We start from the raw sequence: 60,948 nt of genomic DNA, 5'->3' as shown, positions 1-60,948 counted from the left end.
GCAAAAGCTGCAGCATCTTGTAAATAATGATTTATACAATGACCTGGCTCTTCGGAGGCTGCAAATCTATTCAAATTACCGTATGATAAGTACCATTGAGGGATATAACAGTGACATATCACAGCTTGTTGTAACAGTCTTTTGATAACTGGGTTTGATGTGTGAGCTAAAATGCAGGAGGGAAAAATTGAGTGTGTCAAACATGTCTCTTTGAAGAAGTTAAAAAAATAATGAAAATGTGAAAAGTTTACTTCATGTGACCATCTACAGAGTGATAGATAAAATTACGACATGGTGCAGAGTATCTGCTCTAATTGATGTTGGTATCGTCTAATGAGATGTTGGAAGGAGCTGGTGGTATCAACCCTGACTCAGTGATGGTCCTCTACGGCCATCTCAATCTCTGCCAACCTCGCCCGGATCTCCTCCAGGTTTGGAGTGTATGGCTCGCTCGCTGTACTCATCGGTCCCTGCAGCTGTGTGCTGGAGAGGTCCAGGGTGAGGTTGTGTGGCCGCATCTTCTTGCCGGGGGCAACGGGAGTGGAGTTGGGTGTGATTGTCCTATTGGGATCCTCTTGGCTGGGGTCCACAGGGTGAGAACCAGACGTGGGGGGCACATAAAAGGGCGTGGCCATGGGAGAGTTTGGCAGACTGGTGTTGGCGTTTTTCCCTCCACTCAAACTATTGTTGGAATTGCAATTTAGGCTGCGCTCTGCTTCATCCTGAGCAAGGCTTTCTAAGATGAGGGTGGTCGCCTCGCAGGACTCGCGGTCCGGGTTGTATGACCCCTGGCCGGTGCTGGTGGAGTCCGTCTCATCGCAGCGGTCACCATCAGACCGATGCGAGCCACTCTCACTGGACCGCTCCTCGCTCCCTAGTGACCCTGCCTCGCTCTGTCCAGCGGACGAGCCGTCCGATTTGCCCATCATTCCCGCACGAAGTGTTCTCTTGGACCTCGAGAGACCATTAAAGCGTTTCCCTCCGTAGGGTGCATAAGTCTTCTTCGGGTTAAACTTGGAACCTCCGGGAGTGTTCTTGTTGCGGTGATGTTCACGCATCACTTGACGTATTGTCTTCACAAAGGAATTCCTCAGGTCTGCAGAGCTGTTGTGAGAAAGACATGTAGATAACAATTCATCAATAAATCATTTCAAAATGTGTTGTCACTGATTTCTATTTTTTAAAAGGTAATTTACAGGTAAAAGAGTGCGTCAAGAAAAATTACTCAAAAGAACATATGAAGAGTTTGTTTGCAAAAACCGATAAGTCCATATTTGCCAAATGGAGATATTTGCGATTAAAAGTCAAGAAAAATAAAGAGAATAATAAGAAAATTGTTGCTTCTTTTGACTATAACTTCAAAAATGTACCTTTATATGTAGTGAGCAATATATCATTTAAAAGGTATTATTTTGTACCTTATGACAGAGACCATACTTCAAGATCTTAAAAAATGGACTTATAGGTTTTTGCGAACAAACTCTTCATATACTGTGATTAAGAGTGCATAATTAAAGTTTAGAAAGGGGCATATTTTGTGAGGAGAATGTAGCTCAACAAGTGATGATATGAGAGATGAAAAAAAAAAAAGACATAGAAAATAAAAGAGACAGAAGAGAATAGGTGAACACATACAGATGCAAATGGTAGAAATATAGAAAGTGTGAGAGAGAGAGAAAGAGATATATATAGAATGAGATGGACAGAAGGACAGAGAAAAATATAGAATGGCAGACAAACAAAACAAGAGAGATACAGAAAATGAGAAAGGAACAGACAAAGAGAGAGAGAGAGAGATAAATAGAATGAGAGTTGGTCAAACAGAGGAAAAGAGATAGATAGACAGAATGTGTGAGAGAGAGACAGAGATAAGGATAGACAGATAGAGAGATAAACAGACAGATAGACAAACAGACAGACAGACAGACACTGATAAGATACAGTCAGGCTTGTGATATATTTTCTCCTCACCTGCATGAGAACTGGAAGACTTTTTCTGCTTTGCACTCAGCCTTGGTGTGCACCAACTCCCACAAACTCAAGTAGTCCGTTTCTGTGCATTTTGAAGAAAAATTTGAACAAATCTTGAAAGGTATGCCTACTATGAAGCACAGCATATGTAACATTACACACTTGGCTTTACACATGATTTTTACTCTGCTGCTGTCTCAGTTCTAGTGGCATTTCATCACACTATTAACCCTTAAGGGGCCGGGCTTTTTTGGCTATGCTCAGACCGGGGGGGAGGGGATGGATTCTGCCCCCCCCCCCCCCCCCGAGATCTCGGCCATCGGTGGTGCGATCGCGATGAAATTTGGCATGCGTGAGACCCGCGTCATAATCTACAATATTGTGTCATAAGATTTTTTGAAACAAGCAATTTCTAATTTTAATTCATTGATTATGCAAATTAAGCTCAAGATCATATTTTAACCTAATTAAAAGCATTGAGAGTCTAATTTTTGATCTGTAAATCTGTTTTGGCATATTCAACAATTGTACATCACAAAAACTTCCAAAACTCATTTCAATTCTTATGTATTTTATTGTTTTCAGAATTTCTTATGTATTTCCATGTTTTTCAACTTTTGTTTTTTCTTTGTTATTTTATTGGAAATTGTCACTGACCACTTTTCTACCATAATTAGCACAAAACTAATCAATGAAAGTGATTAATTGTAAAAATAATCGGGTTTTTATGACTTTCATGACAGAGCACTGTTTTCCATAGGAAATGTGCACAAAATCACAAAATTGTGCCCGTTTTGGGGCGACATTCCGTTACAAAAATGGGCGTGGCTTCGCAAAAGTATGCGCGGACGTCGCAAATTTGGTCTCAAAAGTTGCGCAGGACTTGAACAAACAAAGTCAAGAAGCCTCGCGACGAGGCCTTCTCGCGTTACAGAATTATAGCGCGAAACGTCGAGGGGGGGGGGGCGGATTCCGCCCGCCCCCCCGCCCCCAAGGCATGTAATGGGGATCTTAATTAAAGTATCTTTGCATACTCTATTCACAAGAAGAGTCCAAGGTTAAACTGTTAAACAATAACTTGTCAATCTCAACGGACCAACGTCTCTTCTCTGTGCACTAAACAACAATTTCAAAGTGCACAGGGGAAGAGAGTCAAGTTCAGATTTGACTACCAAAGCAACTCAGTATGATAATATCTGCATTGCTTGCCATCCCCATGGCAACATCTACTCCTAAAAGTCAAGTCGTTTTGCTGATTGCAGCATCCATAGAAACATTCTATTCTTCTGAGCTGATTAGCTGAGGTTTGACATCAAAACTATAGAAGCACTATGAGAGTGCAGACCTCAGCCAAGCAGCTCATTTCCACCACTGATCTTGTTCTTCACAGAGATCAGTGATTTCCACCTATACGTATGCGTGCTGAAAGTCGCCCGATTTCCCAATATAGAAGCCTTTTGCTACGTCATCAACTTCCAGCTGCACTGCGCGCCTCACATTAGCAGAAACTAGAGCACACACTTCAGTACGAAAACCTCAAAAATGCGCAGCTTGAACTCCCAAGTTCACTGACCCTACCTGCTAAAATATAAAAAATCCTTAATAAAGTCCACAAAATTTCTGGATCGTGACCAAAATTTAGTCATCTGTTACTTGTGTCATTCCCAACCTTTCCTGTAGGTTTCATCCAAATTTGTTCACAAGTCTTCGAGTTATTTTGCACAGGGACAAACGAACGAACAAACAAACAAACAAATATATGCAAAAGAAAACATAACCTCCTCTCGGCGGAAGTAATTACGACGTATTAGAAGTGAGAACAATTTTGAGAGTCTCTGAAGGAAGGGGGGGGGGGGGGGGTGAAGAATCGAGTCTACACTGACCTGAGATGTTAGCCTCCTTGACTTGCATGGATGAAACAGGAACCATCCACTTGAAGCGGATGAGATCCTCAGGGTGGCCCTTGAGTGTTCCTGTCCCAGACAGCTTCGCCATGCTCTTCTTACGGGTTCGCTCCTTGTAGATTATCACCACTGCTGGCCGGAACACTGGGGAGAAGGATCAATGTCAATAAAGATTTGATTTGATTTGATTTCAAATTATTCCCTGAAGTGTATTGATAAACATGGCTGCAAAGAATATGAACATATCACATGTATGCTGTCGTCATAGGACTGCATTAAAACATTGTTGATGCTCATCAATATTCCTGGGCATAAGGTTTGGATGTGAGGTTTGATGGGATTTTGTGCATTTAGACATGATTTAATAAGGAGGGAAATACACAATACAACTGTAGGCTAAGTAATTTCCTTTGATAATATTATGGTCTTCTTTATCTAGGGTAGCCTCTTCAGTGTTGCCACTACTCTAACATAGGGCCCTGCCACTATTATAACCCTAGCACTGCCAGGTACCCATTTATACACCTGGGTTGAGAGGGACATGGTGGGTAAAAACATCTTGTCCAAGGACGTAAGCACTTGATGGGATTCAACCTTGGGATCTGTAATTGAAAGTCAGGAGTCTTATCCACTATGCCACAGTGCTCCCACACTCTTCAAAATATCATTGTACTAACATCCAAATTGGATATTATTGGAAATGTGAAAATTCCTGTCAAAATGCTACACCTTATATCATACAGACTGCAACTTCTTTGAAGCAAACAATAACATCTGAGGAATAAACAAAAATATTCAACAATGGCTTGTGACATTGGAATGAGAACCTAGACCCAATTCACTTATACAGCTTGAATATAAATCATCAAAACAAAACTTTCTCCAATTGTTAATCTCACCAAATACGTTGACCGTGGGTTCACGACCTTTCTTGTACTTTGGGAGGTCATCATGACAGTTCAGCCAGCTCATTGTTTCGTATCTGACCAGGTCATCCATGGCCAGCTCTTGGACCTTGGGGGGAGACGGATAGAGAAAACATCTTTATGAAGATGACACAAGGACTCCAGGGTGAAATTCATTACCTTGGTACGCTCATCAAAGGCAGGAACATCATTTGGCAAACTTTCAAAGTTTATTAATCCTTACTGCGCTTTCTTTGCCAACAGGAACAGATGTCTGGGAACTAACTAATTGTCAATGAAATGAGATGATCTAAATCCCCTAAGCCCTACTGTGTCACCACCGCCTTCCTGTTGGACTGTGGTACATTGCTACACCTGAGTGGGCTTGCTAAAACGATTTACAAATTGAGGTCAAGTTTGGACGGAATACTGAATACTCTTTAAGAAACTTGGCAAGTTAAGCTAAGGTGCCGTAGTACATAATTATATAAAGTTAATCAGTGTATGAAGTGATGATCATTGTGTGTGATAGGAAAGCATCATAGGATAACATCATTGGGTCACGCTGGATGACAGAGCTGTCTTAACCCTTTTTCCCCCATATTCTAAAAAATCTGCACACTGTGTATACAGAACCAAACAGTATCCACAGGGAATGGGTTAAGAAACACCTCTGACCCTTATGCCCCTTTGGTGAGGAAGGTGCCTGGGTAAAACAGTTCTGCACTGTATATGTTACAAATGTCACTGAATCTTGACAGAAACTGCTGAAAACCCAACAGACAAAATACCAATCTGAGGAGTATGGTGGATGAGATATAATTCAGTTCCTGTTCTTTTAAAAAGCAAACATTCCATGAATTTTACAAATAAACTTTTTTTTTGTAGCAAAAGTGAAATCTGCTGTATATCAAAATAAAAACTAAAACATCTCTGCTAATTCTCAGATTCTGATTTGTGATGAGTTGACAACAAATGGCATTTTTGTTTGTTTTTTAATACATCAAACACAATTTTTTTTCCCCATGAATATCTAGTCTATAAACAGAAGAAAAAGAAATTATGGTTGACTATTGAGTGTTGTGGTGGCAGAGGGGAGGTATACAACTGTACACATAAGACTTTTGTTCCCAAAAATGAACTAATGAATAGACAGCTGATACCATAGCAGCATTCACACAAAGCCAAAATCAACTTCAGTTTTTGCAACTTCAATTTTTCAACTTCAATTGTTCAATCATTTCAATTTGATTTTCACATTATGATGCAAATATTGACAACTTCTGTGAGCAAATTCAGCTACTGGGGCAACCAATAACTGCATCCAATTCATTATCTAATCTTCCTATCTGAAGTAATTCACATTTTCTCTTCTTTAATCTATAACTCTATAGACTATATTTATAAATGCAGAGAGAGAAAGAGAGAGATACAAAAACAGGACACAAATAGGTTTGCGAATTTTACACATTGGATTTGCAAAGTAGATACTGGTAATTACCATTTATGATGACTATGTCCGGGTAACAGGTTTATAGTTGTAGCGAAAGGACTAAAAATCTCAAAGACATTCACATTAGAATTTGCTTGGTAGATACTGTCTATCACTAACAGGAAAGTAACTCACCTTCAAGAAAGGCTGTTTGCCCTAAAGCTGACAAATTTTTGGGTCCTAAGATTGTCCAACAAAATTTGCAAACTAGACTGATGATGACTCGCATGCAGCCAAATGTGGCAGTGAATACACAATATCTTTTCTCCCATTAAATAATTTTGCACAGCCAGTGTGAAGAGCATTCTGCAGTTTGCAAATGGCGGCAGTGATATACTGTGAGCAAGTTCCCTTAGCATAGAAGCAGCATGACTGAAGCACAAAATACATACATCTCATCAAATGGAGGGGCAATACTGTAAACGTGGAAATTTTTGTGCATTTTGCGCAATTAGAAACTAGCACAAAATAAAAAACACGAAGATTTTTGTTTGCCATAATGTTCCCGGGGTTGGTGTCTTGATACCACAGAATCAAAAACATGCGAAACTCATCTTACTCGGCCGAGCGTGAAAAATTAATCATGCAAAAAATATCCACTTTTACAGTATACATGCATAGCTCACTTGTGCTTCAAAAACAGGCTGCTAGTGAGCACACACCAACTGCAAAATGAATATGCCTGGATACAAGACTACTCGTATGTTCCTGAACACTTTTCCAATTGTTACGGCAGGGGCTTTTGGAAATAAGAGAACTTATTTGTGATGAACTAATATGCAGCAAAACACAAATACCAGTGATATACCTTAAGCTCTGAAGCAGAAAATCAGAAAGAAAGAAATGAAATTGGAACAACAATATGACAGACTTAAAATGAAAAAAAGGTGCAAATCAATGATTAAAAGACAATGTTTAGAGCAGCTGATGATAGACATTTTTTTTTCTTTTTTGTTAAAGAAAAGGTGAATCATTTGGACAAATAAAATAGCTTTAGCCAGGGGATGGTCATCTTCTACTAGTAGGCACATGGGAATATCAGTGTCTCTGACAAAGACTAAAATTTCCTTTAAAAAAAACAACAACTTACTCTCTCTCTCTTTCTCTTTCTATCACTTTCTCTCTCCCTCTCTTTCTCCCTTTCTTCCACCTTTTTCCATATGTAGACCACATGATTGTATTGAAACAGAACAGTTCAGTAGCCTAGTATTAAATATGATATTTACTTTGAGGAGATATTTGCAAACAAAACTCATCATTATCATTTTTTTTTGGGGGGGGGGGGGTACTTGGGCAGAAATTAATCTTGACGATGAGTCCTAATAATGGCTCATAGCACAGCTGTGGATTTCCTGTTTGCAATTCTATTTCTTAACTTGAAACAAAATAGACACTGATGTCAGCCAGGAAATAGAAGATACTTGAGGCACTATGAAGAAAAACAAACAGAAAACGAAAAATTTTCTCAAGGTCAAAAGACAAAGAAGCTTGCCTTGAAATTTAATCCTGTGCCCGAGTGACCTGAATCTTATATTCTCTTGAGTTTTGACATTGAAAGGAGTGAAGGTGTAAACCAGGTTCGAAGCCTTGGAGAAGTGGGCATGCTCCAAAGAAGTAGAAGAAGAAGGAGAAGAAGAAGGAGGAGGAGGAGGAAGAAGAGGAGGACGGAAAAAACTGACTTTGGTATAATTATATTTCTTTGAACCAGAAAGTTGAGGTCTACAAGTCCAAAACATACCACCTCCATTATTAAGGTAAACAGAAAAAAAGTCTTCACAAGCCGAGAAGAAGGCAGCCACTGACAACACATAAACATACTTTACAAACAGCCTCGACCAAGACCACGGCTACATACACAACATGCAGGTACAATTCATCCCAGTTTGTCTTAACTTTCTCATGTCATCACGATGCAACAGAAGCTGATAGAACGAGGAGCACAATTCATTCTTAGAACAAGGCTTCCCAAAGAAAAATGCTTCCTACAACCATCAAAACAACCATAAACTGCTGAAGGAATTCTCTGAAAGAAAAATATCCTGACGAATGCAACATAGCTTCCAAAAGAACAACGAATTGCACTCTTAACAATTCAAATAATGACTAAATAATAATTCAACTAAAAATCAATAATTGGAAAGGAGAAAATGACTTCCCAAGGGTAGGATTCTTCTTCCACTCTTGTGAGTATAAAATAGGAGACCTTGATGAAAGTGGACTTATATGGCTACTACTATTTTAAATTAGACATCAGAAATACATATATTTCTAGATGGTACATCTTAATTATGTAAATTTAATTTGTATACAAACAAATCTTGAATTCTAAAGCTTTTGAAAGATATTCTTTTTTTTTTTTTTAACCAAGTAGGAATTGATCACCTTGGAAGCTGTAATCGCGTTGTATTAGATTTGATTAATATAAAAGTAAATATATATATATATATATCAAAAAATATTAATCAATATAAAAGTATAAAAGCAAAAGTAAAACCCTTTCAATTAGAATTATTAGCAACATCAGAGTTTTAATTCCTTGACAAATCTGGATCTGAAATTCTGAAAATTTTACATCTAAATCTGAAACACCCAGAAAATTTTCAAGTGCTAAATGTCATGGAAGAATTCCTTCAACAGTTCTCAAAAGCCACTGAAAAGAAAGTAAGCAGAAATATTTCTAACAGCCCGCTAATTCCGGAATCGAGAGATTAATCTCTCTCGTTCATCTCAAAATGTTTTACCGGGAGGTCCCCTCTCTTGAGAGGTCTGGAGGAGGAACTGGCATTGTCCTTGGCAAGGAACAAGGAGGAGGAGAGGGTGGAGCGGACCATGGAGGTCAACACGGAATTGGAAGAGAGCTTTTTTCCGGGAAGGCAATCGATTCCGTACGGGATGTGAGGAAGAAGAGACAATGGGGAGATGGTTGAATTATATGGATGCTGATGAAGACCGACAAAACGTCAACGACGTAGCTACAATCTGACTACGATTAAGTCAGCCTCTTTCTTCTCTCTCTTTCTCTATCATTAGTTAGGTTCACACGCTGTTGCCAAACTTTAAGTTTGGCTTGATAACTTAACTCTCGATTATTAGCTTGTAGTTCAGCATCGTGTGGACGCACTCAAAAGTTAGCAATCTTAAAGTTTAGTCGATGATTAGAACAACAAGACATCTTAGGGTTTACACTCTCTCCACAAGCCACGGGGGGTCCCCACTCGTAGTTTCGTTCCGTGCGGACACAATAATCAACAAGCTTGTGAGTTAGCGTGAACCTCGGGTCTTGTTCGCTGCGCTACTTTGTATGGACATAAGGTCATCTAGCAAAGACTCTGCACTTCCGTTGTAATCATCGAGTGGGGCTCGCTCATAAGTTGTAACTTAAAGTTAAGGTGCGCATGTGAACCCGGGTCATGAATTCACGAGTAGAGGTAATCATTGACAGTTAAGTTTTCAATCTAAACTTCAAGTTTGGTAACTGCGTGTGAACGTAACTTATCTGATCCTCTATCTACCTCTACCACTCATATTGGATTATGTAATTGATCTTTTTGACACTCATCATGAATGCTTCTAGGGCAGGATACCTTTAACATATAAATAACATATGAAAAAAAACAACTTGCTATCAGAAAGTGCGGTATACACGTATATCTTACAACAGTTTTATGCATGTTTCTTCGACAGATGTAATAGACACGCACTAAGCTACCGGTATCAGCTAACATCACTTCCTGAATGGAGAACAAAAAAGCTGATGAATGCAAATGAAACATATCATCTCTTTTCTCTACTTTTTTTTTTCTCCAGAAATGAAGGATGAGCAATGTGAAGGGCTGAAAATTTCATGGTTCACTAAAATGTTACTTCTTTAAAATTTTCATTTATTTCATAGCTGGCTGAACAATTTTCACATACATATGCTAAAACTAAGCTCATTCTATGCTCTACTTTGTTTGATATGGAGCAGATACATTTTGCATGTATGGCAAGGCTGTAATTGTCAGTAGACACACTATAAAGGATATAGGAAATAAGTAAACAACAGAATTATAACACACAACATAAATGTGTATATCTGGGACTGATGGTTAAAAACACAGCACAACATACAAAAGTGTAATGATGAAGAGGAGAGAGCTTCTATGAGCTGAATACACATGCAATTGACTCGATACGGTGACTTGATAACCTGAAAACTTCGCTGCATGAAAAAACTTTTCTTTTTTGGAGGTAGGAAGTGATCAAAGAGTAAAAACTCAGCTGAAGAAGGAGGAAAAATCTGCGAGGCATATTTACCTTACTCCCAACCATCTGACGCAGCAAGCAGACAGAAAGACAGATAGACAAACAGATGGATGGATGGATGGATGGACGGATGAGTAGACAAAAGATGAGGATGACCACATGGAGGGAGGGGTTGAGATAAGGGGGCGGGGCAATTGTTTTGGGAGAGGGATGGTTATAAGTTGGGGATGTTGGGGCATTGTAAGACAAATGCAAAACAAGTATAAATAAGCATGTTCAAACAAAAAGATGATAGATATATAAAAGAAGCACAAATGCAAGCAGAAAATGCAGGAAGAAAGGGAAAGAAGTAATGGAAACAAACATTTAAAATCTGACTGCTCTTTATAAAAACAGCTTTCAAGTGCAAAGATTTTTTTTTTTTTTTTGTCAGCAAGAAATATCTTTCACTGAAGTTGAACAACTGTCTTTCCTCATACATGAAATCTTTGTCTCTATCTTCTCAGAGATCATTCTAATAAAATGCATCAAAACGATAAAAGTAAGAGAAAATGATTCCACATAAACTTCATTCTGTAAGTGTGCTGCAAAGCTGTTTTCACTTCATCAATCATACACAGATGCAAAAGAGGGCGCACATAATTTTCGATCCTTAATGGAAGATTCATAGTACACTGTTTTAAGAATAACTTCACAAAGCTGCTGTACTCATATGTTCAGTTCTTAAGTATAGTGAAAATGTCCTAGCCTCTCCAAAATACAAGAATAAACAAAAAAACAAACAAACAGAAATTTGTTGATTCTGAGAAGGAAACAAAACATAACTGAAGAATCAAAGAATATGAACTGTCACCAAAACCTCTCAACAATCTATGGAAAGAATTCTCTGAAGTTTGATACATTCTTTATGCTGTGACTTCATCATGCAAAACTGAGGTCAGAGGTCACACACAGAACAGACTTAATCTGATTTAGCCATAGCAGTGATTTGAATCCTACAAAAATTGTTTGATGATTTTTGGTGACAGAACATATCGACACAGTCAACACAGATAAGAAACTCCTGGTGTAATTTTCATTCATATATTCACTCATCTTTTTCTATATAAGACTGGAACGTCATAAAAGAAATTGACAAACTTTTATTTCTTTGTAACTAAAATTTTCTTATAGAGCTATACCATGCATACGATAGATGAAAATAACAATGCAATTCTTAAAGGGTTTCTCTGAATAGCACATATCACAACTAGAAAGCCAAAAAAAAAAAAAAGAAGAGATATCTGAAGAAAAACATATAATCATAGGAGGCAAAAATAGCAACTAAGCTAGAGTCAAGAAAATTATTTCTACAATAAAAAAAAGCAAAAGAAAGAAAAATCAAGATACAGGGCTAGGGCAATAATATTTGTGCAGACGAGACAGACAGAGGTAGAGATAGATAGATATATAGATAGATAGACAGACAGACAGAGATAGAGATATAGACAGATACAGTAGATAGACAGATAGATAGACAGATAAATAGATAGATAGAGATAGACAAATAGATAGATAGATAGATAGATAAATAGATAGATAGATAGACAGAGATAGAGATATAGACAGATAGATAGATAGAGATAGACAAATAGATAGACAGATAGATAAATAGATAGATATAGATAGATAGATATAGATATAGATAGATAGATAGATAGACAGAGATAGAGATATAGACAGATAGATAGACAGAGATAGAGATATAGACAGATAGACAGATAGATAGATAGATAGACAGATAAATAGATAGAGATAGACAAATAGATAGATAGATAAGTAGATAGATAGAGATAGATATAGATAGATAGATAGATAGATAGATATATAGATAAATAGTGACAGACAGACAGACAGAGAGACAGAGAAAAACAAATATACAGAGGGAGAGATAGATATATAGACATAGAAAACTGAGAGAGATAGAGAAAAGAGATAAGAGACATAGATTAGAATCAGACAATACAAATATATGAGAGAGACAGGAGAGGAAAGAAGAGATGTTGGAAGAAGAGTGAGAGCGAAGCAAACATACAAAGAAAAGAAAAAGTGGCACAACTTTAAACAAATCAAGAGCCAAAAGACAAAGTGTTCCTTTTTTTTTCCAAACAATTTAGCATTTCTATCTCTCACCTCCTTCTTGACATGGAACTGTTCTGCGACCAGCGTGTCGAAGACGGCGCCAAACTCCTCATGGATCCTCATCATGTCGTTGATGTGCTCCGCCACCCTGTTCATCCCTTTGAGAGACTCTGACAGGTGGTAGTGCTCATAGCTCTCTCTGTCCAGGTGATGTCTCATCTCGGACAGCAGGAGGGGGTACTTCAGCACCCTCTGCATTGGTGGAAGGGAGCACCAGAGTGGGTGTGGTGGGGGGTAAAGGGTGAAAGGTCGTATGTTAAGGTATAAGGGCTATGAATCTAATAGAAAAATTTCACTTCAACAATACTTTCATTCTGAATGAAACTGTTAAAATGAGAGAAATAAAACAATGGAATTTTCTGCTACACTGAACAAGAAATATGATAAGAAGACACATAACTTGGGAAATTTAAGACAAATCTTACATTTGATAACATTGATCAGAGCAATGATTTTGACTGTGATGATTAGAACTCATCTTTGTTTCACAAATCTGCAGTTAAAGGAGATCATTTGTGACAGGTGTAAGCTATGGCCTGAGCAATTTCCACCAGCTGGTGTAATAACCTAGACCATGATCATCAGCTGGTATTAAACTTGGGAGTATTTTCTCCAGTTGGTATCACAACCTGGACTATTTTCTCTGGCTGGTTTCATAACCTGGACTATTTTCCCCAGCTAGTATCATAACCTGGACAATTTCCACCCATTAGACCCAGTTTTCTCTGACTCACCTGGATGGGCTTGATGAGGTAGGAGGCGAGAGAGGCTGAGTGCTGCTGCTTGGGGTTCCTGGCCTCCAGGAACTGCATGAGGGCAGCATTGCCCTTTGCTGGATCCAGGATCTTCTGGGAGCGGGAGTGGCAAGCACAAAACGCACTGTAGAGCTTAAAGTGCTCCATGTAGTACAGAAAGGAGCTTCCAATGGAGAACAGGATCCTCTGTAATAAAGGAAAAGGGAGGGAGGGGTGGAGGATATATATCATAATGATACTCACATCAGAGTAGATACACAGAGTAACATGATGATTAGGACATCTTGTATGATAAGATAGGAAGAAATGCAGGATATTAAGAAGTAGAAAGACAAAAAGATAGAGAGGCATGTATCAGGGCTGCTTAAACTGATGGTAAATTTTTGGTTGAGATGGGGATTCAGATTCTAACTATTTGCGAAATAATTATAAACCACTTATATATGAAATATCAAAGAGCATGCAATTCTAAGAGGAATTAAAAGTTTATCTAATGAAAATTGGTAGTGAAATGGCTGAGATATAAAAAAAAAAAAAGAAGCAAAATAAAGTGGTATTTGTAAAAGGTGGGTTCCACCTTTTTATCAGGACCTCTTTGTTTTGTTTTTAGATATCTCAGCCATTTCAAAACTGATTTTCATCAAGTAAACTTTGAATTCCTCTAAGAATTGCATGCTCCATCACATCACCATGGCCAGACGAAGGGAGGAGGAGCGGCATCAGAGTGAGTCTTACCTTGAAGTCATCCGGGTTGTCCAGGCAGCTGAAATTTGTCTCCTTGGAAACGGGCTCCTCCAGGTTCTTGAGGAAGACAGTCTGGAATTTGATGATCTCTTTGATGTTCCCAAACAGGGCATCGATCTACGGAGAAAGCAAACAAGGAACGCGATGCAAGACTTAATGTCTGATACTCTCAATCAGATGCGGAGTGTTTGCACACAACTTGAGTGACTCCAGGACATAGACATATATCATCCCAAAATATCAAAATCATTAATTTTCAGGAGAGTGAAAAAACACTGATTTGACTTTGCAACATTTTCACAAATATAACAGCAATGTTAATGTCAAATAATGTAGAAACATTGTATGGATGACATTAATTGTTCTTTTTTAAAACTCAAATGAGTATTAATGACTTTCAAATTTGAGTTACATTTTTGTAGGATGTTTTCCAATATCGTGTTAATTAAGATACGAGGTCTTGTCACCCAAGGGAGAATAAGGAGTGAAGAAAAAAGAGAGAGAAAGATACAGGAAGTGAGATAGACAGGATGAAACAGATGAAGAAGAAAATGGAATAAAATTTATATGAGTGAAAAAGAGAAACTATGAAGATCTACTGAGGGAGAGAGCAAGGGAATGAAAAAAAAAAGCAAGAAAGGGAAAGAAGGAAGCGATAGAAAATGATCTTTAGTGCAACAGTGAGTTGTTAAAATAGAGATGGGATGAGAGAATGAGATTCAGTGTACCTCATCTGCAGAGAGGAAAGCTTCGTTCTGAAGAGGCTCCAAGTATCGGGTTACCAGGCAGTTCAGATCCCGTACATATGCTTTCTCAGTGTCCAGCAGCTCCATGATGACCTTGCGCAGCTTCTGGGCAGCCTGGATGACCTCCATCGAGGGGAGGTCCTCCTCGTTGCCATGGGAACTGGTCGGGCTGCCTCGGGAGCCCTTGCCGTTCCGTCGGACACTCTGCCTGATGTCCAGCGTTCGGCAGAACTCTGTCACCTGTTCGGCGTTCTTCATCAGCGCCTCGATCTGCTTGTTATCCAGGGGAGCATTCTCCTTCTCTCCAACGACGACCTCCTTGCCCTCGTCCTTGGACTGCGCCGTGGTGGTCGTCGATGTCGATGTGGGGGTGGAAGCGCCGTCCTGACTGAGAGCCGAGAGGTTGAGGCTGTTCTCTGAGGCCTGGTCACCATCATCCTCATCTCCACCTTGCTGGCCAAACACTGTCAAGAAATCGGTGGAAGAAAACATTTGCAGACTGTGTTTACTTCCTCTATTACATAATTGTGCAACTTGGAGAGCCTATCAGTAATCGCAATAATTTCATACTCCTTCACAAAATACAGTTCAGCAACAACATTGAACTCATTAACTATAACAAAATAAAAAAACTTGTAAGCAAACTTTCATCATTCATCTTTTCTTTTTAATGGTGGGAAATTTCATGTCAAACAATTGATAATCATACACACTTGAAGGAAACTAAGCAATAAAATGATAACTGGTGCTCACTAATGTAACAGTTCTAGCTAATAAATTTAAAATAGAGCATTGATCAGTTCGGAAGTCAACTGCTGTTAAGTCGCATGTTACATGAGAATACACAGTCTTACAATGTACAGCACATGATGGTTCTTGGATTGCAAAGTATCACAGCTGGAAGTATGAATTGAATGAGACAGTGACATGTATCTTCAGAGTCTGTGACGATATGGGTTAATAGATACCAGAGGGAGCAGGAACGATGAGATTGTCAATCATCTCATCAGTCAGTCTCGCCTGGGAGGGGGGCGGGGGACAGGTCAGCTGGTCGATGTAGCGGTTGGTGTCCTGCATGGCCTGGGTCTGGGCGAAGACCGACCGGCAGGAGCGCACGGTCAGCGTGATGGCCGTACTCGTCTGCAGCAGGTTCTCGATGAAGAGCATGTCGAGGTCGCAGACCACCCGGCCGTTGATGACAAGGATCTCATCACCAACTTGCAAGTCTGCGTTCAGAAGGAGAGGATAGATTGATGATGGAACAATGATAGAAATATTTACTACAGAGTACAAGAACGATGGGAATCCTATACTTACACCCAAGATATCGTTAACTTGATGCAGGTTGGTTCTAAATCACTCTATCAATGCCTCTGGCTATTGTTGAGGTACATTAAATGTCTTTGGGTTTGGAAGAATTGGTTGTGAGAAGGATTTGTTAAGGTGTAGTAAAGTTTGAAAGATGTCCCCACCACCAAGATGCTAAACGAGGGCACACTGTGACCACACCCACCTTGGTGGTAAGCCTGTCCTCCGCTCTCCAGGGAGCTGATGAAGACACACAGCTGGTCCTCCTGTTCCATGTCGTCTCCAAGCTCTGCCTCCACGGAGAAGCCGAATGACATCGCCTCATCAACTTTATACAGCTCTACTTGGTGGATGCTCTTACTGCAGATCTCAATCTCATCATATTTCTGTAAAACAAAATAAATCATAACAATCTTTCACTTTAATGAATTGGCATAGCTATGGCTACCGTGGCAGCACATGGGTTCATTGAACTACTGGAAATTATGATTAACGATTCCTGGGAAAAATATGAGGTTACACAGAAATATGACATAGAAATTGCTATCACTTCATGAAAGACTGTGTTTCACACAAAGATTCATGCAAAAAAAAAAATACAAATAGAAAAAGGCTGACATTTCATGATGATGTAAAATTTTATGTTTTATAAATATAATAGTACTTTCATCACTTTTATGGAGAGAAAACACACATATCAGTAATTATAATCACAATGGAATATGCTGGGAAGTGCTGTTATGCTTCATTCTTTAGTCACACATCGTCTGTACCTGAATTGTCAATGTCTGCAGATCCCAAAATGTAATACTACACAACTAAAGGCATACTTTATATTAAAGCAAAAATCATATTTTGATGCAGAAGGATGGAAAACTGCTCATACTACATTTAGCATAGATAAAATATCTGAAGAACTTTTTTCCCCTTTGTATTTGTAGTAAAGATAAAACATTTGAGATGACAGCTCTGCTATAACAATGCACAGGTTCTACACTATCATTTTGACTCAACATATCTTACACATCAGTATGTACAAGAAGAGTATGATGGACAGATAGAAAATCACAAGGTGATGAAACGGGAGACAAACCTCTTCATAGAGGACAGCTGTCTTCTCCGGCATGGTGTAGCTGGCTCCATACCTCAGGGCTTGCTTGAACCTCACATAGTAGTTATGATAGTCCATTTTGCGGTTCTGCGGAAATGTTGTCACAGCAACAGCAATCAAAATCACGCAAAGCATGCCCTAAACTCGAGCAAGGAAATCTCTGTTTACAATCTGATGCAACCCACTAGAGTGAAGTACAATGCAATTCACAATTCATTACAATTCAGTAGATGTAATTCACAATTGATTACTAAACAATACTTTGCATACAAAAGATTTGGTCACTAAAAGCCAAAAATTCCTGGAAAACTGTCTATCATCTCTTATATCTATCCAAAGCCACACCACTTCACGGGTTGAAGAAATTGGGCGGATATTCACGGCTAAACATTCCACTCAACAAACAGCTTAGCTGTACCATCTCACAAGCTTAATACTGTACCATCTCACAAGCCAAACAAAGTTTCCAGGGCCCCATTTCATAAAAGATGTTGGGATGACAACTCCTGATGGAATGGCAACTTCCCATAGCAACAGCCAATTAAGAAGCTGGATTCTTGTCATTACCATGACAATTACCACTCCAGCAAGAATTGCTATTGTATCAACTTCTTATGACATGGACCCCAGGGGGGCATTTCATGAAGCGCTTTGGTCGGTTATTTTTCTGACAAACTGTTACAAGCTACTGAAATCCTTGCATCTGATTGGCTGAGAGCAAAATCTGTCGGACAACTTTGAGGGACAAAATGCTTCATGAAATGCCCCCGAAAATGTTAATCAAGACAAAAGTGGAAGGGCTAAGAAGGAGAGACTTACCGTGCAGCTGCTTATGAGTAAGTCCTGGACCGTCATGCCTGGTTTGACGGTTACCATGGAGCTCTGGTCATCAGGTAGTAGGACCTTGACGAGGAAGCCATCGCTAAGTTGACTGGAGGTAGTAGAGTCATTATGACTGACAAGAGTTTCTTCATCGTACGCCTGATTGGGGAGAGCAGGTAAAAAGTTCATCTTACACTTAGTTGGTCACAAGGCATAAATTCCTTGACTGCCCGACGGTGAATTTTAGAATTGGGTATCTTTTCGAAGTAAGTCACTCGACAACCATGTCACAAATAATCTTATATTCCCATGCCATCACAAACATGCTTACATCAATGTTCAAAGACTTTCCAAGGCAATGCCCATTTACAGACAGTTTGTATTCAAACCTCTAACTGGTATTTATCCTCACAAGAAGCTGTTAGTCAGTTAATAATGATATTGTAAAAAACAACACAAAACAACCCTGGAAGATGTTCAAACAGCAGTAGGAGGCCAACTACTTCTAGTCACACAAGGTCGTAAGTCTCACTGGTTCCTTGTCTTCTAAATTATCAGTGAATTAAGTCCATTATGAGATCTTCTTGGAAGGATCGGCAATGAAATTAGTCATGATATTAGCCCATTGAGGATGAATCCTGAGTATACTCGGGCAAATGTCTGTGGGAAATGCGTATTGTAGCAAAGTCAGTACGTCCTCAACGGGTTAAAAGACAGTGGACTCACGTGACCGTTTTCTTCAAACTCAGGGTCCACTTCATAGTCTCTTTCATCTCCAACATCATATTCTTCATAGGCACCAGAAACGTAAGTGGGCCTGCTCCGGAGGGTGTCAGGGAATGAGATGCAAATGAGCAAATGGAAAGCATGAATAAAGTGATGATTACCAGCTACTGTATGTTCCATAAAGTTTATGGGTATGATGTCTGTGAACAGGGACAATTTTGTGAGTGGTTAAACGCAAAATTGAGAACCCGACAGATGAAATGAGAGATAATGTTACCTCTTGTCAGGAGAAAATCTAATAAGATTTCTTACCTTGGAGATGATATGCACAGCATTTGGAATACAGGTGGCAATACACTTTTTGCAAGTTGTTAATCTCAGATATACCAGTCAATTCATGAAATAAAATTGTTGCAAAATATATCACATACACAGTACATTACAAAGACTCTGTGTCGGGAATTCTGTCTTTTCTATAAAGAAGAATAGAACAAAATGAACATAAGTATAAAAAAATAGAAGATACTTGTTTCAATTTCACTAGAATTGAACAAAATCACAACTCTGGAAATGCCTTTCCTTAAAATTCAACATCCTATTGAGAAAAAAAAAATCTTTAGTTTATAGTTCTTAGTTTCAATTCTACATTCAATATGCCTACACAATAGGGGTTTATACTCATTACAGCAATCAAAACTATCCTCATACAACATTTCCTCTGTAAAATGATGGCTATAAAACCATGAGAAGTGTATGAAAGCAAAACATCGACATTAGACTTCATGCTTTAGCGGTGAATTACAATGTACAGAAAATTACCTCACAACTTAATCTGCCCACACAAAGCAGCTTTTGGACCATTGTCCTCACATCTTGATCTTAATGTGTTGTTCACCTACATGGTGTCCATTCTTCTATATGTAACTAATGTTAAAACAACAAGGTAATAAAATACCAAGGGACTAACATCCCAGGGAAAACACCACCTTGGACATAAAAAATGAATGCACTGTTTAATTCACACTGTACCAATCAATAATCACTTTGGAACTCTATGGCATGAAATTTCATCAAATGCATCGGCAGGACAACACATTAAAACTGAGTAAGAGTGTAGCATGATAGTGTGTGTGTGTGTGTGTGTGTGTGAGTGAGTGTGCTAGAATATGTGTAGTGTATGCCTTGACGACAGGTATGTGTGCTTCAACACACAGAGTGATGGTCACTTACGCTGACTGGACGTCCAAACTGCTGGTTGATTTTCCTTTGTTCTTCTTGAGGGTTCCAAACTGTTGAACAAGTGAGCAACATATAAAAAGAAATGTTCCTTTATATTAAAATTTCTTATATATATAATCTGCCTTTATATAGAAACACTTGCATTAGAATATGCCGTACAACAAGGCTCTTCACTTGTGCCCAGGACAGCAGATGTGTGAAATATATCTTTGACTGAAGTGAAACAAGAAAGTAAATGATGGATTCGATTTAATGAATTTCCAGGAACTCTCAATCAATGTGGGGGAGTTTAGTTTATATATCACATCAAGACATAAGCACAACCCTCGTTGGATCATATTAGCCTAACTACTTCACACTTTCTCTCACTGATTCCAAAATAGCCACAGACTGAACAGGGAAGACTTTAGATTCACATATCACACTTTTGAAATGCCAGGACTGGACTGACACATGTTATGCAAACCTTTACATAATATAATCAGGTATCCTCCCTCATAATATGAAATAGCAGTTTCTCTGTAAATTTTAACCAGAAAACCTTGCTTTAAAAGTGTCCTGCAAATAGCTTTATCAAATGGCAAAATGCATGATACATGGTAATGCAACTGTTGACACACATTGTAGATCTCTCAGAGCTACTCATAATAATAGATTTAGATCTCTCAAAGTGATATGCTACAGCACCTTACAGTGAAAACATTCTTTCAGGATGCCCTATGGAATATTAGGTCATACTCCTAATCGAACAGAAGGGTTCCAAATAAAGATAAATCGTATCGATAGAAGGGAAGAGGGCCTTACAATGGACTTCTGTTTCTTGGACTTGGGCTTGGTGAAGCAGCCCTGGATCCCCGCTGGGTTCCTGGCGCTGACCAGGGAGTGGAAGGAAGAGACAGAGAAGAAGCCCAGACGTCCAAGGGTGGCCTTGGTCTGTTTGCCCACACAGGCCAGGAGAGTCTTGGGGTTGGGCAGCTCCGTCCCCTGCAGCGAGGTGGCGTAGCATCGCAGCCGGTACAGCTCCAGATGGATTTTCTCCAGGTTCTGTTCCCACTGGGAGATCTGTGAGGGCGGACCACAGAGCAGTAGGTAGGAAGTACATCATAATACCAGAACTTGCCTGAGGATTGCCTGACATAGCAACAACTAATCAGTGCAAACTGGATTAAATGTACCAAAGGCCTTGAGCAGGGTGCAGTGACACCAATGTTTGATTCTGGTACCCAGGGGGTACCCAAGGTAAAGTATCCCCTGATTAAATACAGCAATAGACTGGCATATTGGGGTTTACTACATGAACGTGTCACTTTTGCACATTTCTGGTTAAAGGGAGAACTCTTACCTAGTAGTGCTCCCAACAGAGGAGAAAAGTCAAGGATGGTAACAAAAGTGACCAAAGCTTGCTACAAGACACCAGTCACAAGTAGGGTATTCATGGTAAGTATGAAGGAGATCAGGTTTTAACAATATACCAATAATTCTTCTCATAATCAGCAACAAAAGTTCACTTTAAGTTTTTTAAGGTTAACTTTACTTGTTGGAAGTCGTTTCTGAGGATTCTATTAAACATTTCTACAGGAATGTCTATAGACAAATGGCATATCTTAATGTTTGTGTGCTTGTATATGGTTCACTTTAAAAGTAGTAAGTGCTACAGACACTCGATCTATCACGTTGAAAGTTACTTAGTCATGGTATTAGATTACAAGTTTGTATGACAAGAGTGTAGCTGACTACAGGTCAAAGTTCAGTGATAGGTTGATTCTGTCTTCCACCACCCCTTGAGGAAGCAGCCTTGTTCAACAAACCTGGTTCATGATTGCCTGTCTGTTTTTGGCATCGGACACTGTCATCAGCTGTAGCTCTGCCATCTTCTTGGTCTTGTTTTCCTGTATTCACGGGGGAAAAAGAATTGAACATTTATAAATGAAACAGTTTAAAGTCATTGTCTGGGACTGGGCAATGCCCAGCAAAATATGTATGGTTCTACTTCTGACTGCAGTGTTAGAAGGAATAGTGAGGATAATGGTACTGTAAAACCAGAAATATTAGCGGCATGAAACTTTCGCAAATTACCATGGGCACTCAATGAATTGCGTAGACAAGAACTTTTGCGTGCATTTTACTTTCACGACTCTCAGCTCTCTTGCAAAATTTGTGCAAGTTTCATGCACACAAAAATTGATGGTTTTACAGGATATTAGTGGAAGCACACTTTTTCTCTCTTTAACATAGAACTACATGTCTACGGTACAAGTATCAACTGAGTCTCATGATCATAATCGTTAATAGTACATCTCTTTTGGTAATTAAATGCAAGATATTGCAGAGGAAGGGGATTATTTTTAGAGATGAAAATGAGATGCCAGACAAATGTCAACATTTAATCATAGTTGCCTGCTTGTCTTTATGTCTTCGTTTGACTGAAAGAAGTCTCATGCTTGTAAAATACAAGGCTTTTTATTAGAGACAAATTCAAAACACTTTTACGGATCGCATATCTTTTGTAAACACACCTGGGTGATATGGTTGACCTGACAAAATAACAGCAGCAATTTGAACAAAGCAAAATGGTGCATACATGTAGTCTGAAACTTGTTGAACACAGTACAAGCATACTTTCAATGGTGAGACAATCAAATTACTAAATAAACGAGGATGTAATAGATAAACAAATTAAAGAGTTTTTCCCCTCTCTTTTTGTGAGAACCCAAGTTACATTATTTCATGATGTCACAAGGGATAAAACATCTCATTTTGCCAAGAAAACACAGTAATGCACACTCGCTGGAAGCTTCGTGTGAAACAGTTTCTGATTTTGTTTTCTGTTGGCTTTTCTCTTCCCTGGATGTGTGTGAGAACGCAATTCTTTGATTGATGATGAGCAGAGTTGCTCGTTTAGAATATAAAAAGAAATAGTGGCAAAATTTTATGTACAGATCACATTGAAGGATGAGACAACTTCAGTAGTATCTATTTTCTTGTGAGAATTATTCTGCAGGCTGTACATGGTGACTCTCATTCAAAGGAGATACAGGGAAATCTGAAGTGAATTCTACTTCTCTTCCATAAACCCTGAGGTGTTTTTAACCCTCTGTGTGTTTGAGTGTTGATTGGCACAGAAAACCCCATAGTATTCTTCATACTGTCCAAAATCTTTGGTACAGGAAGGTTTGCCATCCACCTCTTACAATCACAGGACATTTGCAGAAAATTTATATCATCGAAATGAGAATGCTTAACAAAAAAAAAAAAAGGAAGCAGATGATGATTATTCCCTTTAACATCTTGTGTAAACCAGCTTTGAACAGGGAAGATATAATCATGTATTTCTGAATAGCAGAGAGAATAGAGATAAAAGCCCTCTTTAAGAGACTTTCACTTCCTCGTTTGGAAAACAACACGGCTCTCTCTCATCGGACAATGAAATCGTATTCCACCACTTCAACCAATCTCTCCCTCGGGATTCATCCAGCCTCGTTTCCTCCTGCCCTATGCCTCAGGCAGTTTTCACACGGGTTAATAAACGTGATTGCAATGCTGAATTACAATCATGATTACATTCACAATTAGAAATATCATCTGTACACACAGTCAAGGAAGGCTTCAAAGATTTTGCGGATTTGAATTTCAGAGCGAGGACTGGAAGTGTGTCTTCTTTTCCAGTTCCCGTCAATCATTTTTTTACTGCAGTGCAAGCATTTGAGGAGCATATTTTTTTCTGTGGAAGTGGTTGGAAGGTCACCGTAAGCTCCGCCCCCAAAGACAAATCCATACACACAACTATTTCATTCCGTAATTCTGGAGGAGCATGATTGGACAACGGCCTCCAGACCTTCATTTGAATCGCGACTGGAATTACGCTTCAAATTCTCCCTCTGCAATTCTAGTTTGCATACACGCGGCCGATAAATGCGTCATTCGAACCACAATTCTAGTGATGCGTCATTAGAATCGTGATTCAAATTATGTGCTTCTCGTTACGTGTGAACACAGCCTTACACTGACTGATCTCTCTGCGCTGAGAGACGTTCTCTGACAAACTCTCTTCTACCGATGACAAAAGGCTTCCTGCCTGCTGTTTGCAAATACAGCAAGAATCCTCCCAAATGAAGGAGAGAGAGATTTCCAGGGAGTGATTGCCCGACATGTACAAGGGCAGGAGAGGCAGACTCATGGCAACCAATGACAGAAAAACAACTCCACGTAGACAGAATAAAGATGGAAAAAATCATCACAACTCCCCCCACAACACAGCTAGGGGATGAAGTCAAAGTCAGTCACAAAACTGTCAAGATTTCTTCCAGTCAAAAGTATGCCACGACCTTTTCATTTCATTTTTGTTCGGAAAAACATGTCATAAATCTTCACCCACTTGAGTGCTTGGTCTGTCAAGTATCATTTTGTATAGAACCTGAAAATACAGGGAGAAAAGGGCAACGCTAAGAATGCAACATCAGCCAAATATTATCCTTTTGCTTCTCTTTCGTTATGTTAACCTTTGTTCGAATTTGATTTTAATTTTTTTTTAAGCCCTTCTCCCTTAGTGGCAATGGGATTCCAATCATATTCACTGTTGTTGCTGTTATTGTGTCATTGTTTGTAATGATCTTGTTGCTGTTGTTGTTAATCATTGCTATTGAAAGGGGAGGGGTGGGGTGCAAGTGCAAGGAACCTTGGCATTTTGACTGAGAAGACAGGGCATGCTCTAACTTTTAATATTGCTCCGTTTTGTTTGTTTGTTTCTTTGCAATTGCAAAGGTTGTGAAAGAAGTTAGCCTTGTTTGGGCAGAAAAGGGGTTAAGGGGAAAATTGACCAAGACGTGAGAGGGCATGCTTATGCTTATGCCATTTTCCAAGCATCTGAATAGAATTGATTTATAAGATGAGAAAACCAGTATGTTGAAAAATGGTAGAAAGAACATCAATCTCAGTTTGCCTCTTGATTTGGCCTTTGTTCCTGGCTGGTTTCACCTTCGATAAACTGATCCTTCAAAGACAGTTTCTGCTGGCTAGGCTTACATCATCAATTTTTGTAATTAAGATGGTGGCAATCATCATGTCATTCAATGGCGCCCTCTTGAATATTTGCTCAGTGTGCCTTTAAGTCTTTTTCCTACTCTACCTGATCTATTTGTCCTTCCAGCTTGTGCGTCTGGGTTCGGAGGAGTCGCAACGTGTCGTCCTTCCCATGCTGCCTTGCAAACGCCGAGGAGCATGCTGTAAGGGGGAAAAAAAAAGACCAAAAATATATTTAAAGCCTTACTGCAATATGTTTACCAATTAGCATAGAATTCTGGACAATAATCATTGTTAATAAATAGAGATTACATAATTTCCCCTAATCCTCATTGTGTCACATGGCCTTCCAGGAGGCCTGAGACACATAGGTCATATTTGAATAGTTTACTGACTGCTAATAAAAAAGATTGGCAAGTTAAGTTGAGTGTACCTGGGTACATAAAGGACTACAACAAGTTCAGTAGCTTGCCACATGATATCATTAGTTCTGAGACACACGTACCATTCAACCATTTCTATTACAGTCAGTGATAAAACGTATACCCGGTCAGTTTAACACACCTGCACATCAGGGATATGTATTCCACATTTCACTGAGATTTCTGGGGTCATTCTCACATCACTATGAAAACATGAAATGGTTTAATGCATGAAACATTGGCTTCAACAATCTGAAAACATTATCTTTCCATGCAATGATAACACAATGTAAGTTTCACACTTGTTCATTGATACCTCATCAATCATACCTGCCAGTCACTACTGAAAAAAAAAAAATCTAAAACTAGTTTACTGACACAATCACTGCACTAAGAAATAAAATTTTGCATTACTTTATTTGTCAGCTATCAAGACTGCTATGTTAACCAGTGAAGAATTAGTCAAATGTTTATTTGGGCTAGAGTATTTGGAACGTACATCTTTTCATTAATGAGGAGTCTTTAACATAGATTAGTCATGCTTCAAAAAAAGCAAGAAAATCACATAAAATGTATGAAAAAATTTATAAAAGGTCACTAAATCAGCAGCTCTGAATGAACTTAGAACCTTTACGATGATGATGATGATGACTGATGTAACCATAGTGACTGGAGGACAACATCTATTTTTAGAATCATGTGCCTATTACTCTCATAAAATGAATGTGCTTCAATGCCTTTGGCTGGCTTGAAGTCTGTTTGTGTGTATGTGTGTTTCTGTCTCTCTGTCTCTTTCATTCCTCATTTCTTCTAAGAGCCAATATCACAAACACACAAGGCACAAATCTTAGCACGAAGGAGCACCCAGAAATAGACCCTACATCTTAAGCCCATACCTCATCATTAATACACCCATGCTAATTACACCCCATATATGACTAATGGGATGGTGACTTTTTGGTCATACAGCTAGTCTTTCAAGCCAGACCTGACCAATTACTCTCACACTTGCTCCTTTGACAGCAATTAACTCTCAAACTTCAACCTTACAACCTGCACCCAAATCTCCATCAAATGCTTCCCTCCCCATGAGATACCTGAAATATTTCCATGTACATCTAATGAAGAGGGTGAACACTAGAGGCAATGTCATGCATCCCACAGATTTGATATTGTAGAGTTTATTTGGGGTGCTGCTTGTTGGATGTAACATCACTTTTTTGTACTTTTGTACACCTATTGCCACTGATACTTTTGTGATCTCTCAGTCTATGAAATGCTCTCGGATTACTGATGATCTATGGTAAAAAATTATTCGGCAGATGAGTGCGATGAGGTCAAGTATATTTATTACAACAATGAATAACAAGACTCAATCAATTAGTAATCAATGCTCTGTGAATATAACCGTGCACGAAGTAGAAAACTAGGCTGAGATGTGGGTCTGGTCAGTATTTACTGATAGATCATTTATTGATGCTTAAATTCCTGTAAATTTGAGGAACTACCGGTACTTTAATAAAATGCATCTAAAAATTGTTATCACATGATTTTTCACAGGTCTTTAGATAGCGGCTTTTATTGAGTTTGTAGAGCTTGTTTTTTTAATAGTTGAGTTTTCTTTCTTTTTTTTTTCCATTAAAAGTTGAGTTTTCTTTTTTTTTTCCAGACATCACCAGGATTGGAACAAGATTAGATTTTTCTAAATTTGTACTTGCCACAATTTTAACACCAAATTTTACCTGCAGTGTACAGTACTTCTACCATACTGTGTTTTTGCCTTTTAAGCTATATTGGGGAGGTATCTACCTGTAGTTGGTTTTAAACTGGGTCTGAAATCCCAGACTGAGCCTGAGCACAGCAAGAACCAAGAGTTCTTTGACTGCCAAAGTGACACATGTACACCTCAAGTCTCCATGGGACCGAAGTCTGGATGAGAAATGATCACACTAACTGTGGATCATCCTATGTACATGTATGCATCATGCTTGCAACATAGCTTCATCATTCGGTGGTTTTTGTTTTCATTTAAAAGCTGAAATCTGCTTCAAATTTGACCATCAGAATAGGTATGAGATAATTAATGGTGGACTGAGGTCTGACTCCTTATGATGTCCGCTTTAGCTATATACTTTAACATACTGTAGCACAAGAAGATGTAGTCTACCTTTATGTCACTGACATCATACGAAGAGTTGAGTAGCAGTTTATTGGCTTTGACAGTTTCAGAACCAAAGTTGCCATCAACAGGACAAAGATGTCTGAATTTCTTTTGACAATGAAGACCTACGTACGCAAAATACATGACAAGCATACCCTACTGAAGTAATTTCCCAATTCTCAGATTTTCAATGATACATGTTTCCTATTGTAGCACAGTGTTAACTATCTGCAGACTGTAACCTGTGTGAGTTACGGCCTTCTACAGGAGACAATGAAAAATTCATCTTTACTTCCTTCTATGGAGCATGAAGCAAACTTCAAGCATATGATTCAGTATTCTCTGGAACAACTGATAGAACTGTTTTAATTCTTTGATATATTTTCTCCCACATAAATGTGAATGAGAATAATACCAAGTGAATTACAGTAGTATCTGTTACCATGGTACCTCGTCAATGGGAACCGTGCCAACATATTACCAAGGTCTTTGACACCACAGCTCAGTAACTGTAATGTGAATGCAGGCAATAATAGGCTCCAATTTATGTCAACATCCTGTAGCCGCACTTCCACTTGATATCACTGTCTAGTTCAAGTGAACTCCATTCACCCCATAGACAGTGAATGATGCTTACACACAAACAAACAAACAAAAAAAGGTCACTGTGAGATAGGTACACAAATCACAAGTGGGAGAAAGGAAAAAACATAAGGAGAGAGATGGGGTAGATAGAGAGGGAGAGGTGACAGAAAAATAAAAACGGGAGAATGAGAGAAAGATGAATAAAGAGAGGAGAAAAAATAGACAGAAAGAGAAAGAGAGAGAAAGAAGGAAAGAGTGCAAGAGATCACACTGGCAAAAGATTGCAAAGTTTAGGACTGTGATCGAAGTTTTGCCAGTGTGACCTGAAACTTCCCCGAAAATTTCTTGTGGAACTTCTCGGAAACTTCCAACTTAAATACTGTAATTTCCTGGACCCCCTCCCTCCGACAATCTTCTCAATCTCTGGGTAGCATGAATACTAGCAACTGAAACTTTGCGAAGTTTGTCATGGGACCAGTTCACAATCTATTAAAACAAGCGGTGCCTCCAATGTGCACGGTCATTGTGATATACATGTTTGCATTGCTATGTCACAATCACTAGCTGTCAGATGATGTGCTCTTTCTTCTTTCTTGCCCATGCGCACCAGTGACCCAAACTTTGAGAACTTATAGATTGAGAAGTTTGGCTGCCAGTGTGGATGGTCAAGCAAACTTTGCGAAGACTTCACGATTTTTAACTCTGCTATGTTTTGCCAGTGTGAATGCAGCTAGTAAGAAGAGAGGGGGAGGAAGAAAGAGAATGTGAGTTTGTGTGTGAGTTTGTGTGTGTGTGTGTGTGTGTGTGTGTATGTGTATATGTATGTGAGTGAGATATAATATATCAATATGTTCCAAAGAAATAGGCCAAGCAGGGACTAGCATCTCTCCTCGTCATCGACAGAGGAGGAAATTGACCCAGCAGACAGACCAACAACAAAGGAGGGTTTTTAATTTGCAACAAATTGCAATTTCCTATCTCTTCTTCTGGTGGGATATTTTGGCAGATATTGACTCCATTTCCTTCCCACTACGTCCACCGAGCCAAAGCTTGGGGAGATCGAGAGACGAACGTACCAGTCAAACACAATGGTTGCTCTGACGCATGACATTATAGAAGTTGCAGAGAACTTCAAGAGGGTTGTAATTTTTGCAAAGGAAACTAGTGGTTGAATGATGAAGATGGTTCCAACTATCTGCAGACAAGGTAAATTCTTGTGGTAATTGTATGATGCAATGCTGGAACTTCATGTCATGTTAATGAATTAGCAATGGTGAAGATAAAAGAAAAAAAAAACAATCACATATAATATTCACAAACACAAGGATAGGGCTACAAAATTAATATTCTTTGTTTAACTCACACACTGCCTGCAATATTTTTTTTTTCTGAGACTAAGACAAAATGGATTATACGTCTATTAACAATGTGCTAAATAAACAGAAAATAATACATGGATATGGATAGAGATAGATAGATAGATAGATAGATAGATAGATAGATAGATAGATAGATAGATAGAGATAGATAGATAGATAGATAGATAGTTAAATGGATAGAGAGACAGATAGACAGATAGAGCAAGCAAGGGGGGAGGGGGTAGAGAATATTGACTATGATACTGTTTGCAGCACTGAAATGATATGGGAGACTTGCAGTGAAGCAAACATCAGAAACTATTACATCAGTTTCTGAGGCATTTACATGGCACCTAACTACAATGTATAATTGCATCACTCACATACAATGATGGATACATTGTATCTATCACCCAATGGACAATATACTTCTTCTCACACTGTATGAGCCAATCACATCATAATGCTATATACGTCAACATGTCTGAATGTCCTCTTCATCCTAGCTCTCGTAAGTCTGGAGAGCCTATCAAGACTTGAATATACAAAACTTTAAGATGACACTCAGAGACACAATAGCTGATAGCAGGAGAGAGCTCTTCAGTGACAGACGTCCAATCAAACGAGCCAAGACTGGTTATACGATAATTTATATTCACACATCTTTGTGAAAGTGAAACTATAGCTTGTCTGGCGTTAAAGGGGAAACATATTTGGAAGTGGAGTATACCAAAATGCAGGCAGAAAAGTTAGTGGAACATACAGTGTGAGTTTGAGAAAAATCAGACGATCCATTCACAAGTTATGAAATTTGAAAGTTTTGAAATCCATGTGCTATCCTCTTCAGATAGGAATTATACAACAATCTATAATGCCACAGTAGAGGAAAAACCTCACAAGAAGAATAATCAAATAATGGGAATTTCACAAAACTCAATTTATTTTGCCAATTAAAAGTATGCATTCCCCTGACCAGTCAATGTGAAACATAAAGGCAAATATTATTTTTTGTGCCTTGTGGGAGGGACTAAAGTGTGAAATGCTCTTTCAATGTGCTTGAAAAAGAACTTTTTTTTTTGGTGAAATTCCTTTCATGTTTGCTTGATATCATTGTAAAGTTGTGTTAAGAATGGGGATACCGGCCGGCCCTTTCATCCACCAAAGGTCTGTTTGAAACTCTCAAAGAAAACGTGGCTCAACTTCAACTGTTTGAAAGTTACCAGTCCACAATTGGGGAGGGATACACACATTTTTATACACTGCCAAGGAAATAATGGTACACAAAATGTCCCAAATGTATGAAAATAACTCATCGTAGCCCGTTACAAAGACACCTACAGTATAACATTTTGAAAATCCCCTTTTCTAATCAATAAGTCTGTAAGGTGTTTGAAACAAACATGCAAACATCCACTCCTGCAACTGTCAAAGCTGCACAAATCTTTGCCATTGCCATGATTAAGAAAAAAAAATGATGGGATTACCTGATGGAAATATATTAGCTATGATGAGCTAGTTTTAGTGACGTAGTCATATGGATGTCTTTCCCCAAGAAGCAAAAACAAACTTTCTAATTTAAATGCACCCAGTAAAAGCATCTTAGCACTTGAAATCCGGCTTGGCATGCATTAATTACTGCTATGTCAGGTAAGCCTTAGGCAGACTCTCTTTTTAAATCAGGCTCAACCACTATTCTAAAGGAATGCAAATATATGAACATGGGAGTATACAAGCTTATTCAATATGATGTATAAATGAAAATCACAAATAATGTGCAAGAGACTTTTTTTGTCTATTAGTGGTATCTTCGTTGCAACTGATTGACAAATTGCCCTACATCGACGTAAATAAGCACTGAATTGATCAGTGTTTTAGTATTAGCCATGATAAAAAATCATAGGCATACATACTTGAGCAGGATTCGAACCTACGACCTCCTGATCACCGGACAGGCGTCATCTCCACTAGACCACTAGAATAATTACGCAGTACCCGCTGCATGCTACAAGGATTAGCACCAACTTGCTGTTGGGCGAAAGCTCCTGCTCGAGTGTGTACGCCCATGATTTTTTATCATGGCTACTACTAAAACACCGATCAATTCAGTGCTTATTTACGTCAATGTAGGGCAATTTGTCAACCAGTTGCAATGAAAACATCTCGACGGAAAAATTTCATGAATTTGAATATTGGTATCTTCATCGTTCTTCTAGTATTGTGTGTGTGTGTGGGGGGGGGTGGGGTAGGGGTGAAATAGATCAGGATGTGTTAATCAGCCCCTCTTTCTCCTCCTCCTGAAAGAGGGTGCCGAATACCACCTTGGTTGGTATATTTCCTGGGGATGGAAATAGAGCTAATGACATGCTAGCCTCCAAGGCACCAGAGTATTCTGAGTCTCAGTGTCTATCACACCAATAATCACCTTCACACTTCATCTTGATATATCACTTACTGATTTACAACACCTGGACATCCCACCAGCTTTGCACGCATGCATTCTAGGTTTTTAAAGTGTTCTCGGTACTATTTCTTTGCAAATAACTACCCATGCACTGTTCTCATTTTACTCAAAATATATTCATGGAAAAGGTGTTCCCACCATTTCCTAGTCATCTCATACATTATCCAAAAGTTATGAAAGAAATCTGATCAAAGTTTTCCCGTTGCAATGAAGTAATTACCATTAACTGAACTCTCAAACAACACATCAACATGTAGAAGTACAATTTCTATGCATGATAAACACATTTCCCTTGAAACTCCTTTAACTAAACAAAAATATGTAAATGCAAAATTGATCACACCTTGTGACATTCACTCTATAGCCTCTTCTTGGTCAAGAGTGGTGATTTACACCTCACTGATATTTTCTGAAGAATTAATCCCATGGAATTTAGAAGAATACCTGCAAGCAAAATTTGTGCTTTTCTAACAGAGTCTGTAAACCATATTTCTCATGGTTTACAATGGTCTGACATTGTTTGTTTGTTTTTTTTCTGAGCATTTCCACTCACAAATCACATGAAGTGTGGACTTTAGAAAATATTGATCATTGATGTGTTGAGGAGGAGAGTAGCTTGCACACATAATGGAGACAGAGTCAAGCTTCATTCCAACAGTCACGAATACCATTCCTATTGACTGAGAACCTTCACAATTGGCATCTACTTAATGCTCACTTTACATCCAATCTCAAACAAGGAAGTAAGATTGACACTGACATGAGAGACGCATAAAATCAGCACAAAACAAACAGGAGACCTGGATTATTTACTTTTGTTAGTGTGAGTAATGCCGGGTAAAGCTGTGAGAACTAGTGACTGGAGATCAGTGTGGTAAGAAAATAGTATGTATATGTGAGACAATCTCAACTAGATGTCGAGGCAAAAAAAGTGACATCATCGGGGTGCCGCGTCAATGCTGCACGTTTCACCCACAATCCTCAAAAGATACCTCCGGATTAGATTTACCAAAATGCGACAGTTGATCTCACGTAATCACTCCTTAATATGGGAATCTGACTGAAAAACTCTTAAGGGGAAATAATGTATCCTTTCAGATTCTCAAACAGCTGGGTTTATACTCCATGGAGTCAGCGTGGGGAAAGTATGCAGACAAGAAAAAAGAGGATGAGTGTTGAGTGAAGGCTAGGGTCATGGCACCAGGAAATCTTCACACTCTAATACCAATCAAGGTGAGACGTGCCTCTGGGATCAGTGATTCATGAACTCATTAGGTAATTAACTTACTCCCCAGAATTCCAGAAGAATCTAGCACAATTTCAGGGATGCTGCCTTCTCGTTTGAGAACCTGGGTGCATCGCAAGATATGATGTCAACTTTAAATTCATCAATCAACTCAAAATTTTATCTGATACTGACTTGGGAAGAGACAAAATTCACAAGTACTGTAGTGGGCAACAAGTTCATTAAACCTGAAAACACTTGCCAAACTGGAGACTGTTATACGTAGTGCATTACCAACTTTAACATTCTTGCAAAAACTTTGATAAATATTGAATATATACAACGTAGCTCTCCAAATCACAAATGCATCAGGATGGATTCAAGACAAAACTGGCTTTGAATTTAATTGTCATGCCTTGAGTTAGATCTGTCATCATTAATGCCAAAATGTCACATGGTACAACAACTGAACTCAATGGACTTTGATCATAATCCTTTCTTGTACATAGTTCAACTACATGCCAACTACAGTACCATCTGCAGGCTTGCCTTTCTTTCTGATAGGAAGAAGAAGACTGAGGAAGAATGAGGAAGAGGAGGAAGAGGAAGAAAAGGAGGAGGAGAAGAAGAAGAAGAAGAAGAAGAAAAGAAGAAGAAGAAGAAGAAGATGAAGAAGAAGAAGAAGAAGAAGAAGAAGAAGAAGAAGAAGAAGAAGAAGAAGAAGAAGAAGAGAGAGGAATAATGTCCCTTGTGAGATATGAACCATTTTTTCCTGGGTAATGTCTACCCATAACTCTCATTATCTTGCTTAAACAGGAAGCTGGGGACTGTTCACACTTGTGTGGTTCGATGCACGTGCATCTGTGGAGGAAGAGTTCACACTGGTTCATATCTTCCTCTCAATCAAACAGATGAAATGCTTGTCAGGGTAAGAGAAGGTGAGAAAAGATCTTTTTTTTTTAACATCCCCATACAAAGTATGAATGGACTAAAGTTGATTCATAACCCCAGTCAATGGGGTAAATACTAGCCCTTTCCCCCTTCCCTCCTTCTTCTTTTTCTCAATTCTTCTCTCTTTATCCGTGACACATACTCAACAGCAACACGCAGTGAGTCAGGATAACCCCCACTGCCTTGACGAGAGCTTTAGTTGAAAGCATCCACTTCTTTTTGTCACCCTTGGTCATATATTTCAGTTAATTTTGTCATTATTGTTGCTAGGTTCTGCAAGGGCTATGAATTCATTGCTGCTCACAGAGGATTTGCCAAGACACAATATTTTTCTGTATTATTGCTATTTTCCCCTCCTCCCCCCCCCCCCTCAATAAAAATTCTCAGTTTTGATGCAGATAATACAGTCTTTCAAAAAACAATGGGATGTATCAAGGTGTGGGAGAATGGTCACAAGTGAATACATTGTTGTGAGTTTTGAAAGCCTCTAACCTTGATTATAAGAGACATTGTTCAATTTCCATTGTCTGCCTGAGAGCGTTTCATTTAATTTCCAAGGCAGGCTCTGCTGTGTATATCAACATCCTTGGAATCTGCAAAGCATCCTTACTACAACTTAACCCGAATTAAATCTGTTCAAGGAACACCACCTTCTCTTGTAGACACACATGTAGTAGTTCCTGCTACAGCCATGAGCATGAATGTAGGCTTGTATATCAATCAAACAAAAATGGTAATTAAAGTTATCAAGGCCAGAAAGTCCATTCATAATCCCTAGCACTGTACTGTAGTTAATCTCAAACTGACCAGTGTAATCCATTTTAGATGAACATTGTCATTGCTTTTATCATCACAGCAACAATCATCACACAGTCATCTTACCACTTCCCCTACCTTCATCACTGCCATTATCATCTGGAACTACATGACTGTACACTGTGTACTTTTCAAGTCGCCATTCACAACTGTCACCATCATCATCAGGATCACAAACACCACATTCATCATCAACACCATTACCACATCATCACAATTACCATTACCATTACCATCACCATCACCATTAACATCATCACCATCACCATCACCACCATCATCATCATCATCACCATCACCACCACCACCACCATCACCATCACCATCACCATCACCAAGACAACCACACCATCACCATCACCATCACCAAGACAACCACCATCACCATCACCATCACCATCATCATTATCACCTCCACTGTGTTGGTGACCACCAGAACCACCAAGACAACCACCATCACCACCACCATCACTATCAGTTTCCTCCTCTCACCTGAGTGTATAGCTGTCACCCAGTTCTCCAGCTCTATCTGGTTGTCAGCTTGGAGGAGGTAGGCATCACCAAAGGCTGTGCTGAGGCAAAAGATGTTGTCCCTCTTTGGATGTTCTGGGACTGCCTGGGCCAAACCATCCTCCACCACTAAACAAAGAACACATTGGAATAATGATCATAATAATTACCAGATGAACATGGCTCCAACAGATGTGATAAATGCAATAAATCACTCAGACCATGACATTTTTTAAAATGTATTTTCCCTCTTCCTCTTTTCTCTCCTCTCTTTTTCCTGTTTTTCCCTTTCTCTTTCTTTGTTCTTCTTCCCTTTTAATTTCCCAAGTCTTCTACTCTTCTTCATTTTTTTGGTTTTTTGAAATCCATTCTCCTATGACACCAAAACAAAAAATAATTAAGTGATCATAAATGTAAGCAAGGGAATATTCTTTTTGTTCTTTTGCTTCTCTTTTTTCCTTTTTCCTCACTTTTTACTTTTTACTACTCTCTTTTCTTCAATTTCTTTTTCCTGTTTTTTTCTGTGTTGTTTTTTTTTCAATTTTCACAAATCTACGCACAGCTCTAAAGCAACCTGAGCATTCCAAAGATGTCAGTTTCCCAGATCAGATCGCCCGTTTCATAAATCTTGCCATAGATGTGACAAGCTACTGAAATCCTTGCATCTGATTGGCTGAGAGCAAATTTGTCACAGAAATGTGGCAGTTGTCACTGATGACAAGTTTTATGAAATGGGCCCCAGATTTCATCAATGCTATAAAAATATCTAAAACTACAACACTAAAAAGTTTTGTTTCACATAACTTTTACTGTCAAATCTTACTTCCTAGGGTCAAATCAGAACATTACACTCAATGCTACATATATAAAAGTTCAAGTAACTTTTTCTTCCTGTTTATATAGTCCCACATATATCATATGAAGGCTCCTATTTATCATGAACTTAGTGTTGCCTCTAAGGTCAATTATGATCATGACAATGCTATCCTGGCATTCTCGCTTTCGCTTCAAACTCTTAATGGTGTTGATTTCCATAATACTGGTGACATCTGAAACCCTCAAGGCTTGTTCGTGTCTGCATTTTGATACTGATCTTGAAGTGGTCACGCAATGTTTCCTTCAAAGTGGTGGAACGAACACTTGACTAGGCCGTTGTGTTTACACAAATCATCTTCACTGAAGGAAGGGACTGGACATGATATTTACCAAGAATGTGTCGGGGCTCACTGTTTTCATCTGGTGCAGTCCTCTCCTGGCAGTGGTAGAAGAGCAACATCGTTCCCTTCAAACAAACTGTGGAGACGGAAGGTTAAGAAATCAAACAGCATTAATTGGAGTCTTGAACAGTCCTCCATGTTCTTGAACATGAATGTACAAAGTACCTCAAGGGAGCTGGGAATTCAAACATAGCTTAAGTGAAATTTGCTGGTGGTAGGTATGGATGATGTTCTGTGCTCATGAAGACCCAGTATTGGTAGCAAACCACACTGGAATCTCTCTTCTTTTTATCTCTGATTTGTCGAGTCCTGCCAACTTACCTTTCTCAGCAGAATGCACACTGGTCACATCATGATCAAACAATGGACTTTTCAAAATGCTTTGCTCTCCTTTCTGGTCTGCTGTCATAAACATGGTAGGTTAACTTCAAGTGGTATAAAAGTTTTTTTTTCAAACTATCTGCCCTCTTAATTTCCTGGAATTGATGTTAATATACTCTTGTAAGCCTTAGCACTGAAGACCATAACAAGACAAAAATAAACAACAGTTCAAATAACTACTCTTTGAGAATATGTTCTGGACAAATCAATACCAAGTTCTCCAACTTGCCTAAAAGTAATGTATATGATACATGAAAACTCTGAGTTCAATATTGTTTGAGAATTGAAGGGAGTTCCAGGGGTAAACATATGTCAGGAAAGGGGTTTAACAACTCACCCCAGTACTCCTTCCATGACCTTTTGGTAGCTCTCTCAAGTTTGCGCTTTCGTTGGACCAGCGTGCTCTTGACATTAAGCCAGCCCGCCTTGCGAGTGGCCCCACCCTGCTGGTAGCAGGAGGCCTGGCTGTGGTGGGAGCTCAGTGATTGGTTCTCATCCTCCTCCTCAATGTGGTCCTCCTTGGTTGTGGTGGAGACAGGGGTAGAGATTAAGGTAATGGTAGGAGTGACATGGAGGGGGGGGGGGTGGAGAAAAATAGTGAAAAAGAAGAAAGATGGAGAGAGAAAGAGAGAGGAAGAAAGTAGAAGATAGGGGGAGTGTGAGGGGGGGGGGCATTTTCAATCATGGTTCAAAAGATACACATGTACACCAGTGTCAGGAGTTCATATTACGACAGTCATCACTCTCTCTTAGTTTGATGTCCATAATAGTGTAATACAGAAGAGATATCTTCATGAAAGCAAATATTTTCCAAATTACACTTATACAGTTTTGAGCAATAGAATTAATTTTTTTTTTTGAAATATTGGTCTATCATTAATTCTATTTTTCTTTCTTTTTTAGGTATAGTCATATACTTGCCAAAAATCCATTCACTTGCAAGTTTCAATTATGTACATGTATAACTGTGTTCACTCTCTTTATTTCACGGGTTATAGTTTGAATAAGCATACTGAGTTTGGTAATTTTCAAAGGACATTAATCTTGAAGTAATCTTGGAAACACACTTAACATACATGCAGGTATTTTTTTTTTTCTAGGTCTTGATCCATCTCTTTAATTGTAGTGTAGCGAATGAAAGCAGTTGATGGTAATGCCTTCAGACCCAATACAGAGAGAGTACTACTCATTTTGACACATAACCGCTAAGTAGAACAGAAACAAGGAACTATATACTGTAATTTTCTCAAGTGATTTGGACTGACCCTTTATACAGGAAATAACATTCAGAGTATCAGCAGAAATGACAGCATGTGATACATGTATGTACCTCTCATAAATGTTCATTATAAAATTTTCATCGATACTACTCTTCTTCAGTGAGAAAAAGAAGCAGTAGGAGAAAAAAATAAAGTGACCAACTTCTTGATGAGAATTGGCTTCCTCATTGTGCTTTAAAGCAATGTTTCTACGATCACTGTTTACGGAACCGAGCAACAGATGCATGAATATTACACAATTAATTGTACATTGCAGCGGTCTACAAGAATTATACATGAATATGAAGCAAGGGATTCAGAGAAGTGTGCCAACACATTTTATATTAAGATATATAGTCATTACACATTCGATCATTCACGAACAGTTCAGATAGCTCTTTCGAACTGCTGATTTTATTCAAGAAACTACACGTGTGCTCTATACAGTGGGGAGGAATATTTGAAGAGTTTGTTCACAAAGTCCATCTTTGAAGATTTTGAAGTACGGTCTCTGTCATAAAGTACAAAGTAATACCTTTTAAATGATATATTGGTCACTACATAGAAAGGTACATTTTTGAAGTTATGGTCAAAAGAAGCAAAAATTGTCTTATTATTCTCTTTATTTTTCTTGACCTTTAATCGCAAATATCTCCATTTGGCAAATATGGACTTATTGGTTTTTGCGAACAAACTATTCATTTCTTTCATAAGTTTTGATCTAGAGAAAGCAAAGCAAATGCATAAGGATCCGAGCAGGGTCGATTATCAAAGTATGGTGGCTACTGCGAGAAATTTCCTACGACAGTAATGACAAGACAGCACAGAGTGTTGAAGACAATCATCCCTTCAGTCTGATCCTATTTAACCCTTTGTGTGCTTTGAGTGCAAATAAGTACAGAAAACCCCATAGCCTTGTACACACCGTACAATACCCCAGCACAGAAAGGGTTAATGCTTGGTTCTACAAGAGGGGCACTCCAGGATATATGGTTGTAGTCGATATGGAGATAGGAAAGCTTTCTTTAATCTTGCTTTGAATAATTTGTCACCTTGACGGAGGTTTGTATTACAGCATCCCTGAATTATTATTTTTTCTTCCATACAATAATTTATGCTGTAATCCAATAAGGCAAATTACCTTGTCCTAAATTGGGCACTAGTCCAATAACCACAATATCCAATGAAACATGTCACTATCCGTGGGAAAACATAGAAAGTTGCCAGTAATGAAACTTGAAACCAAATCGTCCGCCAAACCAAGAAGATCAGTTTGATTTGGTTTTGGTAAATGAAGATCTTAGGCAACAGAATAAAGATTTAGAAAAGAATTCTTCATGGGCTCTGAACAGGTAGTTCATACTAACTATAATCTATCAATCTGCATAATTATACTGGTTAGTCAGTGAAAGGATAATCTTAGTGTGTGAGTCTACTTAAACTTGACAACCTTGGCTTGGATATCCCACTGACGACTACTACTGATCAACAACTCCAATGGAATCTTTCCAAGTTTTGATACCACTGGCTGAATAAAGATCCGGGTGAGAATTAATAAAAAAAAAAAAAAAAGAAATACTTTCATGCCCTCATAAGACCAGACTTCTCTCCTCTGCCAAATCTTTGCGATAGATAGAATGATTAATTGGTGTTACAAGTTACAATACTTTGAAGCCTGGAAAAACCATGTGAGATTCAAAAACACAGACAAAACACCCTAAAGTGCTTTCATGGGGTTTTTCAATGCATTCAGAGAAACATAAAAACAAAATACAGCAAATCTAATTGTTCATATGTTCCAGAAATAAGATTTTGATGCAATACGTTGAAATAAGGTGTGCTTACCTCATCCCGAATGTAGAAATCCTTGGGGTCTGTAGAGTCCAGGAAGTCCACATCGTGTTGGGAATGGCGACCTTCACTGGAGGTCAGGGTGCCATTGTCTCCTCGCATTCCTGAGCTGCTGCCGCTATCGCTGCCGATGGTACCCGCCTTACGCTTACGCCAGGGGGGCAGGGAAGGAGCGGCTCCACTGGAAGCCGAGTGGTTGGTGAAGCTCTCGCTCTCCGGAAGCGTGCCGTCGAAGCCGCTGTCCGAGTTGTCCTGGAGGTTCCTGAGATGGGCTTCATAGTCCTGCAACAGTGAGTTGACATCGTCAAGGTATTCCTGTGACTCCTGAACACTGTTGTTGTTGCCGCTCAAGGCAGTCCTTGCATTGAAACTGTGCGAGCGTCTTGCCTTTGTGCCTCGCGTTTGGGCACCGGCCTCTTGCCTCCCACGGCTATTTTGACCACACGTCAGTGTCCTCGCTCTACTCGAGCTGATGAAGTTGTCATTGAGGGCCTCGTTGTGGTGGCCTGCCACGCGGATGGTGTTGGCCAACTCAAAGTTTGCTGCATTATCCTCAATGAACTTTGCACTTTTCAAAACTCCAGGCCCAAGTGACCGGTTGGCTGCATTTGCATCTCCCGTCGTTCTGTTCCGAGAGCTATCCCGTCCACTCCCTACATACCGTCTTGGGGATGACCTGCTACCCTTGGTTAGGACTGGAGAAGGTGCATTATCAATACTCCCTGGTGCTGAGATACCTTCCACAGTTATGTCTGAGGCACTTACTTTCCTGTTCTGATTATGCACAGCATCGCAGTCCTGGATATAACCATCCTGTGAGTAGGCTAAATCGTTTCCATGCACAGAATTCTCTGATTTCTTCCCAGGGTAATCATTATCATCAACGTTGTCGTAAAATGAGTTCCTGGATGCGCCGCTGCGCTTTGGTGAGTATGTTGCATACTTTACCTGCCTTTGATTCTTACGCGACGCCAACAGTCTGCGCACGCCTCCGCTTACAGGCAGGGCAGCGTGCCGCTTGTCTGCAGAGGCCTCTTTCTGTTTCCGACTTGATTTGCTCTCCATCGTGTCTCCAGCGTCAGTAGATGGAGGCGCTGATTCTGCTTCAGCTGGTTGCCCTGAAGATTTCCTCTCGGCGTCCTGCACACATGTGGGACTGGCCAAGTCCAGAGGGACGTCGGCTGAGTGGAGGTCCACTGAAGAGTTGGAACGTTTCAGGACCGGCTCATGCTTTGGCTGCAGAAAGAAAAAAAAAAGCAATCCAGCTAGAGTTTGGCACAACTTATGTAAAAACTTTTATATTAAGAACTCCAAGCAACATGGTTAAAATCTACAATGAAATAATAAAAAAATCTTCAAAAAGGAAAGAATCTGGTTTTATCCTTCAAACAAGAAATCAAGTAACAAACACATTGTGGAGGAACCTCATTCTATCTGGTAACACAATATCTTACTAAACTACCTTATGCTTCTAATAAAATGATACAAAGCGCATGAACCATGGATGCCATCAGACACATATACACATTTCATAAACTTTTGAACTTTTGGGGGTAACACCTCATTAATTTTTCCAGCGACACCTCTACTATGAAGAGTGCAGTCAAGATATGGGGTTGTGACAAACCAAAGAAATGATGAACGTAGAACACAAACATATATGAAGGAGCAGTGGTGGAAGGGAATGGCAGTGATCGCAGTGAGTCACTCGGTATATATACTTGCCATGTTTTTGGGGAGGTGCAAGCTGCGAAGACGATACCTCTTCATGGCTTGACCCAATAACCACTGACTCAGACGGACAAATCAGATACGATCAATCGTGAACAGGACACGGAGGGGGAGCGAGAGCTAGCTGTCGTGATAGCTCCACGGTCATGGAGCGTTATGAAATCCCCACATTTCAGCACTTCCTCCTGGCACTTACCCAGTGTATGTTTACACGTTTTCCTGCCTGTTTCCTATAAGTGCGTGTCTCTGTTTTTAAAACCTCTCCACACACAGAAACCAAAACACCATTGAACACATACACCAAGACCTCATCAAACATCGGGAAGGCCCAGGAATTGAGCGGTTCTTCAGATTCCAGGAATCCGTACGAAAGGCGGACATGACCCGAACACTTCATTTGCAAAAGTCAAAGGAAATTATATGCAAACTGTGATCATATCATAACTGAGAAAGGATCAACATATACCGGTAGTCAAAAATGATCATGACATAATCTATTAATCCTTCTCAGAACATTTCCTCAAAGTACTCTTGACATCTTGCGGAGTAATATTGCTAGCAGAAAAGGCAGAACTCAAACAGGTTGGTAAACTAAGCAGAGTGTGCATTCATTATTAGAAATACAGTAATCTGTCTATTCAAAAAAGTAGTAAGATCAAGCCACATGCAAACCATGTTTAGGAAACATGTTATGTGATGCAAACTTGTTTATGGATCCCAACACACCTGCTACTACTTCTACTACTGCTACCATGTGAATGGTAATATTGTGGACCCCTCTGAAAACCAGCCTTTGGCTGATGAGGGTGCTCAACCCCACAAGTAGAAAATAAAAACTGAATTGAATTGAATCAAGAAAGCAAGATAAGCTGAGCAGATCATTTAATGAAAGTGGTCGGAGCCAAACATTTCATCTGTGTTACTGAGTCTAAAGATGGTAAAATCTCAGGAAGGACCCCCCCCCCCTTTATGGGCAAATTTTGTCCTAGATGTAATATAACTACAAGTATCACTACTGATAACAGCTGATTATCAATCATTACTGTTACAATTAGAGCTGTTTGTAGTAGTAATGATAAATATATCCATCATGATAAACATGCTTTCAAACCAGCAGTGACTTGAATAACAATCTAGCCTGTTTATCAATGTAAAAGAATATTTTATGCTATGATCATAACTATACATTATGTACACATACGCACACATGTGCCTGTACAGACACCTACTGAGATGCTGAACTACTGAAGAAGCACTAATGGGGGGTGGGGGGGGGGGGGGGGGAGAGGGAGAGAGAGAAAAAAAACCCCTACTAAAGTATACATGAAAGTAATTTGTTCACTAGAGTTTATAGCACCTCAGTTGCCACACTCAGGGTATCAAGGCTTGTATACTGCATGAATGCTACATGAAAGCAATTTCTTCGCTATTATAGTTAATAACAGCTCAGTTGCCACATTCAGAGTATCAAGGCTTGTATACTGCATGAATGCTACATGAAAGCAATTTCTTCCCTATTATAGTTTATAACAGCTCAGTTGCCACACTCAGGGTATCAAGGCTTGTATACTGCACGAATGCTACATGTAATGAACAAGGAAGACACTGAGAGATAAATTGTCAAGATACCTGTCAAAAGAAAAAAACGCAACAACTTAAAAGGAAGAGAGGCAGACAAAATAATGAAGGGAACAATAAACCACATGCACAAGATGGGATACAGGGCCACGGAAAGGAAGAAGAAGGAAATCTGAAATTCTCCAACTTCACACAAACATCACACCCACATACACACACACAGACACACAAACATGTGTCAATGGCACAAAATAACTTTCTCGCTTGTCAGTTTTGGAGTGAAGTAAATCTCTGCTTTTAAGGAGGAAGTACATTCCTACGTGCACCACACACAGAATTGAGCAATGCTGATGATGTGAAAGCAACATATCAAATAGCAAATAGGAACAAGAGAGCCCCATATACACACATATAATTATATCCAAATATATCAATATACTTACACAAGTATATACAAATATATTAATATACTTACATAAATATATACAAATATATCAATATACTCACATATTCAAATATATCAATATACTAACATAAATATAATAAATTATATACAAGTATATCAATATACTTACATATAAAGCATATACAAATATATGGATGTAGGCATTGTTTACGTAACTATGAAGAGCATGTCTTCTCGAATGTTTCTCTAAATAGATGCACTGCCCCGACCATCTCTGAAATAGAATGCAGATGATTACCTTTCGATTGTATTCCGATTTGCTCCGTGCCCGAGCCGTGGAGTAGGAGGAAGACTTTGAATTACCCATCTCCAAAATCAATGTGAACTTGAAAACATTACGGGCGGGGAAACGAAATTATCTCTTTTCACAAAAAGGAGAGAGAAACTGACAGAGCAAACCTCGATGCTTCACTGTCAGAGCTTTAAAGTGCAAGGAAACTACCATGCCACCAGCGGCAAGCTCTCACGAAGATGCCTTCCTTTCCGCGGACAGACAGAATGGATGTTACTGGATGGAGTTGGAATCCATCTGAGATGCCTGTTACAAATGGTCATGCCAGAGTAGACAGTGATGGTTTACTCAATATAAATCTGATTTTGAGGCAATGTAGCTCGGCCGCTCATCAATTTCCTCATTCCATTCCAAGCCCTTTCTCCCATCTCTCTTTCTCTCTACATGCATTCTTCTCTCTCTCTCCCTCCCCCCCCCCATCTCCCTCTCTTTCTTACTATACTTTCCTTTTGCAAACCTATTTTTTTCTCTTTTTTCTATAAACCCTTTATCTATTTACCTCTAGGCAATATTTTGCCACTGTTTCTAGTTCTTGGTTCTGACAGTCCAGTTAAGGTAAAGTGAACATGTCCAAATAGCATATGGACTTCACTCATTCTTGAAATGTTGATGGGTAATGGAGTCTGAAAGTTAAGAATACAGTTAACTGTTGACTGCTTCTTCTCTCGCTCGAGTACGTTCATCAGTGCGCCTACCAAACGTACAACCTACAAACTGTATACACTGCGAAGTACAAATCACCGTCTCCCTGCTGCAGTGATACGGTTTGGTGTACATGAAGTCATTGCCCTTTACTTCCCTCTCTGAATGTCTAGTCTTGGGAGAAATTCCATCCCTCTACGATTCACTCATGAGTAAAAACACAGCATAGGGAGATCCTACCAACCACCAACATCTCTCTCCTCCGATCCTCCTCCAACGGTCCGAGGATGAGGTCTGGCTCTCTCGGCAGTGATGGATGTGTTCTACATTCTCCTCCTCTCTGAGTATATTCTGATTTTTGTCTCTTCACTCTTGATTAAAATGCTCATTTCTCTGCACCATGCTTCATCACAAAAGTGATCCATGTCACTCCTCTCTACTATCCTGCCCCCTTCTACACTACTTTCCTCTCCGCTGCCTCTTCCTAAGCATTTCTCTGGGCAGCATATTTCATGTTTTCCTTTCACCTCCTCTGCATTTCCTGCTAAGATTCTATCTCTTCCATCACACTTACACTAAAATGACAAACTCCACACATCCACGCCTAAGATATTTCTTATCTGTAAATCGCTCTGAGACATTTTTTTCCCCCATCCATGTGGGCTGATAAAATACCATCTCTCTTTAAGAAAAGATCCTCTTCACTCATGGCTCTTATAGTATATTTCTTATGATAATTCCTTTTGTTTTGGCATTGAAAATGACCCTATTTTGCAGAACAACACTCTTGGAAACACTCTTCATAAAATAAAGATCATGAGCACATCACAAACATTTAAACGTAGGACCCCTGCACGTGTTGCTGACTTAAATATGATGTGTAATTTTCTGATTAACTCTTCAAAATGAGCGATTCCATCACTTGGTGAAAAAGGCTGGAGTTTACTAGTTCAGCGGTGTGAACTTGAGACGTGTTATGTCGGGGGGGGGGGGGGGGGTGGTGGGAGCTTTTCCAGTGAAAAGGAGGACGGAGCTGGGAAGGGGAGGAGGAAGAGCAGGAGGTAAATAAATTGTGGCATTAAAGTGGGAGGACCATGGATGTGATGGGTTTGGGCAATAAGAGACATGTGGCTGGGAAGACGGCATCAGACTCACTCCAAACCAGGAAATTGCAAGATGTAGTGCTGTTAGCAAAGGAGATATACTTGCCTTAGGCTTCTATTTCATATTGCTACTGTCCAATGTCTGTTAGTGGACTTCAAATTGTAATCTTGTCTTTTTCTCTCTCTCTCTTTTTCTTGGATCCATGTTGTTTTTACTTTACTTGTATGTCCTATATTTCAGTCTCCCTATATTTCAGTCTCTCTATATTCCATTTCTTTATCTATCTATCCATCCATCCGTATCTGTCTGTCTGTCTGTCTATCAATCTATCTATCTATCTATCTATCTATCTATCTCTAACATCTCTCACACCTGTTACATTTGCCAATCTATTTATCTATATCTATATCTATATATACATATATATATATATATCTGCATAAATCTCTTCCATATCTTTGCTTTCCTGAAGACATAAAGAAATATAAATCATTTGATTCCTTTAACAATCACCTTAAAAGAGATTTGTTTCCAACTAAATTTTTGTGTCAATTCTGTATGTATATCCTTTGAAATTTCAATGCTGTGGGTAAACAGTTTTTTAAAAGGGAAAACAGAGACAAAAAAAAAAACAGGAAGTGCAGACAATTGTCCACAACTAAGTGACAATTAAAACAATTTCTCTCTACTTGTTTCCAGAGGAAGTGAGAATACTGAGGGTCAACGAGAGTGTAGGGTGCGGTCCATTGTGGGAATTAAGCTCGCCCCTTTGGGGTCCAGCTACCCTTGAATGATAATCACTCGCGCACGATGCGGAAGATTACGAGGGGTTCGCTGATTATTGCTATTAAAGCAGTTTTGACATCATTCAAGAAAAAATTCTGTGAGGAAGATGAAGAGATAAGTCATTTTCTTTTTAACATTTCTCATTATGACCTTACTGTCACCCTGCCATACTCTGTATGACAAGGCACATTCCCTGCATGACAAGATTTATGTCCATTTTGTGATTTATGAGGAAGGGCAATAAAGCAAGCACATATGTATTAGAGGACAAGTAATGATGAAACAACCAAAAATACTTTATAGCACCCAAACCACAGTGAGAGAGGCTTTTGACTTTACATAAAACTTGTTTGTAAATATGTTTCCGGAATAAGTTTCTAAATGTGAAGAGAGTTACAGAGTCAAACCAAGTTCCTCTTTCATGTTTGAGAAGCTATGGCTGACAGTTATAGCAGACAGTTATTGGATAAATGATATGTACAGTGTACAGCTTCATGCACATGCTTAACGACAATAAACCTTACAAACTTCATGATTACAAAACTTCAGATATTCTAAACTCAGAATTGTCACAGAAAACATGACAATACAATGACAACAGCAGCAATATCTGATTCAAGTATAACTTGTCAATTGACTTGTATTGTTTTCAAATGAATTAAACTTTCATCTGCACAACAATAAGATGATACAGAAGTACAGGCTTTCCTTTCTGTCTTACCAAACAAAAGTACATTTCCAACAATATTGGCAAGGAAAAAAGTCTTACATATTGGAACACACACACACACACACACAAGGAGAGTAATGAATGAATGAATGAATGAATGAATGAATGAATGAATGAATCAAAGGGGGTGAAGATGATAACAACAACTCTACATGAAAAGAATGTCACATAGGATAGGAAACAGGTATAGCTACAATGAGGTGTAGAGGGAATTAACTGCCGGAAAATGATCTTAATACCCTCCTGAGCGGTCATCCCCTGTGACTAACTCAGTGAGATGAGATCCCAAGACTGAAATAAGAAATTGCTGGAGAATAAAACAAGGAAGGGGGGGGGGGCATGGAGAGGAGCAACTGTTGCCCCTACTGACAAACACAGAGAAGCATTTGGGAAGTATGACTTGCAATTCATTACGCTGCACATATTAACAATCGCGGACAAGTGGGAGACTTGGACAGGTAGTTGGCTAACTATCACGCACTCATGGTCTATTACCATGACGATTCAACACTGCCCTCTGATTGGTAGAAGAGAACAGGAGTGCGAGAAGGGACCGCAATGACTGTGTGGGAATACAACTCTGTGCAAATACAGCACAGTTTCTCCAAAGTACGACCTCATTGGTCCATACAGTCCACAAAATAATAAATGGAAATAGCAGACTAAGTGATCACTATACACAGTTGGTCACAGCAGAAAGGCTGTGAGATACAAAATGTACAGTTCTATTTTATCTCTTGGAAGATTTTATGTTTCTTATCAGCACGATACAATGATGATGAAATGGCAAAAAATATGGAGGGCTGATGATGGCAACGCCTTTGACACGGATACCAACGACACTTGAGCATTATTTCATCTTGTATTTTGTGAGTTTTGGTTTTGCTTAACCACAAACAACCTCTCCACAAAAAGAAAACCAGGCAGCACCATCGATGGGGAGATTATGGTATTCCAATCTGCAGGACACAGACTGATGTTTATGACATCAGACTCAGCTTCACAAATGTGTCAGCTCATATCCCACACGGACACAGAATGAAATCAGCATCCTCTAATGTCGTAGAGTTTCTCCATGTCTCTGCTTGCATACGAGTACCACAAATCTTATTTCACAACATACCAGCACACGCTGTCTTGTGTCTGGCTAACACATCATAAATTTTGATTGATAAACAAGTTAACCAATGTCATTTGGCGGTCTCATCGAGATCTCTCTTTTTTTTTTTTTTTTTTGCCTTCCCTGTATTATCTCTTTCAAACTCTGGTGACATGAGACATAGAATTACAACATGGTAAAATTTTATTAAAGCTGACTTGATTAGTAATAAAGTAATGTTGCATCCAGGCATGGGCTGTCATAATGCAGAACACAGAAAAGAGGGGAACAGACCAAAAGGATTCTCTTAATTGAGAGAAGGTACAGACCCCACGCCGAGATCGATGACATCAAGTTCATCGCTTAATCTATTTAGCATAGAAAAAACCACCATAGCTACCAAGTCTTTAATAGCACTCTGCACACAGCTTCTCGACCCCCCCCCCCCAGCAATAAATCATCAAATAATTTGTTTTCATTGCAAGGCTGAATATGATTTACTGCTCTAACCCTGCAAGACCCAGAGAGTCTGTAATATTGCCTGCATCTAGGTGTCCTCCACAACTTCAGAATTAATTTGCTTGGTGTCTAAATATATGGTGGCCCTCAAAAAGCAAATAATCCCAATTTCTGTGTATCTGTTTGAATAATCCATGCTTATCTGAACATAACATACAGGAGGCCTTGTCAACTGTTAATGTTATATTTAGCGATGATCGGAAACCTAACATAACGATAGTCTTCTAATTTCTTAGAGCCTGCACAATATCACTGAGGCGCCTTGACGGGAAAGTCCCTAATTCTTCATGGAAGCGTTGCCAGAGTGTGGCTATCAATTAAATGAGGAAATTGTTGTTTCTCTTTCCACAATTCCTAGTCAGCTAAGAACATGTCTTGCCAAATACTCTGCCTCTGCTGGGGTTTGTTGGACGAGGATGAACTTCTTAAAAAAAAAACTCTGAATGAGTGTATTTGGAGAAAAGAAGGAACGACTCAATAGATGCCAGTTTTTGGCCATTACAAAAATGGTCTGAGTAGACTTTTTGTTCCAAAAGGATAGAATTTGCCAACAAGAGCATTCTCTTGATGTTCGATTCAAATGACAGTTTTTAAACAATTTCTTCAATATGAATGTGCCTATTGTTGAATAGGTGGTTTTCGTAACATACTCAAATTTTATGTATACCTTTTAAACAGAGGTTGTTCTTGACATTCTGAAAGCTTGTCCGTGACTTGTCCGACATAGCAACGAGTAATATATGCAAACTGGATTCCAGCAATTTCATTTCATTTCAGAAGAGCTGGTTAGTGGAATAGTTCGTCTCTATGTCCCTGGGAATTAAACATCCATAGATTTGAATGCATTACGATTTGAATACATTACGTACACAGCCTATTGGAGAAATTATACTGATTGCTTGATGGAGGTGGGTATATCAGACGTCGACTTCATAGAGAAGAACCATCCATGTGGAAGGGGGGGGGGGCAAACAAGTTAGATTCCTCAAAGCTGCACCTACTGATTGACTAAGGAGAAGGTGTATCATGATTTTAGTTTGCAAATGTTTTAGTCTCCACTCTCTTGGAGTTCATACTCCTGATTCAGTGTAAGTATTTTGTATACTTGGAAGGTAACACCTTGCACAAAATGAGATTGGCCATTGAGATGAATATCTGGCACACCGTGTCGGAAATCCTTCTTGACGTGAACTGTGCACGGAATAAAAACTCTGACCTTCTATAACCTTCCAGCTACGTAAACACTAACACTTTCTACACGAATTGGTGCAAGAAAAAAAAAAAGTCAAATTTGGAATCAATACAGGTATGCCTGCCAAGAAGTGCCAAAGTCCCTTTCAGCCAATAGGTTCTTGAGGATTTCCGACAAGATAAAGACAAACTTTCCTCACCTCCTACTCTCTACGTGGTTGCAGTGACAGCAAGAAGGTAGTGAGCGGTCAATATTCAGGATGCAAAAGATCATAATTCTTGTTTTGCATACAATAACTGTCTCTATTCCCACTTTGTTTCCCCTATTAAAAACACACATTTAAATCCTTGTACAAGATTCAGGCTATGGGTTTGACTTTCACAATCTCTTTGCAGTATAGGGGGTGACTGCACTTTTCATGTCCGGTCAAAATTTGCCTACAATAACCTTTTGGCAGTAATATCCTCTGTTATGATTTCTAGGTGAATCCAATTTCATCATCAATTTCATCTTGATCATACCTCTCCATTCAGAAAGCACATTATAATTTCTCTTGTAAATCCAGTGATGCATAAAAATTAGGTACATATGTATAATATGCTACTGTACCATAATGAAGAAAAACAACGCACATACAATTAAAGAGTTTGTATGTAGGCCCCTACATGTTTACAAATTAAAAAAAAATACATCACATAAATATGAAATGGCACACCTCCGTAGACAGGATGTTGTGACTGTGCCTTGCTCTTTTTTTTTTCTTAAACCCTCGTGACACAGATATACCGTTCAGCAGATATATATCTACTGCATTTGTTAGATCATATCATTTATGTGCCTCCTTTTTATTTAGCAATAAATGATGGGGTTTTATGCAGCAAAAAGAATAAAATATGCATACACTTTTCTGATCATGATAAGCTTAAACTTGATCATTCTAATAACAGCAGTTTTTGGTAAGTTTATCAATGCCACAATATCTTCACAGTTCAGCAGTAAACAACTGAGAAAAACAGAATTAAAAAAAGCCAACAGGTGGAGAGTTATATCTTGTGTAATTTGTCTGTGTTCAAGTATTTCTGAAAGAAGAAAAGATTGCCCAAGTCATTTGACAGAAATTAAAGAATTTGTCAATATCTCAACTGGGGAGAAATATGATTCCACAGGGAAGGATCACTAAGAAGAGAAGGGATACGAAAAATCAAAGAATCTTTTTTTCATATAGGCAGAGCTAAGGGTCTGGGTGTGACAAACTCACCTGCCCACCTGCTCACCTGCTAACCCTGGGCAAACTCAATTAAAGTATGGGGCAACTGTCCAGCTTGTCCATTAATCAGATAGGTGAGACAAATATGCTTCATACACCCTAAAGGGCACCATCATGATTTGTTGAATTTGTTCTTCTGGCAGCCATTGCAGATGAACACGTGGAGCATACCAATTTATACTTCTTGGAAGTATCAGAGACACTGATCATTATAACTATAAACTTGTATTTCATCATCTTATTAGTCATCTTAACGATGACATATAATACAACTTTTTACAAATACAAAGCAAAATGTTCTTCAGTTAGTCCTCTGCCCTTTGATATCGTTCAAACATAACTTTTGTTGTGTAAATTTTATCTTGAAATGAAATGAAATGAAATAAATGAAATGAAATGAAATGAAATGAAATGAAATGAAATGGAATGGAATGGAATGGAATGGAATGGAATGGAATGGAATGGAATGGAATGAAAACTTCTCATCTTTATTTCATCCCTATGATTCATCAGATTGGTATGCTTGGCTTTCTTTGCCACTTTTCTTTTAAGACTAGAATAATGTACATACTAACAACTGAGTTCTACACCGAGCGAAGTGTGATGGAGTTGACATCGATTGAATGTGTCGGATTGGTGGCCCTGTGGCTTCAGCTGCCACTGGATGTGTTTTAGCTTAATGCATTCCTTCATGCTGCATGATGCTCTATATAGAGTGAAGCGTCTTCACAAATTATACATTCCACTGCTGCATAATGTGAACAGGAAGGTACTCAGCAGAGCCAGTTTCTTCTTACAGAAGATAAAGACATTAGAGGTTTATGACCCACCATCCTACAACATAAGAGAATGAAACTCTTGGCTTGTAGGCTGTCGTAAAAAGTGTTTCTTACTGCCAATGCATTAACTCGTCCTTTGTACAAATAATTGAAACCAGGCAGAACTCCACTTGATTGCTACCATTAGTCAATGACATTTGACAGGATTACAGCAGCTTAAAGAGCTGCTAATGACAAATGTTGTAATAAGAAACACTCACCAGCTTACTCTCCTTGCCAAGAGGGACTCTGCAAAGCTCCACATCAAATCAAATCAAGTCAAATCAAATCCTTTGGACAACCACTGCAGTTACTCCACGCAGATACTGACTATATCACCCAGGCTGAATCACAATGCATTTGTCGAGGAGTTATTCAGAAATTGAAAATGATATCCGAAATGAGGGTAATCAGAAGAAAATATCAATGCATCCAAAGAAAATGGTAAGGATAGCTCTGCACGCACTCATGGCGCAAGACAGCACCAGGACGGAGGTGGGAGCTGGATCCTAGAAGCAGAGACGAAGATGTCGGGAGCAATTACAGCCTGGATGCGGGAACTTCCAGTGCTTGAGAGAAGTTGGGAACAGACGCCAGCTCGATGCTCCCTGGGAAAGCTCTGAGGCGTGATCCTTTTCAGCTCCTATCTCTCTCTCTCTTCTTCCTCGCTATTTCTGACGATATCACGGTCCCTCCCTCTCAGTCTCAGATAGGAAAGCTTTCTGGTGCCAGCCATTAGTCACCTCTGAGCCTTTGAAGGTGAGGTGAGGGTTCTCCAAGCGACAGGGACCCCTCCCCCAGATCCCAACAAACTACTTCGCTGGTAAGAGTAGGCAGTGTTAGCTGTGTGACAAGGGACACTCATCATGATCTACAGAGACAAAGAGATCTTTGTCTATGCGTAAAAAGGAGAGGAAGTCTGAATGAGGGGTGGGGGAGGGGGTGGGGGAGGGGGGTCTAATTAGAGCCAGGAAGAACTGTTAGGTACAGGAAAGCTCATTTAGACAAGGTGAAGAAATCTTCTAATTGGGTATACACAGTTCCATTCATACCAAGGAAGTTAACACATTTATCATTTAAATACAAAAATAATGCAAGACTTTGATAATGTCAACAGAGTGATTTCATTTTGAAGTTTAATTTGAGAAACTTTTGTCTGTTGCCAGATATCAAAATACTGATATCATGTGAAAATACTTGAATGATTTAAATGATACGGAGTATGACCTTTTTGTTTTTAATTTGTCTCCCGCTGTACAATTGAAATTTGTAAGATCACAACTGCTGATCTACATTTTCATACCCAATATCTTCACCCCTCAGCGTAATACTGTGAAACGAGGAATGTTCGCGTGCATTTTAATTTCGCGAATTTCGTGAGCGCCAAGATTCGCGAAATTAAAATGCGAACGAAAATGCACACGAAAGTTTTTGTCTACACTATATACATTGAATTCCAGTGACATTTTGGGAAAATTTCATGCCGCAAAAAAGGCCGACGGCTCCAATTCGCGAAAATTTCATGCCACGAGTATATCATGTTTTACAGTATTCTCTTTCTTTCATTGAAAAGATACCAACATTTTGATTTCAAATATTGGAAAGTTTTTGAAAAAGATGACATGTTCAAGAGGAAAATATCTTTGGTAAGTTGACAATTTGTTTTTACTTTTCTGGTTAAAAAGAGAAAATGTATATGGTGGCCCATACCAAAAGCAAAAGCACAGTAGTATGCACCTGTTCTTTGTTGTAACAAACAAGCCACAAAGAACAGTTTTTGACACATCACAAGGGACTGACAGTCCTTTTGGAATTAACGAGGGAGGTGAGACTGTTCTCACCTCCTTGCACTAACCCTGCCTTTTCTTTTCTTTTTTTCTATTTGCTTTGCATCTTTTTTTCTTTCTGGAATTCTTTGCAAAGTATTAGGGACAGGCTGAGTGCATTGATGCTGAGAAAGAGTTCATTGAGGAAAGTGAGTTTATATCTGTACCATCTTCAAACGACGTACCCTTCAAGACTTGCGAGTGATGTCTGCCTCTTCTCTCAGCACCAACATTGGGCAAAAGAATTTGTTAGGGGTGGGTGGGGGATATTATCGAAGGGAAGGGAGATGCGGACAGAGCGAAAGAAGCATGACTCACATCTCTTTTGTATCACCCTGGATGGATCCATTTTTATCATCAATAGGCCACTCACCAGTCTAATGTTGAAAAGAATACTCTTCTAATTGTATCATCGATTCCTTTCTATAAAGCAACTGATCGAGCACCTGATACCCCTTTTACAAATGAATCCCTCAATCATCTACATACAAGCACTGCAGACGACTCAATAGATACTGCATTCACAAACTCTGAAAATATTGTGCACTATTTTATATTTACAAGTGCCTGGAAGAGACACATAATCCGCAGTAACGACACAGACTCCTCTGATTATGTTTACATGTTTAGCTGTGCATAGATTTTTGACTGCATCTTGGAAATCATCAGCCTAATTTGGAAGTGCATTCTCAAGCTCCAAGCCTGCAAATATTTCCAAACTTAACTAAGAAATACTTTGTGGGGGTTTTTCCCCCTCTGAGTAGAAATAGAAAGATGGAGCTTAGGCAGACTTACAAGGTAACCATTGCTAATTGAACAAAATGGAAAAACTAAAATCACCATACAAAATTACCATCATTATCATTGTCATTATCATCTACATGTGTATCTAGAATATTACAATTTTTTTTCCCATCACTGGTAAAAATAGAAGCAAAAGTAGTATTAGTAATAGCAGGAGTGAATTTGAGCATAAGTATTATGAGCAGGAACAGTTAGATACTCAATTTGTCTAGACAACCTTTTTCCATCTCTATGATACACTTTCAAATCAGAATGACATCTGATACAATGTAGTATACAAAGCGCATAATCCACATCTTTCAAATACACTCCAGCAACTAAATAACAGACAACTGCACCAATGACCTTTTATGAGCTTTACACCATTGCATTCTAACTCTGATGATGATGATAGTCAAAACATTCAAAACTTTTTTGAGGCTTTTTGTCACCGCCGCCACCGTCATTAATACTGCAGGCAAGGGTAAGAAAGACAAGGGAAGTTGGGATCTGAAGTATTAACCAGAAATGTCACAACTCCGACCCTTTTGTCCTCAGGCCACGTCACCATGGAAACAGCGCTACACACGCTGCCGCTTCCTCCCCGCCTCCTATTTTCGGCGCCAGTCAATCAGTGGGCGTTCTCTGGGGGTAGGCGTCCCCTCCCAAGCCAAAATAAACCACGCCGCAGACCAAACGGAGAAAGGAAAGAAAGAGAGAGAGAAAAAGAAAGACAGAAAAGAAGCAGAAGAGGAAGTTTGAAAAGCTGGAGATGGGCTCGGAAGAGCCACGGGGATGAGAGAGGACAACTTCTGGGCTAAAGATAGATACACTGAGTCCAGGATGCACAAAGCAACGTCAGAGAGAATCACGTTCAACCTATTTACGGCAAAGGGACTCATGATATATGACATCTACTTGAAATCTCATTTATGACTTTGACCACAAAAAATGAAGAAGCAGCCTTTATGTAAATATTTGCATATATCTCAAAATGGAATCTAACCACACATCATTCCAGGTAAACCAAGGGAGATTTGCTTTCTACAATGTCAACATACACATATGTAAACTACGGCAAAGTTGACACTTGATATATCACAAATAAAATCTGATTGATTACTTTTCCCAAACATCAGAGAGGTGTAATTTAGATGCTGAAGAGAACATTTGTCTGGATATGCAGTACAGGACATCTGGGGGGTGTTTCATCAACGTTTGTCGGCACTGAGAACTTGAATCACCATAGTAACAGTCAGTGACCAGGGCATCTCAGCGAATCAAAACCAAGGATTTTGCTGAAATTGGTCAGCGCCGACAAGCGTTGATGAAACACCCCCCTGGATTAGATATGAAATTTGAAAAGAGTGTGGTTGATCAAGTGACAAAGGTTACATCGACCTCCTCTAATTTTGACAAGACTGTGATTTGTCACACAAAGCCTATCGATGCCTGTGAAAAGCTACCACGCACATTCCATCCCTATTGTTGTCAAGTTGCCGGGGGCAATGGCCTAACGCTGGCAAACCTAAGTCATCGAGCATGCTCATGAATTAAAGTGGAACTTATCCCTGGAAATCTATTCCCTGTCCAGCTACTGTATCTCTTTCTTGCCTTTTTATTGAACATTGTTTGTATGTGTCGTTCAGGTCATCTGGCATGATCATGAATTTTAACGGCAAAACTAATCCCTCAAAATCTTTTTCTCACTAGCTATCGTCATCTCTTTCCTACCCTCTTTGTTATTGTTTGTATGTGGCTTTGCCTGTTTTCTGCTTGCTTGGTATTATTTGTTTGTTGTGGGAGGAGGCAGGAGGTCTGTAATAGAGATTTTGCTTGTTTGGTGTTTATGTGAACAGTATCAACAGGATGAGTGACCTAATATAAAGATTCTGCAACAACAAGGAAATGTTAAAACAGGTTTTGTACATTTTCTACCATCTGGAATATTTGTGGTACTTAACGTGGAATGCTTTCCACACATTCGTTTAAAAAAATGATAGCGGGGACAAGACCGGTGAAAGCTTTCACCTTGAATGCCCCTAGAGGTTACCTGAATTGGGCCTATTCTGTGAATCACCATTGCAAGCACTCATCTGCAAACCACAGTAATTCATGAGTGCTTGTTTCCTCTATGACTATAAAACCAGGCAATATGATACATCAGGCATGTCACTGACTGGTGTTCAATTAATCCCCCAGACATTTTCCAGTGTTTCAGACAAATCTGCATGTACATACAAACATGCCAACCTGCATTCTGAATTAACTCATTGAGGATGAGTCCCGAGTATACTCGGGCAAGTGTCCGATGGGAAATGCGTGTTGTAGCAAAATTAATCCGTCCTCAACGGGTTAAGCAAGATGGAACCATCCTGGAAGGGGGCACTAAAACATTCATTATCTGTTTTTTAAACCCACACAGTAAGGTTTAAGTTTTGCATGTAAAGTACACTTTGTATGCCTGCATACAATGTCTGTTACCAACAACATTTTCAGAGCTGCTTTATATCCATAATCTCTCATATTTACTTTCCATGTTCCTCTTCACATATATGAAAAAAATGCCAATTCAAATAAGTGCAACTTTAATATGCATACATCTATGCAAATATGCATTCAGTATCATTGGTCTTCGTGCTTGAGGTGGCTGATCAACAATGCAGTGATAATTACACTTTACTTACCGAACAGAGGTTAATGAACTTCTCAGCCTCGTCCTCCAAGACAAAGTTGAGCCCCCAGGCCCCGCCCTGCTCCGGATCCTTCCACTGGACAAAGGTAGGGGTGCAGCGTACCAGCTGGGTTCCTGGAGTAGGGAGAAATTTGCGAAAGTTAAGATGTCTTCACTTCAACAGACATGCCCAAATCCTTGATAAATTATTCTTGTGATTCCTAATGGAAACTTGAGCAAGATTGCCAACCTTGACAGATTAGAATTAGGAAGATTTCAAGATTTCAGAGAGCTATCACGAAGATAGCTGTGTTTATTTCAAACAGTCGTTAATCTGAAAATGAAATAGAGTTCATTGATCCAAAAATTTGTGGCATTATGTCGAAGAGTTGTTATTCTGAAGCTTCATTAATCCAAACAATTGTGGCTGTATTCTAAAGGTTCATTATTCTGAAGGTTCGTTATTCCAATATTTATATATTTATTCATCAAAAAAAAAGGATGCGTACTAAATGACCCTCAGAATTGAAAACCTGATTTCAATTTCAGATAAACGAACCTTCAGAATATAAACGTTCACCATTTTACATGTACATCTCGTATATCAATAAACAATGATTGATCCTGAATTGCAAACAATTTCTAATTTTCCTCAAGACGTGAAAAAATATTAATTCTTCGGGAGTCTCCTGTAGCTAGAATCAGAAAAATTTGACAGCTTGGCTTGAGAGATAGAATATGACTTCTATAAATGTAATCTGGGACACATTTGCGTCATTGCTATTACAGCAAGAGTACACAGACTTTGTTTATATTTCACATATAAAGGACTAACAACATCACTTCAAAAGGGGCTTACAAAAATGTACATGATACCTCAAGAGCGAAGGCAGAAGAAACTGGCTGATAATTCGCCGGGGGGGGGGGGGGGGGGGGGGAAGAAACATCTTTTAAATAGACTCAGAAATAAGTACTCTACAAGACATCAGGAAATAAGCATTAGAATCATGCAACGTGAGCATTTTCTATTTACACCTATACCATGGATAGAAGAAGTGTATGTTGAATCTTTTAAACCCTTCAACTGAAGTTCATTTTTATGGCTATCCTTTAGTATCAAGGATATGCCAAGATACAGAGGTTGAAAGAGCTGTATTATATTTCTCTGTTATAATGTCATTTATGTTTAGATATAATGCTTAAAGTCAAGATGGTCTCAAGAACCTCATCTATCCTAATAATGCCAACCATAGAGAAATCCATTAATGACATGAGTAATGCTCGTGATATGTAATTGAGCAAAGAATTTTAGGCCCAGACCACTTAATGCACTTCTTAATTACAGTCAATTCCCTCCTATAAAAAGCAGTTCCACCATGTCCTAATCTCAAATTTCCACAAAGAACCCAGCAACAAACCCCTTACCACCTACGGTTTAATTGCGGCAGTAATTACGGGGCAGAATGCAAGAGGAATATTCTCCTCATAAAGTCATGCGAGGTTACGTCCTGTGCCCAAATTGGTATTTCCTCAGAGAATTCGTGGACTATTTCAGTCCAACTCGGTTCGAAATCCTGGTCTTGTGACAAACATGGTTGAGCTGTGATGTTAGAAATCACTAAAGCCAGGATCCTCCGGTGCCCACTCAGTATTTCCAGCAGCCTGTCACATGGAAGTTAAGATGATACATCTGTTCAACATCGAGCCACTTCTATGCTCCATTACTACTTATCGCAATTAAAAAATCCACCTCAGGTATGCCTATTATTATTTTTAGAGCAATCCAATACTGAAAACCCACTGCAAGCATGAATTTCAAGAGTAATAGAAATAATTCATATGGAGTTTTCGCAGTAAGGGAGAGCAACAATGGAATGTTTTGAATCCCATCACGCGTTACCGCAATCAAAGCCTAACATTTGGCATACTTGTGAGGAAGACAATTAATTTGCCCAATATAACAGAAACAGACATCTATAGCAGGAAGACCCAAGCTCCACTTCATAGAAAGTTGCTAAGACAGCAACTCTTTTATAGCTGCAATGACAAGTGTCATGGTAATGACGAGAATCCAGCGCCTTGATTGGCTGTTGCTACAAGAAGTTGCTATTCGAGCAAGAGTTGCTATAGTACCAACTTTAATGAATGAGACCCAGGAGATGGGATGAGGATGTTTTCTCTGATGAAAACAAAAAAGTGCCATTTAATGGATGGTATTGAAAAATCCCTGTCAACAGCCCTCTATTATTATATTTGATACAATTACCCCATCATTTCCATACAGTCACAGATGCTGAAGCCGAGAAACCTGGAAATTAGGAGAAATTTGGCTAAAATCTTAGAAATTGAATCACGTTTAAAATTGAAAATAAACATTGTATGTCTTTAATACCCTCTTCCTGTCCAATTCTCCGACACTCTCTAAGAATTTTTTTTTGTTTGTTTGAAAGAAAAATCTATTGTTTTTACAAAGGATGTTACATGGTGTTTTTGACTAATCTATCCTATTTTAATGTACAATCTTTTGGAAGCATAGAAAATTGAAGACAATATCCTATGAATTGTTCATATCGGTGGCCAGCTTTCTTACTGTTCATGTAGCAAGTATTTGGCAATAAGCACTACAAAACATCCTTGGGATGGGGGGGGGGGAATCTTTTTAAGCAAAGTAAAAACATACATTATACGGTGTACACAGATCTCTGAGCTCTTGCATGCACCACTCTGGGCTTTCATTCAAAACAGTCTAATGATCTCTCCCCAGTACCGATGAGCCGAAAATGACGTGAGATAGACAAAAACTTCCGTCTACTCACAGACGCCGGGTAGAAGCGGCAGGAAATCGCGGTGCGTGACACACACTCACGGTACCCCCTGCAGAGGACTTCTACCATTGGCCACCGCTGCTCGGCCGTTTCCTCTGCTTCTATTTCGGTCAGCAGGTAGCCGTCACAACCCCCCCGGCATCACAGGGGTCAGACAAATCCTCCTCACCCCATCTCAAGTCAATTCAACCTTCTTTTAGCCTTGTTTTGACTTACGCAATTCTTCTTTGCAATGACAAATAACATTTTTA

At 39.2% G+C, this 60,948-nt stretch overlaps 1 protein-coding gene across 1 annotated transcript; it reads right to left on the bottom strand.

Annotated features, from left to right (window-relative positions):
• Positions 1-296: 296 nt before the first annotated feature.
• On the bottom strand, positions 297-44,447 carry LOC140242593 (protein still life, isoforms C/SIF type 2-like). Its single transcript, XM_072322344.1, has 23 exons — positions 44,379-44,447; positions 40,360-41,601; positions 37,593-37,773; positions 36,864-36,950; positions 35,640-35,786; positions 25,275-25,369; positions 21,958-22,038; positions 20,954-21,211; positions 20,141-20,199; positions 18,911-19,001; positions 18,182-18,343; positions 17,345-17,449; positions 16,457-16,637; positions 15,912-16,169; positions 14,926-15,407; positions 14,189-14,314; positions 13,433-13,639; positions 12,690-12,890; positions 10,569-10,583; positions 4,775-4,889; positions 3,855-4,019; positions 1,972-2,053; positions 297-1,104 (listed from the first exon to the last, which is right to left on the bottom strand). Exons 1-23 carry the CDS (start codon positions 44,445-44,447, stop codon positions 372-374), a joined length of 5,142 nt encoding a protein of 1,713 aa, XP_072178445.1. The 3' UTR covers positions 297-371.
• Positions 44,448-60,948: the final 16,501 nt, after the last annotated feature.

Source organism: Diadema setosum, chromosome 19 (assembly GCF_964275005.1).
Source record: "Diadema setosum chromosome 19, eeDiaSeto1, whole genome shotgun sequence".
NCBI lineage: Eukaryota > Metazoa > Echinodermata > Echinoidea > Diadematoida > Diadematidae > Diadema > Diadema setosum.
Note: the sequence above shows the minus strand (reverse complement) of the source record. Positions and strands in the feature narration are given on the sequence as shown.

Coding starts and splice junctions, on each gene's coding strand:
- LOC140242593 (XM_072322344.1), bottom strand. CDS start 44,447: ATGGGTAATTCAAAGTCTTCCTCCTACTCCACGGCTCGGGCACGGAGC. Junction 12,891..13,432: donor ACCTCATCAAGCCCATCCAG/GTGAGTCAGAGA, acceptor CCACCAATGCAG/AGGGTGCTGAAGTACCCCCT. Junction 4,020..4,774: donor ACCCACGGTCAACGTATTTG/GTGAGATTAACA, acceptor CCTTCTCCCCAG/TGTTCCGGCCAGCAGTGGTG.